Source organism: Glycine soja, chromosome 9 (assembly GCF_004193775.1).
Source record: "Glycine soja cultivar W05 chromosome 9, ASM419377v2, whole genome shotgun sequence".
Taxonomy (NCBI): Eukaryota; Viridiplantae; Streptophyta; class Magnoliopsida; order Fabales; family Fabaceae; genus Glycine; species Glycine soja.
The window spans coordinates 38,043,119-38,102,066 of record NC_041010.1 but is presented as its reverse complement, the minus strand read 5'-3'; the positions used below and the strand labels follow the sequence as shown (position 1 = coordinate 38,102,066).

The 58,948-nt window shown below is 31.9% G+C and overlaps 5 protein-coding genes and 1 long non-coding RNA gene across 11 annotated transcripts; 4 read left to right on the top strand and 2 right to left on the bottom strand.

Moving 5' to 3' along the window:
* Positions 1-669: 669 nt before the first annotated feature.
* Positions 670-3,038, top strand: LOC114368738 (putative pentatricopeptide repeat-containing protein At1g12700, mitochondrial). Of its 2 annotated transcripts, XM_028325981.1 has the most exons (2): positions 670-1,040; positions 1,123-3,038. In XM_028325981.1, the coding sequence occupies exon 2, from the start codon at positions 1,171-1,173 to the stop codon at positions 2,662-2,664; it is 1,494 nt and encodes a 497-aa protein (XP_028181782.1). In that variant the 5' UTR covers positions 670-1,040; positions 1,123-1,170; the 3' UTR covers positions 2,665-3,038. The 2 variants fall into 2 exon arrangements, with proteins under 2 accessions (XP_028181782.1, XP_028181781.1); XM_028325980.1 differs by having other exon boundaries at positions 681-3,038.
* Positions 3,039-7,924: 4,886 nt separating this feature from the next.
* Positions 7,925-18,238, bottom strand: LOC114425497 (transcription repressor KAN1-like). 3 transcript variants are annotated; one of them, XM_028392437.1, is made up of 6 exons: positions 16,998-18,232; positions 16,695-16,771; positions 16,060-16,105; positions 15,603-15,747; positions 8,562-8,658; positions 7,925-8,463 (listed from the first exon to the last, which is right to left on the bottom strand). In XM_028392437.1, exons 1-6 carry the CDS (start codon positions 17,767-17,769, stop codon positions 8,362-8,364), a joined length of 1,239 nt encoding a protein of 412 aa, XP_028248238.1. In that variant the 5' UTR covers positions 17,770-18,232; the 3' UTR covers positions 7,925-8,361. The 3 variants fall into 3 exon arrangements, with proteins under 3 accessions (XP_028248238.1, XP_028248239.1, XP_028248240.1); XM_028392438.1 differs by lacking the exons at positions 7,925-8,463; positions 8,562-8,658 and adding an exon at positions 14,267-14,425 and having other exon boundaries at positions 16,998-18,238; XM_028392439.1 differs by lacking the exons at positions 7,925-8,463; positions 8,562-8,658 and adding an exon at positions 14,359-14,458 and having other exon boundaries at positions 16,998-18,236.
* An 11,917-nt stretch (positions 18,239-30,155) lies between these two features.
* Positions 30,156-30,815, top strand: LOC114368737. Its single transcript, XR_003657401.1, has 2 exons — positions 30,156-30,292; positions 30,395-30,815. It is a non-coding gene; the product is annotated as an uncharacterized LOC114368737 (long non-coding RNA).
* A 151-nt stretch (positions 30,816-30,966) lies between these two features.
* LOC114368735 (nucleolar protein 10-like) lies at positions 30,967-38,295 on the top strand. The gene is made up of 15 exons (XM_028325979.1): positions 30,967-31,279; positions 31,349-31,539; positions 32,138-32,238; positions 32,332-32,422; positions 32,524-32,582; positions 32,715-32,835; positions 33,010-33,078; positions 34,388-34,440; positions 34,532-34,640; positions 35,251-35,421; positions 35,497-35,655; positions 36,414-36,506; positions 36,619-36,807; positions 37,268-37,464; positions 37,699-38,295. Exons 1-15 carry the CDS (start codon positions 31,144-31,146, stop codon positions 38,036-38,038), a joined length of 2,079 nt encoding a protein of 692 aa, XP_028181780.1. The 5' UTR covers positions 30,967-31,143; the 3' UTR covers positions 38,039-38,295.
* Positions 38,296-45,596: 7,301 nt separating this feature from the next.
* On the bottom strand, positions 45,597-49,609 carry LOC114366820 (N-alpha-acetyltransferase 40). Of its 3 annotated transcripts, none has more exons than XM_028323816.1 (8): positions 49,396-49,609; positions 49,223-49,325; positions 48,339-48,418; positions 47,710-48,036; positions 47,372-47,448; positions 46,372-46,414; positions 46,232-46,300; positions 45,597-45,961 (listed from the first exon to the last, which is right to left on the bottom strand). In XM_028323816.1, exons 1-8 carry the CDS (start codon positions 49,489-49,491, stop codon positions 45,911-45,913), a joined length of 846 nt encoding a protein of 281 aa, XP_028179617.1. In that variant the 5' UTR covers positions 49,492-49,609; the 3' UTR covers positions 45,597-45,910. The 3 variants fall into 3 exon arrangements, with proteins under 3 accessions (XP_028179617.1, XP_028179618.1, XP_028179619.1); XM_028323817.1 differs by having other exon boundaries at positions 46,232-46,294; XM_028323818.1 differs by lacking the exon at positions 46,232-46,300 and having other exon boundaries at positions 45,653-45,961.
* Positions 49,610-50,268: 659 nt separating this feature from the next.
* On the top strand, positions 50,269-58,481 carry LOC114368734 (putative 3,4-dihydroxy-2-butanone kinase). The gene is made up of 20 exons (XM_028325978.1): positions 50,269-50,509; positions 51,131-51,204; positions 51,287-51,350; positions 51,655-51,767; positions 51,872-51,919; positions 52,677-52,748; positions 52,843-52,932; positions 53,175-53,348; positions 53,674-53,757; positions 54,614-54,669; positions 55,054-55,184; positions 55,272-55,364; positions 55,546-55,610; positions 56,710-56,853; positions 56,946-56,986; positions 57,210-57,293; positions 57,389-57,462; positions 57,577-57,689; positions 57,764-57,859; positions 58,118-58,481. Exons 1-20 carry the CDS (start codon positions 50,470-50,472, stop codon positions 58,238-58,240), a joined length of 1,779 nt encoding a protein of 592 aa, XP_028181779.1. The 5' UTR covers positions 50,269-50,469; the 3' UTR covers positions 58,241-58,481.
* Positions 58,482-58,948: the final 467 nt, after the last annotated feature.

Genomic DNA, 58,948 nt, shown 5'->3' with positions numbered 1-58,948 from the left:
TGGGTTCAGGGTGGGTCCCACGGGTTTGGGCCCCATTGCCATGCCCGATTCGTTCTCTAAAAAAACAAAGGGGGTGTTTGGTTTGACTGTTTTATGTTTTATTGAAAATATAAAATGATGATGAAAATGTGTTTGGTTGGATTTTTGAAAATATTTTCAATGAAAATGAGGAAACAATTAGAAAATGAAAACAATAAAACTTCGTTTCCAGTGTTTCCAGTTTAAAACAAAAACCTCATTTGGGTAAAATGAAAATGCGATGACAAAGAATGTAATTTTAAACAAATATAAAAATACAAAAAAACAAGAAGTTAACATATCATAATTTTCAATGTTTTTATACCCTGAAAACAGAAAACAAGAAGTCAAATCAAATATGTTTTTAGACCTATAATCTATTAACAATGAAAACAATTTTCAGAAAATGAAAATGCAAACCAAACACACCCTAAGATAATCGGAAGATAGCTTGCCTATTCTTTTTTTTTTTTATACTAAAGATTAGTGAAAAGAAATATTTTCTTTTCTTTATTCGATTTTGGAATAAAAAAAATTTATAAAATATTTAAAAGTATATATATAAGAAATTATATTATATATATATATATATATATACTTTTAAGATTAAAAAAACAAATTAACTAAATTAAAAACTATTCAATCTAACTAATCTAACTAATATGAAGCAATAGACTTTCCATGAGTCTTTATACAAGGTTTTTCTTCAGCCGTCCTCTAATTAAAAATGAAATTCCCTATCCAACTTATCCTTATCCAATCTAATTGGAGACCCGAGTCAGTAGAGGGATACTACAATAGTTGTACACTGAAAGAACTATGATTTCTAAATTTATTGATTCCTTTTTAGAATAAACCTACTAATAGCTTAGAATTTAAGGAGCCTTCCATTTCATGAATAACAGCCGAAGCTGAAATCGGAGAAAACGGAACTTTGATTTCTATCTCATAAACACAATCCATTGCTATTGCTATTGCTTGCTGCCAACACATAAACATAACAAAATGTCGCTGCCAACAAGGTTAAGGTTTTCTGTCTCTCTTTCCATTCCCAATTTTTCCTCTTTTCTTCAAAACTCCTCACATTCTCACTTTCACTCTCAGCCCCCATCCATTCAAAATGTTGACGATGCCGTTTCCCAATTCAATCGCATGCTGTGTATGCGTCATACCCCACCCATCATCCAATTTAACAAGATTTTAGATTCCTTTGCCAAGATGAAGCACTATTCCACTGCTGTTTCCCTTTCTCACCGATTGGAACTCAAGGGAATTCAGCCTGACCTTATTACTTTGAACATTCTCATTAATTGTTTCTGTCATATGGGTCAAATCACTTTCGGCTTCTCTGTATTGGCCAAGATTCTCAAGAGGGGTTACCCGCCCGACACCGTAACCTTGAATACACTGATCAAAGGTCTCTGTCTTAAGGGACAAGTCAAGAAAGCACTGCACTTTCACGACAAGCTATTAGCACAAGGATTTCAACTCAACCAAGTTAGTTACGCGACTTTGATCAATGGAGTATGTAAAATAGGAGACACAAGAGCTGCCATCAAGTTTCTGAGAAAGATTGATGGACGACTGACTAAACCTGATGTGGTAATGTACAACACAATTATTGACGCCATGTGCAAATATCAACTTGTAAGTGAGGCTTATGGTTTATTTTCTGAAATGGCTGTCAAGGGAATTTCTGCTGATGTTGTCACTTATAATACTCTAATATATGGTTTCTGCATTGTGGGTAAGTTGAAAGAAGCAATTGGTTTGTTAAATGAAATGGTATTGAAAACTATCAACCCAAATGTTTATACCTATAATATACTGGTTGATGCATTATGTAAAGAAGGAAAGGTGAAAGAAGCAAAAAGTGTGTTAGCTGTGATGCTCAAAGCATGTGTGAAACCTGATGTTATTACGTATAGTACTTTAATGGATGGATACTTCTTAGTTTATGAAGTGAAGAAGGCACAACATGTATTCAATGCTATGTCCCTAATGGGAGTGACTCCTGACGTTCACACTTACACGATCCTCATTAACGGATTTTGTAAGAATAAAATGGTGGACGAGGCATTAAATCTCTTTAAGGAAATGCATCAGAAAAATATGGTTCCCGGTATAGTCACATACAGTTCTCTTATTGATGGTTTATGCAAATCAGGGAGAATATCATATGTTTGGGATCTTATTGATGAGATGCGTGATAGAGGTCAACCCGCAGATGTAATCACCTACAGTTCTTTAATAGATGGATTATGCAAAAATGGTCATCTTGACAGGGCAATTGCATTGTTCAACAAAATGAAAGATCAGGAAATTCGACCGAATATATTCACATTCACTATACTTCTTGATGGACTATGTAAAGGTGGAAGACTTAAGGATGCACAAGAGGTTTTTCAAGATCTTTTGACTAAAGGATATCATCTCAATGTCTACACATACAATGTTATGATCAATGGGCATTGTAAACAGGGCCTGCTCGAGGAAGCATTGACCATGCTGTCAAAAATGGAAGACAATGGTTGCATCCCTAATGCATTTACTTTTGAAACTATCATCATTGCTCTCTTTAAAAAAGATGAGAATGATAAGGCAGAGAAACTTCTTCGACAAATGATTGCTAGAGGCTTGTTGTAAGACTAAAACTATGTGAGAACTTTCTAGTTACACGTGAAAAAGAAGATGGACAATGCAATGGGCTCAATATCACTTTAGTTTTGATTAAAGGAGATATGTACTTAGCTTCATTTTTTATGTTATAAATATAACAATAGCCAAATGATTACTGTCTTGATTTAACCATCCTTTTCCTTTTCAATGTATTGTGGATGCTTGCTTTAATGATTTACTCAGTCACTCCTCATTGTTAGTGTTTCAGTTGTGAAACTAATATGAAACTGACATGATTATTTGAAATGCTTTATCTCTTATAGTTGACTTTGTTTACCTAAAAGCATAGAAAGTAAAACTGAATTTTATTTTTTTCTGATTGCTTCTTGTTCTCTTTTTACCAAATGAAAAAAATAAGCATACGACAATGCTGTCATGTATGATACAAACATGACAGTTTTCAGATGTTAAATTAGCACAAAGGATGTGAACATATGGTGAATAGGCAAAACAGCTTGGTGAAGGATGGAAGTAGACCCATTGTTTCTCATGCTTTCTTCATACATGGATTGCCTAGGCATCTGTTCACATGTCCTAATGAAGGCATTTCAATTTCTCCTGGATTATATCTGCACTAGGTAATCACAACAACTCAAAGAAAAGAAGGCTGGCCAATTCAAAATCATATATTAGTAACCATGCAATTTTAATGGACTCTGGGTGTAAGCCAATTTGCTAAAGTCTGAATTTTTTGTTCCTTTTCGTTTGTGTGCTAATACTTTCATAACATGTGTTATGTTAGATGATGGGTGGGTGGGTGTTTTTTTGCGGGGAGGGGGGCTAAGTAGTGCTATAAAGTTTAGGCAATTGAGTTTGACCCTAAGCCCAATTCTGATATGTTACATACAAGATTGTTTGTCAGTTTCATTGCTATATGTTAAGTATCAATAACTTTATATGTTAGCATTATTTTATACTGCTGCAAAAGCTTTTAAGTTCCATTCTCTATCTCTTGGGTTTATCTCTATCTACATTGTTGAGAGTGGTACAACATCGTTGCTTAGAATCTTCGATGCACCTTTCCATGACGAACTCTACTTTTCTGTTGCTAATCAACCTTGCTTGCTTGATGTTCGAATTGATGCAATGTATACAAAGCCTTCCAATCAGAGCAACTTCATTTGCAGACATCAAATTAAAAAAGTTATGCTAGAGCCTAGAAGGAAAAATAGCAAGCACAAGGTGGGTTTCTGTATGCTCACACAAGGGTTAGTTGAAGTTGTTAACAGGTAAATTTAACAGTGATTTAGTTAGACATCCTAATCAAATTGAAAGAGAGGGAGAAGTCAGAAGGTATAAATAGGAGGAAAACTATTGAGTTAGATTGGATTTGGAGTGTTGTTGGTTGGAACGGAGGGCTAGTACTCCTGGAGTTGTGAGTTACTTTTTTTCCATGTTTCCACTTGATTCTGCAATCGTATTGATTTAGATTCAGGGACAAAAGTGATTTTCAACGTAAGTCCTATTTACTTTTCTCATTTGATTCCTATTACAATCATGGTTGCTTCAGGTCTGTTTATATTAGATTTTTAATGTAAAAATACACCAGGGCTAAGAAATACAAGCATCTATATTTCTTCTAATATTGATATTGATATTCTAAATCTTAATAAAATTGAAGATATATCACGTAGCACTTTGATTCCTCAGAGCAGAGAGGATTGCAGTGGCAATTCGAATTTATAGTGTAGACATCCAACATGTTAAAAGTTGCATGAGATTATCAGGTCAAACTTGCCAGTTGCCACAACACATAAACATAACAAAATGTCACTGCCAACAAGGTTAAGGTTTTCTGCCTCTCTTTCCATTCCCAATTTTCCCTCTTTTCTTCCAAACCCCTCACTCTCAACCCTCCATTCTCACTTTCACTCTCAGCCTCCATCCTTTGAAAATGTTTTCTCTGAATTCAATCGCATGTTTGCTTGATGAGACATTCACTTTGCGGTAAAAAATGGAAGACAATGGTTGCATCCCTAATGCAATAACATTCCAAATAATTATGTGTGCTCTCTTTGAAAAGTGAGGCTGATAAGGCAGAGAAACTTCTTTGTGAAATGATCACTAGAGGCTTGGTGAAAAGATAAAAGGTCACACACCTCATTTCCACATTAAATGACATTTCTATTGTTCTTGACTTTACATGAATGGTTTGTAAATTTTGTATTTGTTTGATCAGTTATGCAGTGGCCTCACTGCTGCTGATGTTTTTAGCATTCCACATTGGATATGCAGTGACATGCCTCAGTTATATATTAAGTTACATTTCTATTGTTGTTGAATTTAATTACATGAGTGGTTTGTATATCTTTTCTTTGTTGGATCAGAGGAGTTAGGCTACACTACACCGTGGCCTATCTGCAGCTGATGCTTTCCTAGTTCCATGTTGGATGTGGAGAGTTGATAATTTTTTATTGTAAGTGTATATGAAGATTTTGATGATGCCAAAAGATTGAAGTTATTCAACGTTGATTCAAGTCAAAATCAAGAAATCAAGAGAAACGATTGACAATAGTCCTTTATATGTTAAAAGAATCTCTTAAAAAAGTTGCAAAGGTGTGCCTTAAAAGACTTAAGTTTTTAAATCTCTTATAAAATTTTTAAGTAATTTACATCTTTGAAAATTATGTATTTCTCTCAGGTAATCGATTACTAGAAGCAAAAATATTTTTAAACAGCTTTCAGAAAGTTTTGAATTTGAATTTTTAAGCTGTAATTGATTACCAAGAAAATTGCTTTTGAAATGGATATAGAGCTTAAGTTTCGTGAAAGATGTATTAGTTCATAGAAAGAAACAATTTGATGAAAATGTTGAGGATGAAATTGTTAAATCTCTTCAAGAATCATTTAAAATTGATTACTTTTTGTACATCGTAGATAAAACAATTATCACACTTCAAAGTAGATTTGAATAATTTAAAATATATGAAGATATTTTTTATTTTTTATTTAGTGTTAGAAAATTAAAGTTACTAGATTGTACACTTTTGAAAGAGAAATGCCTAAACCTTGAAAAATCTTTGAAAAATAATAATTTGTTGGATGTTGATGGATTAGATTTATTTTCAGAATTAAATATCTTAAAGGAAATTATAGGATTGGAAAATAATAAATCAATTGACATTCTTAATTATATAAAAAAATAAATTCTTTTTCAAATGTGTATATAACTTATAGAATAATGTTAACGATACCAGTATCAGTTGCTTCAGCTCAAAGGAGTTTTTCAAAGCTAAAAATAATAAAAATTTACTTAAGATCAATAATGTGGCAACAAAGATTGAATGGATTGGCGTTATTGTCTATTGAAAAAGAAATTAATTACAATAATTTAATCGATAATTTTGCATCACAAAAAGCCTGAAAAATTAATTTTAAATAAAATAATGATAATTTTAATAAACTATTTTATAAGTAAATAAAAGACATCATTCTTAAATTTATTTTAGACCTCTCAAATCTTTGAGTCGCCCCTGCCTAATTACCAAGGAGAAAAAATCTTAGTTACTACTCCACCTTTTTTATACATAGTTACTAATACACTAAATCAACTAATAATAAAATTTTCATAAATATTAATACTAAATATTTTTTCTGGCAAACCTAAAGCAAGAGCTTAGGCTGGCTTATGTTGGAATACACATAAAAAAAATATTAGTGAAAATCAGAGAGAATAATAAAATAGGAAGGGGGGAAGAATGTACAGCCTCCAAAGGCCTAGGGAATACACATATATTCCAACAAAGTAATAACTATAAATAACCGTGATGAAATAAAATCCGGTGAAACTAGGACAATTGGCATTTAATTAACGTATGGACCAATCGAACTACTGAAATGTCTCCTGATTTGTGATCTTTCAATGATTCATTTGCCCCACATAGTGAGTTAGATTAATATGGATTTATGGCAATGGTGAAGCCAAGCATCGATCAGTCCCTTTCACATCTCCAAGAGAGTTCACATCATCATCATGTCAAAATAGTGCAGACACATTCTACCCAATTAATGTTTTTATCATTGATGTAACATTGCATGCTTGTTTATTGTCATTCTCACTTGAACCCAAAGTTGACCAATGTTATACGATTTTCAATGCTATCCCTAAAAATGAAACACTATAATAAATGAGTATGCTATTTTCAATTAATATAACAAAATGAAAGAGAGACCAAGTGCACGAGATGCTTATCATCAAGTGAGATGGGAGATGCACACAATCTTACTCTTGCAGGTACCTGCTTCTAAAATAGATAACTTTTAATTCAATCTTTTACATATACACTTGGGATTATTTCCTAATTAAAATTATAATTGATTGCTTATTTTCAATTGAATATCTGTAATTTATTTTTAATATATTTTTAGTCAATATATACCTATATTTAACACTTATCGCCCCAATAGAATTTTAATTTTTATATAAAAATAATTTAATTTTAATTGAAAAATATGAAAAACGCATAAAATGCCACATTTAAGTTATAAAATTTGTGTGTTGAAAATGTAAATGATTTTGTACTATCATTTGATTATAAACTCACATATAATTAGATTATTGGCTTGTATATAATAATTAGGTCATACTTATAGTAATGGTTAATTAGTTGACACTTACAATGTACGTAAGAAAATTTATATTAACAATGTACGTATAAGAATTAAATTATAAGTTTTATCTTTGTAAAAACTCAATCTAAGGCCTTTAAATTACAAAATAACAATCTTATCCTTACTGCATCTCAATTAATACAACAAATTACAAAGATATAAATATATAATATAAAGCCTTTTTCATAGAGGATGAAATGGAGGGGCAGAACCCCTAACAACCAAAATGCTCTAATATATATGTAGTTCATTTGCAACCTTTTGATTTAATATGATTCACTTAAGGTTACAGCTGTTGCAACTAACTTTTCCATATCAAAGCATATAGTCAGTGGAATATCATACCAACTGAAAGGTGTTCATTAGTGGGGCATAATGCAATCCACAATCACAACATAAACATGCAAATCACAGTATCAAGTAACGTGGATATCTTTTCAATGATAGCCGATGTATCTGAAATTTTTAAGCTCAAAACACCTTTTTTCATCAGGATTTGCCAAAAGATGTGATTTTACACATGTAAGAAAACTCACTAATATATTCTTCAAATCTTTCAACACCCATCACTGCTTTTTAACTTTGATGATATCCCCTTATGCACAAGTCAAGGATAAAATCAAGGAACAAAAGTATACTAATGATAGATAACAGATATCAAGCTTTCACACACACTCATGATCACTCAAGAATCAAAATGAGCCTAAAAAAAGTTATGTATATGGACAAATATGTAGGAACCTCTAGGGAAAAGTAGAGAAAAAGAAAGAAAAAAATTAAAAAGGAGGGAACAAAGGCCTTATTATACATCTGGTTCCTTCTTTTCTTCAACTTTTACTTTAACTACAACATTTATATAATGACTAACACAACCTATAATAAGCTTTGGCCCAAAAAGAATATACAGAGATGCTTTTAGATTTGTGGAAAAGTGCAGACATCTTTGTCTTGACAAAAGCACTACCTATATATTAATTTATATACCTGTGCATATTAATCTTTTCTATTAATTTGGCTAGTAATAAAGTGATCATATATGTAAACCAATTAAAATTAGGCATGTTCACTGTTGTGCCAATTTGATCTCCCTAAGGTGAACTCCAAGCTTGGATTTTGATCCTTGTTGAAGATTCTTGTTTGTATATAGTTGCTACCCTGCATGCACAAAGCAATTATTTTCATCCAACTCATAAGCTAGCTATTATATTCTTAGCTATTTGAATATATAGCAGTAGCGAAGATTAGGTCACAACCTCAGAAAGTTTCCCAGTATGCTGAGATGATAAGATTTCTTGTGGACTAAGCTCATCCAAATCTCTTGAGTTAGCTTGTATCCGTGCTCCTCTAGCGCTAATCATTTCAAGGAACAACGTTTTGAATGAATGAAAGTTCAATGTGATAGATACACAGACACACACTATAACATAATCTTTATTTGATACAAATTAATTATCGTTTTGGTTATTTGATCCTATATTATTATAGTGAGCTCTATCTACTCCAAGGAAAATAATAAAAGTACAAGGATAAATACACATTCATGGATAAGTCTTTGGGATTGAATTAGAAGTAAGAACATCTTTGATATAAAGGTAGAAGTGTTTTTGAGAGTTTTTCAAAGTTTCTCTATTGAAAAAGGTTTTATATTTTCAGTAGAAAAACTATCAAAAATATTTATGACTTTTATCCAAATAGATCTAAGAAACTTAGGTATAGTTTACATGAGGTCAAGTTCAAACCTTTTATCACCATTATATTGAAAAACTAACACACTGATAAGACAAAAGAAATTTAAATAGCATGATCTGGGAATTCGGTAGCGAGAAACGATAATATAAGAGTGAAGCATACGTAGTACAATTGTGCTTGGATGAATCAGAGGAAAAACCATAATTTTTTGTTTTTATTTATTTCATCATTTTGTAATAATTCTTAAAAATAAAATAAAAAGAATATATGATCATGACTGCATCTATATAATTATCAATAAGAACATGGAATATATTATCATAAACCGAATACACCCTAAGGTATCATTTCCCTCTCCTGATCAAATGCAACAATAATGAAATGTATATTGTAATGTTAAAATAACTTATACTATGTCATATCATTGATACTCCTATAGAGTAGTTATCAACATAGACACCTTATTTTGAAGTGTATGTGTGCAGGCAGAGAAGAAAAAGAAAAGAAGAAAATAAAGTGGTGACTGACGAGAAAGTGAATGCATTATTATATTCTTATGCTACAAATTAACCTTATTTGGTTGTGTACAGGTGACCTTTTGTTAGAAAATAAGGAATAGGGTGAAAATCGTATCTAATTTGAATAAATATAATGTGACAATGCAGAAATTAAATAATGTTGTTACATATTATACAAACATATTATAAGTAGCTATTCTTCATCTAGTAAAATAAAGAATATAAGTCCGGTCTTATAATTAGGTTTACCAACATTACAATAATATAAGATACATTAAAAAGAATACTTGTGAAGGTCAAGCTGCATTTTGTTTCAGTATTTTTTTTTTTTTTTTTGTATTTTAATCATACAAAACACTAACTCACATTTAAGCCATCTGCAGATTTTTCTACGAAAAAGGATTAAGTTAAGACCTTTTGGAATAAGGAGTACATATATACTTTTAAAACTTCATTTGATGTTCACGTATAACAAATTACAAAGTTTTATTTCAAGGATAGATTCAAGATGTATTTCTTTAATTTGAATTCAAGATAAAAATTATGTTGCACAGACACAAACTAATTAGGCAAAAGGTAAGAAAAAGAATCGGGAAAAGGCCACCGAAGACGAACAACCTAAAAATTAAGACCAAATAATAGGGAATCTATATAGGTTCTTAAAAGGAATTTAAGAACATATGCATCTGTAATTGTGAGTCAATGTTAGTTTGTTTACTATTGAGTTAGCCCCTGGAAGAACCTTCCATTGATCTCATTTAGAGGCTTTTCTTAGAGGGATTAATTTTATATTCTTTAAAATGTTGAGAGGTACGTATATAATTAAAGGTTTTGAGAAATATTAAAAATAATTTTCAGACATTTTTTTAGCAGAACTCCCACTAAGTCATATCTATATGTGAGATAGTATTTATAATTCATTCCGACGAATGGTTTAATTAAGTCTTACCAATTGGACAGTAGGTAGTGATATATGGATAGCCGATATGATAGATTGTGAGAGGAAAGAGTGATTTTTTGTTTATTTTCAAAGATATTATATTTTGTAATTAAATAATCTTAGAATGAACTTTTAAATTGTAAGAAAATGTCAAATATAGGTACAATAAATATCTATGGATACTATTTTTTTACTAATAATATCATTCTCTAAGAAATCTGATAACTGCTAAATAATTGTATTTTGATGATAGAAAATAAGGCAAAATTGTCTTTAAAAATAATTATTTAGCAGTTATTTGCGCTTAAATATTAAAGAATTGATGTTTTGTTGAATTTTGGCTGCAGATATAAAAACTGGAGGTGTAACAAGCAAAAAGGCTAGAAAAATTGAAGAAAAGAAGAAAATCTGAAGCAGGCCAAGTCCAATACGCACGTTGAGCGCGCGTTACGCGCTAAGCCCATGATCCAACAGAAGCACGTGCTAAGCCTGCAACACGCGCGCTAAGCCCGCGATCTAACAGAAGCGTGCGCTAAGCCTGCAACACGCGCGCTAAGCCCGCGATCTAACAGAAGCGTGCGCTAAGCCTGCAACATGCGCGCTAAGCGCGCGATCTACACGCGCTGAGCGAGGGGGTGTCGCGCTGAGCGTGCCTACGAAGGCCCAAAGCCCACTTCAACAACTATAAATAGAGAGCCAGTCCAAGGGACAGAGAACACCACGACAGAACCCCCTCTCCTAGGGGTTTCATTTACTCCCTTTCTTTCTTTCACCCCTATTCTACTTGTAAAGCCCTCAATGGCCATAAGTGGCTAAACCCTTAGTTAGGGCCTGGCAGGCCTAGAAGCCAATGTGATGTATGATGTACTCTTCACTATTTATCAATGCAATATCAGGTTTTTCTTTCCTATTTTCTTTTCTGTCTTTATCTTGCATACTCATGTTTATATTCTATTAGGGGTTAGATGCTCGGGAGAGGGTAACTTCTAAATAAGATTTAAAGAAGATATGCATGCATTAGTTTTAGGGGTTAGACGCTCGGGAGAGGATAACTTCTAATAGAACAAGAAGAAAAGATATCATAATAAAATCATTGCTAGGCATAGAGTGATTGCATTATGCCCATGCGTCAAAGCAAACATCTAGAATTAGAACTTCATGCATTTTATCTATTGAGTCTTTGCAAAGGCATTTGGGGGATAGATAGGTAAAATAGGCTTGTCATCATGAGACATCAGGGGCAGGTAAATGAATAGATGTGGGTGAGATAAAATCACCTGAATTGGTAAAGAAAAAATCATAAACTCATACATCCTAGGCAGACAAGGCAAGTCAGTTCCTAACACTATTTTATCTTGACTTTATCTTTTTTCTTTTATTTTAAATTTTAAATTTCTTTCATCTTATCTTATCTATTATCTTTATCTTTTATTTTAAATTTTAAATTTCTTATCTCTTGCTTTTAAATTGGGTTTGCATTAATCTAAGTACAAACAAAGTCCCTGTGGATTCGACACTCGGACTTCCGAGAACTTTACTACTTGTAACGATTTGGTACACTTGCCAATGAGTCAACAAAATCTTATCAATACGAAATCAAAATTCCTCAAATAAACCCTTTTACTTTTTGATGAAATCACAAATTCAATCATTATCACTAGTAAATTACTAAATTATAACTAAATATTATCTTAAAATACATGTTTTTAACTTGCTAATTTATTCCAATCGATAAACAAGTGAGTATGCACAATAACAAATGTTTTTTAGGTTTGTTAACTTACATTTTAGTTGGAATATTAATACGTACAAATCGCAATATATACACAAGTCAAGGTAACTTGATCGGTTTAAAAAAATCAGAGATTAAAAAATAAAAAATTAAGGAGTCAAAAAGATATAGTAAATCCATGATTTTTTTTCTGATTTTATTATTTTTAAAAAAAATTAATCAATTAGAGAAAGTGTATTTAAAGAAACGTGTTATGTAGGGGGTGTTTCTAACATTCTTTATCAATTATTTATAACCAATAACCAATTATAAGCACCAAAGATCAATATTATGAAATGCAATGATCGATTAATATTAATGAAATAAACTATTATTGCAAACAACATTGGGCTTAGCTTTCCAATTTTAAACTACCCACATACCATAATTAAATTGAGTTTACAAATACTCGATTTTTCATCAATAAAAAACATGAGAAGCAATTGAAACCTTCTAAAGTTATCTCATGAGCATCTCGATCTTGAATCATTTGTGAGATTGTATCGCTTCAATTTATGATTATTCAATTACAAATACTGAAAATTTGATTGTATAGGAAATAAAAGGAAAGAAAATATATATGTAAAATGACATAAATATCCTTAAAAAAGTGTATAAAATATATAAGTGTAACTGTGTATTTTACTTACATAAAAACATCTTAGTCACTTTCCATCCAAATCAGAAGGATCAAAGAATCAGTGAGCCTCTGCTTTTTCGTTATTCTTTCCTTTTTAACAAGTCACCAAACATAGGGAGGATCATTTTTGAAAACTTTTTGTTCCATCTGTTTCCATTCGTTCAATCGTTCCAATCATACGGTTAAGTTTATTTATCATTTATATAACAAAAAAAAAGTCTTATTCTCTAAAATAAGTACTTAAATCTATAATATTAAAGTAGATTTCTCAGAATCTCAATTCAAATCTTATTACAATATATATTATTACAAGTTGAAAATATATAATATTCGATGCTGTTCAATAACCTAGCTAGCTAGTAGCTTAGTTATCAGGTGGTTTGAATTGCATTTCAGGTTAGTGTATGACCAATATATATGATACTATATAATATTAAAGTTATTTTAAATGTATTAAAGATAAATTATATATGTCTGTTCTATCTAAATCAGTACACTTAGTCTAATATGATAGCTAATTCTTTTTTTATTGATATACAGTATTGTTTTGAAATACATATCATAAAACATCATTTAGTTTTCTTTTTTTACTTTTATATATATATATATATATATATATATATATATATATATATATATATATATAAAACTTAATTATGTGTAACATTTGAATTTATACATTTTATCCAATATCAATTTTACCGAAAAATTTACAATACCCATACACACTAATTAATCAACTGAACTAAACCCATTAATAAGGGATCTTAATATTTTAAATGAATGATTAAGATTAAAATATAAAAGTAATCCTAATCATCTATACCCAATTATATTATTAAGATTCCTTTTTCTTCCTTTCGTATAAAATTAGTCTTTTTTATATTTAATTACACTAAATCAATAATTTACCTATGAATTTGTTATAATTGATTTAATGATGAGCCTGCTCCCAGGTGGGAGTGATTGTAAAGATGAGGTATGTCATCTTTGAACATGAGAATGCTAATACAATGCATATTTCTTAACATATTATTTTACTAATACAATGTTTATTATGAAAAAAGTTTATATTATTTTATTACTCATTTTTTATAAATTTTATCTGTATGTCACTATATAAAAAACAGGCCTGCTTAATGTGGCTAAGAAACTTTTCTCAATTACAAAAAGTAAATGTTAAAAAGAATGTATGAAAAAAAAAGACTACTTAACTTATAAGCTATAACATTTGTCTTCTATATATATGAGTTATATAGGTAGCAATTAAATTAAGCATTATAATGTATTACTTACTTGGCTAGTATATTTTTATTGTCAAATAAATTTGATGAGTTTTATTAAATTCTCATTATTAATTGATTTTTTTTTCCTAATTCCTACTAAGAAACAGGCATAACTTATTTAATGGGGCTCATAAAGTTTAATGAATTACACTAGCATTTCTTTTCTAAATACGAGTTGTGTAGCAAAAGAGAAACACCAATTCAACCTCATTGCCTGTCTCTCTGACTTGAAGGCACTTTTTTGCAGTGTACAAACGTGAGGACCGCGAGCATCTGAGTCAAAGCTGATCAGAAGCCAACTCAATTCTGGACCACCATTATCATGATTCAAGACTTAGGGAAGCTAAAAGTGATCAATATGGTCATGGAATATATATATATATATATATATATAATCTCATACAAACTAAAGTTACTATGCAAAATTGAAGACTCATCTTAATGTCATAATTAAATATCATAATATTATCAAGATAATTTGCTTGATTTTCTGTGTCTGAAATCTTTGCCATTTTTAGCCACAGAAAAAGAAGATATAAGGACATTGTCTTGTATCATACCCCAATGACAATCTAAATTTTTTTCTTATATAACTGTGTGTTATGTGTACCTTCACTTCCACTAGAGATCTTTTTTCCCTACCTATTCCAATTCTCCGTAGAAACGTCCTATTGGTGGTTAGTACTCAGTAGGAGTTTGCCACACCTAAGATCCTAGCCTCTTTTGTCGTATTAGTTGACTAAAAAATTTTGAATTAGAAACTAGTACCAATTAAGCATCAATCTTTGATAAAGCTTAAATGCCAAAAAGTGTACGACTTCACAGTGAAAAAAAAACTGGAATTGAAATAAAGCCAGATTGGATAACGGTATAGTGTTGTGAGATAATGTTAGTTATTGAATGGAGATCAAAGCAAGTCCATTAAGACATGCAATGATAGTGGCCAAAGGAAGTAAGAAACTTAATAAGTCAATATAAAGCATAGAAATATGTTGTTCTAAAATTGGAATGTTAATCCCATAAAAGGTATATATTGAAGTAATTGTACAGTGGAGAATAGCTCCTCTCCTTGTATATTTATTTGCACATAACCACTAAACTTTAATCTAGTTTCAGGAAACTTTGCTTTCTACACATTTAAAGAAGTTGAATGACATTGTATCAAAAAGAGGTATCAACCAAATGAGGAATCACTACTTTGATCTTGAGAAAGAAAGAAAGTAAGTAGAAGTGGAGAAAATAAATGAAAAGCAAAAGTTGTCAGAAAGAAGCACTTTTTGAGTTTCGCAAAGGGTGGACATTGTATTTCAGATTTTCTCAAACTTTAATTATTAAACTCAAACATATGTATTTTTATATAGATATAGATAGTGAATCCACCCATGCACCCATGCATATAGTGACACCTAAGATTCATACTCATACACATCAGAGAAAGAAAAGAGGTTACCTCGAAGAAGAATTAACCCATAGATTGCTTGAAGTGTAGCCCATATCATTATCTATAGATGCATTTGAAGTTCCTCTCTGATTGGGTAAAAAACTGTTATTTTGATCATTTGGTACTGTTAAGGACATGAAATCTTCATCCCCATCTGTTATATTGCATTATATAATTAAACATTAGTATAATCCATAATCCATTGTAGATATATATACTTGAAATTTTGAAATTAATAATCAATCTTCCTTTTTTACTTTGTACTCGTAAAGAAAATAAACATTAATTAATGTATAAATTAAGAGAGTCTGAGTCATAAAGGGGTGTTAGGGGAATCTTCATAGGAATTGAATAAATTGAGTTAAACAATTTGGAGCGGAGATCAAGGAATTAATTAGTATAAATTGCATTAGGTGAAATATTACAAGCGGCAAAGGTGATTACAATTACTTTATATATGAATTACCTGAAGAAGCTGCAGGTTTGTCAGTGTTCTTAACAGTCCGATACATCTGCAGTAACAAAAAAAGACAAATAAGATGAATATAATACTGAGAAATTAATGAATATATATAAAAAAAATGAAAAACAACAATGATAGATGGGAAATCTGAATTGTCTTTGAAGAAGAAGATTTTGAAGGGGGAATAAAAAAGGGGGAGAAAATAATCAAATCAGATGCTTCTTTTTGTGGGTTTGTTTGTTTAATAACCACGAGGTTGATGGTTTGGTAAGGTAAGTAATTGCTTCTATTATTGAGAAATGATGGCTACTTTTCCTACTTTCTCTTTCTATCATTTTTTATCCCTTTCTCTCTCTCGTGAAAAGTAGAACTTGTCATGTTCCTCTTGCATCAAACAACATCTTCCACTGTTCATCATTCATTCATTCACTGCATGCCTTGGTTCCTGTGCCTCTTAGATAGACCTTGGACAAAGTCTACAGACTACCCTATTCGCACAGAAGCACAACAAAACACACACATACAGAAAGAGAAATAGCTAGAGATTTCTTGTTATTTTATTATTTTTTTAAAAAATTGTTTTACATATTGGGAAGGAAAAAAAGATAAGAAATGAGAGCTGTGTGAGTCATATATACCTGCAAATGACTCTTGACATGAGCTAGTGTTAGATCTTTGACATCCATGAGCTCCAAAACTGACTTAGGGGTAGCCCCTACAATATCCAACAAATCACAGTAGTGCAAAATTAAACATAGTAAAACCTACATAAGTAATAGTGAGTTACTCTAATTGGTTACACATATCTTAGATGCAATTTTAAGAAGCTACTAGTTATACTTTTTCCATCTCAAACGTGATTCTAATTAAACACACTACCATTGAACTCACACACACATATATGCAAAAAGGGAGAGAAGAGAAGAGGAAGAGAGATTCACTTTCATGGCCACCAAGTAGCTCAACAGCATGAACAAAGCGATTGTGAAGAGAACTAGTCCAACGCATTCTTGGAGCCCTCATGTTCCTCTTATTACTTTGTTGCCTTGAAAACATTCTTGACCTCACAAATCCATTTGAAGAAAAATCAGAAGCTCCAATATTATTACTACTCCCAAACTGCTGCTGTTGATGATGATGCTGATGCTGATGAGGGTAATCAAAGTACTGAAACTGTTGAGGTCTTAGACTACTACTCTCCATGGTCCTTATCTCACGAAACCTTGATATTGGTTCTACTGCTACACCCCCAACAACACCATTATTATTGCCATAATTAGGAGCTGAAGGAGGGTGTGGAAATGCATATAGAGAAGAAAAGGAAAACTTATTGGTAGGTTGGTTTCTCTCTATTGAGGGAATAGTATCCAAAGAAGAAAGGTTACTGTAGAGAGGGATTCCATTAATGAGTCTTATTTGACCCTCAGCAACAAGCCTAACAAAGTTTCTCTTCCTCCATGTGCTTTCAGCCTCAGAAGGAGTAGAAGTAGTATTTGTAGGGTTGGCTAAGGAAAGTTGTGTGTCTGTGTGATAGGGGCTACTGCAACCTTTGATTGAACCATCACTGTGTGATTTGAAGCCTTCAGCATCAAAGGGTGAATCCCCTTCAGTGCAAATTGAAGAAGGAGCACTGTTTGGGAGGCTAATGTGAAGGGAAAGATCAGGAATCGGATTCGATGATTGTTGGTCATGGAAAATCTTATTCTGGGGCATTTTTAGTTACCTATATTCCCAGAAATGATTTCAAGCTATAGTATATAGGATGCTATATATAACAACACTGACATGAAAGTGAAGAAAACAAGAAAAGAAAAAAACACTCTCAGCCTAAAAGACCAACAAGGAGAATTCAGAATTTGTGAGGGAGGGGAGGGGGTATTTAATTTTATTCATTCCTCCACTATAGATTTAAATTTGATGTATATAAAGAGAAACTCCAAAAGCAATAAAACAAAAAAACAAGAAGATCAGCTAGAATATTAATCAGTTAAGGTGATTAATTGAAGAGGTGCAAAGTGGGGATATATATGAAATATATCTTCTTTGAAAGAGAAGGTACTTTTTTCTCAGCTTCACAAAACCATGGAAAGAGAGAGAAAGAGAGGTGTGTGGAGGTGCATATAATATAAACAAAACAAAAAAAATATAAAGGGAATGGGAAAGAAAGAGAGAGATGAGAGTGTTTTTTTCTTGGCTAACTTGAGTTGAGAGTATATATAGGAAAGTGACACTCCAACAATTCCTTTCATTCTTTTTCTTCAATATAATTAACCTTTGCTTTTCTGCGTAGTCAATACACGCAAAAACTGCAAAGTGCTTGGGACAAGTTTTTGCTGTGCTTGATTTTTCTTTCTCCGAAGTCGACGGGGTGAAATATATATTAAAACTAAAGAGAGTAATCAAAAGAGGGACTCTACTGTTCATCATTCTGCTGCCACTTCTACTTGTATCTCATCATCATCCTCCCTCAAAACTCTTTAATTTCTAGCTCGTACAAATATATCAAATGAGTATGAAATTTTAATTCATAGCCTTCATGAGATCAAAGTTGGTTAACTTTGCTACCTAGCTAGGCTTTGTTGTTTTTAAAAAATTGGATATAAAAGTATGCTCTATCTGCATCATTAATTACAACTATACCGAGTGCAGCTGGATGGCATAAAATGATTTCAGCTAAGTTTTAAATTTAAATCATACATATACAACTACATTAAATAATCTAAATGAGTGTTTTATTGCTCGTAAATCCTATACCACATTCGAATAAGATTGTATGTCTCTGATGAATGATACCTAGGCCTATAACAAAAAGATAATCTACATAATTATTTAACATTAGAAGATTAAGAAAACATCCACTAGTGTGTGGATTAACCTGTGGAATTGTTTTTTTTTAAGGCATTAACCTGTGGAATTGTGCCTATGTAACTCGTAATTTTGAATTGTATTACATACTCAAAAAGAAAACTTTGAAACTTTGATCTTGAAAGTGATTTTACTCTATTTGAATGAATTGTCTTCCATAAAAAATACTTGTAGTCTCAAATATAAAATTAAAAAAAAAAATTGACTCGTTACCTCATTTATACTGGTAAATAGCCATCTATCTCATTTGTTGGAAAGAAAAAAAAGTACGTAGATAGTACACGTGTGGCGGTATATAAAAAAGATAGTACTCTTGTAAAGAATTTCTACAAGATTAATTAAGTACTTAGAAATTGTAATTGTATATGATAATTTTGTTAATTTTTAATGTATCTTAAAAAACATTCTTTTATATCATGATTTTTTATTAGTTGATAATTAATATACAAAAATTTTACACCATGAACACGTAAAAATTAAACCCAAGAAAGAAAAAAGGCTTAATTTCTAGCTTATCCATTATGAGAAAAGCTATTATTAAGTAAATGAATTAACTTAGTGTAAATTAATTTAGCTTAATTAGTGATTTTCAATTTGAGTCTTGAACATATAATTGTATTACATATTTAAAAAAAAACTTTGATGTTTATAGTAATTATAGTCAGCTCAAAATCGTTTTTTTATACATAAAAAAATACTTGTGGTTTCAAATTAACAACCAAAAATTAAGAAAATAATAATTTGTTACATCTTTGAGTAATATAGATTCATCTATCGATCTCATCCGTTGGAAAGAAAAAAAGTGTATAGTAGATGCACTAAAAGTGAAGAATTTTTCCAGTAAAAAATAATGTAATTTTTTTTTACAAGATATATTAACTAATTAGAAATTACAATGTATGTAATTTTGTTAACTTTTATATTAAATATCTCGAAAATTATAATTTATGTACCATTATTTTTTATTGGTTAGTAGAATAAAAACTTTACATAAAAATTAATCTTAAGAAATAAACAGGCTTGGTTTCTAGCTTGTACATTACGAAAAATTTTCACATATTTTTCGTTGATGCTTAAAATTGACACGCGTAAATATACGAATTTAGTAGCATATGTTCTTACTTAACCTAATTTTAATTAAGCTAAAATAAGTTGATGTACTATAAATAAACTTTAAAATAAAAAAAAGTTGACTATTAGGACTTTATGCTTACATATTCCCTTCGGTTATGTTTGAATATTCAAGATGGAGTTTTGTGTAACAACTTTCTCTTCGAACAATAATTATGATTAATGAATTGTATTTATGAAGGTTGAATTCTGATGTTGACTATATGCTCCTCAATCTAATGCTTTTGATGTGTTAGTCTTTCTCTGTGTATAATCACTTTTTGCGTAGGAAATTAATCTTGTTTGTGACATTGAAGAAGCAGTTCTTCCATGTGCTTTCATAATCGAAGATTTAGATTAATACAGAGACTCATTAACTTCTTAATTCACTTGAAGTAGTCATCCTGGTAGTGTCTAATGGTTGATATGTTGGGAACATGAATTGGACCTCTCTAATATTCAAAGGAGACAAAATCATAACTATTTACACAATCTTTACTTAATGTTTTTAATTTCTAGGTTGGTGTCAACGAGTATCTCACAAGAAGAAAAATCCTGTTCTATAATTCGTAAGAATAGTCATTAGGGTAATCTTTAAGAAATAAAAATAATAATAGGTATTTTATATATGTTCGATTTTTTTTACTGTATATATAGGAAAATAATAAAAAGTATTTAATAAAAGAACATTATACTTAATATCTTAGAAACTTAAATAACTATTTTTTATTTAATACTTCTATATACCCATTATATATATGTGTGTGTGTGTGTGTGTGTTTAAAGCATCATGATATAACTAACAAAGTTCAATTCAGTTTCTAAATGATCGAATAGTTTCTTAAGCATACTAACGTCACATGATTCAATTCAATTTCTTAACCACGTACATGAAAAAGGTTTTATCGAAAGAGACAAAACCAAAAATAAAATAAAGGTTCAATTACGTTTTATACGTGCAGTTCAAATTTAAAGTATGAAAAGATAAAGTTATGTATATTTACATTTAATATTTAACAATCGGGATACTTATTTAAAAAAATGTCATTTCAGAGAAGAGTAAGGAAATTTTACTTATGGCACTCGTTCTAACAACAACAGATATATATTGGCCTAATTCTGACAGATCTTGCTTTAATTAATTTAATGAAAAAAATAAAGATCCTATCTGTCTCAATTTATATCATAAAATACAAAGCATTGGCCTTGAGCCAATGAGTTGAAATGACCAAAGGTTTAGTTAGTCTTTTCGCATTTAGAATTTTGTGGTTTGTGTAGGTTACAGCAAGACGTAATTATCATATCATTGTTAAACCCTCCTCCACTTTAATGCTGGCACTACTTAGCACACGCAAGTAGAAATTCTAATTTATTTATTTTTTTTCATTTAACACATATGGTTTAATTGCCTGGCATATAATCTAATCTAACCTAAGTTTAAAAACGTATCAAATTCCTCTAAAACAAAAGAAGAAAGAACCGTATCAAATTGTTAACACGTGTCTACTTCACATGCCCAGTTCATGAAAGTTTGATAGCAATATTAGGTAATTTTATCATTGGCAATAAATGAACGGTGGTTGTAATTATCTGATTAAGCAATCTTGAAATGCATCGTGGACCCATGCACATGAGTGTGTGAAGGGACACTGAGACACATAGAGACGGAGATCGAAAGAGAGCCTAAAGGGTTGTTTGTTTGCTTCCACATATTTGTCATTGTAAACCCTATAATTTCAAATTCCTTTGTAAGTTTCTTAATTCCTTTTCATCCTTCCAATTATTCTGTCATCCTCCCAACAACACGACCTTTCTCACCCATAGATTTTCAAAATAATGCCTACAGACTATGGTACAAGTCAAGACCAATAATGTCATATATATATATATATATATGAATAAGTAATACTGACATTTTAAATATTTTTTTAAAATTATATACCATTTAATTATAAATCATGTAAGTTAATTTATTGAGTTTTACAATTAATGATCCTTAAAATAAATACTTTTTTGAGGAGCGCTATTATGTATGAATAGGCTATGCACAATAGCACAAAACATTTACACGTTAGAATGTCACTTTTTTAAAATAAATATTAATTATTTTTAAAAAAATATGTAAAATGGATATCAAATACAGAAAATACATCTATGATATAAAAGAATACATCTATGACAAAAACAAATCATACTATTCAACATTTCTCATACTTTTACACTTGTATTTACTTAGAAGTTGATATGTATGGTAAATTTATTATTATTTTGTAAAAGTCATATTTATTATATTTTTAATTGGTTGATAATGTGGATGCATATATGTTTGGTAAGAAAGTGAGTTGCACTCGTCATGATTTTCTAAAGTAAGAAATAGTATGCTTTTGTATTAATCTTGTCATGATTAAATTAAACGTGGATTTCTACTATCAATCAAAACACACTAAATATAATCTAACAAAAAGAAAAACACACTAAACATAAGACTTTTTTTACTAGCAATTCATAGAAATTAAACTTTTTTTGTAATATATCTAATTAACTTAATGGATGTTGAATGTTTGCATCTATGTTATTGATCTACGTTGCTCTTTAAAATTGTGTCAAATATAAGAAAATAATGCAGAAATAACTCAAAGTTGCTTATGATCCTCGGCTAGAGGCAAAGGATGTGTTATCCAACACACAAAAAGATGGTAGTTTTTGTGGCATGGAAAGAGCTCCAACGTGATTATTGAGAAGAGGGAATTATTGAGAATTGAAAGAGAATTCAATTATAATGGAAAAAAATAGCATTTTACTAACACTTAAATATCTCCTATTGAAAATAATGTTGTTTAAGTAAGATAGAAATTACGTCGACAACAATATAATTTTGAAATATTTAACACAACTATCTATTTAAAACTCAAACTTAAAATCTTTGATTAACCAAAAATAATTTCACATCAATTAATTTAGAATTCAGTAGTAATATTAACACTAAGTATAATATGAAATAAGGGTGGGACAGTATTGATCTGGCCTTCTTGGCTGGGTATGTCATTGTTGCATCTTTATGTTCTTCGATCAGTTAAAAGGATATAAATTGATGGAGCGTCTTTGGGGGGGTTTGCTGTTGAGACAGCTTTGTTAAGGGAGGGTATGCCTTGTACCCATATCCTCTTTCTTTTCTCAATATACACTTTATTTGGCTGATAAAAAAAATGTGAAATAAGTATTTGACTTGATGGATGCCATTTGCCATCTAATTAAATTAACCAATTAATTAGATTTCAACTTTATTAATTACGCGCAGGGGTTATAACATCGACAAACTGTACTATCAACTTTATTAATTAGTCCTCGCTTATTTTAATTTTACATTAAACTTAACATGGCTTAACCATTTTAAAAATTCTAGCCCACACACATAAAAAGATAGATATATTACAAAAAGACTTTGCAGCCATACTGTACTATCAAATTCGCGTCGGACCCAATTAATGTTCAAATTTTCAACGCCTAAGTTGTTCTTTTCTTGTAATGCCTGTTAAACACTTGAAAAATGAATCTGCGTTACTTTGTTGCATTTTTAGATACCACAGACCTACACAAATTGTGTAGTGTAGTTGTGCTCATTAGTACCAGGACGTGACACGAAAGCAAAAGGTAGGGTTAGTAAACTTGGAGAGACTTAAGCTTTAATTCTATTAAATGAACTAAAAAGGGGTTAGGCCAGTACTCGGTACTCCAATTTGACATATTATTCATTCATTCCTTTGGATTAAACTAGAGCTAGCTACTTAATCTACTTTAGCTCAAAGTAAAGTGTGTATTGCACATCACTAAACTTTAGCTAATTATACTACTTGGTATATAAATATCCGAATCAATGGATAATATTATGTGGATTTTAGAATGTAGGCCGACTCATTGAACTTATTCAGGTGTATCAATGATAACATGCCATTATAAAAAGCTTTATATTATTTTTTTATAAATAGAAATTAATCCAAAATAAGTACCAAAAAAATTTATAATACTTATATATTTTACTCAATTAATCAAGACTCTTATATATGGTAAACAAAAAAAAAAAAGCTTTGCATTGTGAGTATATATCTTATTTTTTCATTAAAAAAATGAATTATAAAAAACATTAATTATGAGAATGTGTTGTAGTTAAGTGTAACATTACTCAATTACTTTATTCCAAGGGGGAAATACTCTAGTCAAATACATAAGTTCAGTTTTTCTGGGTTCCTTCCTGTTTCGTACTGTTAATATATATAATACAACCATGGAGAGAGGGGCCAGACGAGGAGAGGGTGCAAATTCCAAAGCAATAACTTGAAAATGAGAGATTGAGAGTGTAGTGAGAAATGATTTTACAATCAATTGCACTGTGATTGAAGACTAGAAAAAGATAAAGAGAAAAAAGCAATTCTTTTTTCCAACATCCTTTTGACACCAATAGAGAAAAAAAAGGGTCTAGTAGGGCAGGGCCCCGATCGGAACTAATCTTTCAGCTTTATCAATGAAAATAACTGGTGGGTTTTGCTTTGTCCTCTCAATGCATCAAACATTTGTGATTTTTAATTAGTTTCCTTTTTATTTATTTATTTATCTCCTTTTCTTTCTTTTTCATTCCATTTTTGACTTTTATGGTTCAATTCCTTATATAATTTAGCTTATATAGCAACTAGATGGAGGCTACAAGGGACCTCCGTCCATGGATGCATGGGTCAGAATTGTTGGAGACAGAAAAGAAAGAGTGTATATATGTGTTCTATAAGGATGTCTATAGAATGGATAGGAACAAATTTATGATCTTAAACTTTGATATATGATCATTTATTTGATTTGAACTTTACTTTATTAACTTGGTCTCTAAATATAGCATTCTTTCATTACATTTGTTTGTTTCTTTTTATAATTTTATTTCAATTATGTATTGAATTAATTTTTTTTTACTAAAATACTCTCAAATACTTTATATATTTTTTAGTCCATAAACAACAAATGTTATAAATTAATGAGGTAAACTCTTTCACTTTGTTACGAAAATTGGAGAAAATGACGCCTAGCCACAAATTAATAAGATAACTATTATTCTCTCTCTACACGTTAAGTACGTAATTAATTAGTAATTAGATAAAATGTAATTAAAATAGAAAAAAGTGTGAAATGAAACTCACTAATTTGAAGGATGATTTTTTTATATAAAAAAAGATAAATAGTTAACCAAGTTAATCTTATTGTCTAAATTAAAAAAACTTTCTTAATTCTTATGAATTAATTAAAAGAGCATTATATATAAAAATAAAAAAAAAGTATAATAATACATGAAACAAAATATGGCTAACTTAACTTATTAATCTTAAAAATTATATATAATTAAAAAGTATAAAATTAAAATAATTATATATTATAACATGTATTTTTTATTTTAAAATCAAAACATTAGTATAATATCATGCTATATAAAATATATTTACTAATCCAATGAATTTTATTTAATATATAATTATTGAAAAATATAATTTTTCAAGTATGTATCATTGTATTTAGATTAAAATATAATTTGAATCCGTCTTTATATTTATAGCATCTAATTCCTAAAAATTAAATCCGCTAAATTTTAATTTTGAATCGAGTTAATAGGATTAGACCAAGTATATATGAAGGAGCGTTCCTAAAGTGTGTTTACAAGCCGGTTGTCTCTCAGCTTTCATTTCACATCTCTGAAATTATTACTGGGAGTGGATGGAGATATTGCATTGCATGGCTTTAGTTGTACATATAGGACGACGCAATCTAAGCTAACCCCAAAATTCTTCTTTACTTTATAACATGCATATACCCCGTTTCATTTTATCGATAATTTAATCAAATGGTATTGATCATTTGGTACGTAGTCGTTCAGATTTAAGTTTTTTTAAAATGAAATTGAAAAGAGTATCATCTTAGGGAGAATTAAAAAATAATACCAAGTGCATGTTAAAGCTGGTATGTTTGACAAAATCTTTTTTCTTAGCTTTTTTTCTTTCAAGGAATTTAATATGTTTCACAGAATTATATAAAGAAAAAAAACTTTTCTTGAGAAAGATTTTTGTATCATAAGTAAAATTTTGAAAGCCATGATTTATTATAATATATGTATAACTTATTTATATAATTAAATATAATATTAAGTGGTTACAAATATAACCAATCTTTTTATAATTAATTCAAAACCGCATCCTATTAATTGGGTATATATATATATATATATATATATATATATATATATATATATATTATAGTTAGTTATAAATATAATTTCATCTTAATGTATTTGATCTTGATCTTTCTCTTCAGGTAGAAATGTTTGCTGTTATTGTTGATGCTAACTTTAATGAAGAAATGGCTTGCTATGAAGTTTGGGAAAGATCCAACCAACTTAACCTAATTTTTATGAGAATGAGTGTTACAGATAATTATGACATCTATCCCCAAAAACAAAAATATTAATTAAAGAATTTGTGAAATTAGTGCATAACACTCTCAAACAACTGAAACTCTCCTATGAAGTTTTTTTAGATAAAGTGTCTTGTTAAGATTTTTTGTGTGAATTAAGATATTTTTTGCCCGAAAGTCAATAATTAATTTTTCAAAATATTTAAATTTATTTAAGAAATTAACCTCTTGCAACATATTAATAATTGAACCTATAATAACATATTTAAGGGATAACATAATCTACCAATCATATAACACAATATTAATAAGTCTCTTATTAAGATACTAATGGATACATTTAATCACCATTAAATTTTCATGTACTATACCTGAGCACATCATTTATAAATATTGCAACAAGACATAAAGTCTTTGGAAACTATTGTAGATGAGAATTTTTTAGTACAATTTATTCTCAATTATTCATTACCAATTAAGTATCATCTTTTTCAAATGAGCTATATTTTTTTTCAAGGCAAAGATGAATATATATATATATATATATATATATATATATATATATATATATATATTATAAATGATAAAGCATAGCAAAGTCTGTACAAGGCGTACAAACTACACAAAAAGGATGATCTAGTAAACAAAAGAAAAGGATCCAAGTATGATATTTTCCAAATTAACTATGTTGATCAACTGTACATATGTTGTTGGTTTAAGAAGAAACGAGAGACTTAGGAATACCGAGGAGGTCAAGTAGTACTATTTTTCTTTCCTTCCTCGTTAAAATATACCTAACAATGAAATTAAGAGATGAAACAAAGCCTACTTTTCATTCCCTTTCGATTGTTCTGTGCAGTTTCCACTTAACCAAACAATGTGCAAAGAAAGCCATCACAGGATATGAATTGTTCAATGTCAATTAGGGTTCTGTTTTTATTTTATTCTTTATTTGAATTTTTCTTAATTTGATCATTTTTAAACGAATTATCTGTTATTTATTCTTTAATATATTATAATTTATTGAATTAATGATGTGTCACCTTATCATTTATTTTAAATAGATCGCGTTTCATTATATTTAAATTCTTTTCTTTAATAATATAATCCTACAGGCATGCTTTTTATTCTTTTCCCTTGGAGTAGGAACATCATCAATCTTATTCTAATATTCCAATAGTATATTAAATAGATTCTACAATCCTTCTTCAAGGGTAATTACATTCTGTTTTCTTAATAATATGTATTTGGAGATGCAACATCAAATCATCACATGTACTACTGTGTATATGTAATTATACATTCCAATAAAAATTTATTACAGATCACTATTTTCATTTATTAACATTAGAGGTTTGCCTCAAGATCTGACACTTACACTGATCATTATGAAGATTTCCAGTTTTCTCATAGTGAATGGGTCAGATCAAACAAAAAAAGGGTTAATGGGTTATCCATTAGACACGGTTGGTGACTATTTCTGAAATGATAGAGCATCTTATTAAAGTAAAAAAAAGAAGTAAAACAGCGTGTCATGCATATAGTATCAAATACAGTTGGTATACGCAGAGAGCAAAGGGGAGAAAAGTATCATGGTCATTCATCAACTTCACAATTGATTCTGCAAGAAAATTATGAAGGGAATAAACCTTTAAGAAGGTTGAAAGCGGATACTATTTATTAAAAATTAAAATATATCTTTCATCCACATAAAATTAAAAATATTTAAATTTTATTTCTATAAAATTTTAGTATATTTTTTGTCCTTATATAACATATACTATTATTTATTAGTATAATTTTTATGAAAATGAGGAACATAAACTTCAAAACAAAAGAGTGAAGAAGAAAGTGAAAATAAAAAAGAACTAATAACTCAATCCTCTCATTAAGCACTATTATTTGGTAAATTACATAATCTCTCAATCCTCTCATTAAGCACTATTATTTGGTAAATTACATAATCTAGAATTGAATGTTTATGATTATGCTTAGATTAAATGTTACATATGATATATTTATGTTGGTATGAATCACAAGAATGAATGTAACAGGAGAATTTCAAAAGATTACTGCCTCGTTTTTCTTAATTTTAAATACTATACACTAGCATAGTTGCTTTCAAGTTAATGGTTTATGTTATAAGGCCAAGAGTTTAATTTCATTCAGAAACATCACATAAATGTAGATGTTGCTGCCTGCAATTAAGAGTGGTGCTAAAGACAAGCTTGAAGAACAATAACCCTTTAACATATACGATGATATTTAGCAAAGTTTGGATTTGAGAAGAGACAATTGGTCGAATAAGGTATCAAATTCTTAAAATATCTGCTGGTTAGGACAATTGCTTGATGCTAATTGCTTCCACAGCAAACAAACACGTTTCCCCGATCAGAAATTGTTTTTAATATATGTAAGAAAATCATTTAAACAGAGTGAAGGTGATTACAAAGAGTTGGTAGGATAAGAGATCCTCCTTAAAATAAAGGAAAATACAAAGAACAAAGGATAGGAATATAGCTAAACGCCAAGTCATTTACAAGCATGACTTTTCTGTGGAATGATAGGAATTTTAGGGGAATTAATTGTTTTCAAGTTGTACTAATATTGCATAGTTGTAATAACTTGGACATTAGAATTTCTGATCTTGCAAAAGGTGATTGGGCCAAATTGGTGAAATTACATCAGAAGCCTTAGCAGATAGATCATGAAAACATTCACATTTAATAATTCCATAATTTATGTGTTTAGGATAAGTGTCTTTAGCCTCAAATAAGCAATACATCATAATCTAAGGAAGAAGTCACACTAACCAACCTTAAAAGAGTTTACACTAGTTACGGCTTCCTGGACAGGCTCAAAGCAAAGGATTCCTTGAGCAACAAGCTACAATAGGAAAGATTGATACAACATCAATGAAACATCTTGAAGAAGCCAATTCAGCAGGCACTCTTTGTTAAATAAATATGATTTACTATCCAGAAAACCTAAACAAATACTATAAAACTCTATAAAGTCTAATCAATTTCATCAAATACCCAACTAATTTATTAAAACAAATACCAAAGACATGATATCATGAAATACAAAGATGAACGTGAATGGTTAAAACTTGCCTATATAGACTCAGGATCAAACAAGGTCATGGTTATCGATTGGTCTGCATAAGAACATCGACGACACGTTTAAGGTTCATCATTTTGGAAGAAAGGAAACCGGGTCAGGTGCAGATTGCGGATTTGGGACTATGGATTCGGGCAGGTACTTCAGAGTTGTTTTGGGCTTTGCAGACAAGGGTTTTAGCTTTGTTAAAAGTTAAAACTCACCTGCAGTAGTCACCTGGGTTTTTAAAAGTTTACTCGATTGGTTTTTAAATCAAATTTTATGTTTTTACTCTTTTTTTTTTTTTTTACTTTTTTACTTATAGACTTGGGTTTTTTCTAATAGGTCTAATAGGCAGATCCAAGATCCTATGTCACTGGTACAAATTATAAAAAATAAAATCAGTATATTTAATTATATAAATATAAATAAAATAAAATATAAAAATATAAGATTTTATTTATAAATTTAATAAATTTTAAAAAATAATGGGGTGCAAGTGTCCATCTCACAGTCATGCAAGTGTCCACCTCACAATCATGTAGGTCCGCTAGTGCTAACAATAGCATTTTGACTTCTACTTCACATAAGTTTTCAATTTTCCAGACCATTATAGAACTTCTTAGCATTTCCTCTGATTCTTAGTCACCGCGTAAACCCTTCCCTACCAAAACTTTCCAGCCTTCTTCTTCATCCGGTGTCTCTATTTTTTTTATAGGTAACAACTTTTTCTTTCTTTCTTTTGTTTAATACTTCCCCTTCTTCTTCATCTATGCCATCTACCTTATACCTGACCTTCTTATTATTTTGATTTTTTAAGAAATCACAGTATGGCAAATGAGGGATCATCAAATCCTCCCAGCAGTGATGTTGGATGGATATATTATACTCGAGGACAAGGAAGTGTTGTACTCAAAAGAAGAAGTTGAAGGGCATGCCCTATTACTAGACAATGAGGATTATGATTATATTCGGGAAGAGGCACAGCAGAATGATAGATGTTTTCTTGATGCTTTTAGCTTTTTTTTATTATATGTCTTATTGGGACTTATTTAGCTAATTAACTTTTAACTTATTTTGATTATGTGCCTCACTAGGACTTGTTTAGCTAATTAGCTTTCAACTGTTTTTAGTATTTTTTGACTATATTGTCTTGAATAATTTAACTTATGAGATAATATTATGTTAATGTTTGTCCAGCTTATTTTTATTTGCATATAGCATGCTTTTTTTTATATACATATTTAATTGTCTTCTGATACTATCATCTTATTTTAATCCTTTATAATTTTATTTTCTCAATTTACATTCAAACAAATACAAGTTAAAAAAGGTAAGAAGAGAAAAAATAAATAGATTATATTTTTTATTTAATAGAATATAGAAAATAGAAAATATTTTTTCATAGGAGGGAGAAAAAAGAAAAACATCGCAGCAGCGAAGAAACCTCAACAAAACCCTGCCTCCCTCTCTCTCCTTGGCGGCAGCTGGGGCAACCAAGCTCTGTGTGCAACGACGCCGTTTCGACCTCCTTTCTTCACTCTTTGGCGAGCAAGCAAGCAAGTAACAATGGCGACTCGCGACGGCGGCATGAAGTCGACGTCAATAAACGGCGTTAAGATGTACACGATAGCGTCGCAGCAACCCTCACTCGCTTCCTGGCTCCCCTCCTCCAAGAAGCAGAACTCTCATCGCAACGTCAAAAGTAAGCGAACTTTTTACCTTTCTCGTTAGTTCATGCGTTCATTCTTCTTATTCATTCTTCTTCTTTCAGGTTACACGCAGAACCTGCAACTTCTCGAAGACTTGCGCTTCGCCACCGCCGCCACCAAAATCAAGGCCACTCCCGACGGCGAGTACATCATTGCTTCCGGCATCTATCCGCCGCAAGTCAAAGTCTACGAGGTCAGGGAGCTAGGCTTGAAGTTCGAACGCCACTTGGATTCCGAGATCGTTGATTTTCAGGTACTTCACAATTAGGTTTATAATCTCCACTAGTTTTTGTTCCTCATTTTATTCATGTTTATGTTACTTAATGAATGAATGTTTTCTGTGTTTTTAAAATGTAAATTGTAAGCGATCTCTTCTTACAGAGGAGGAACTGCATAGCTTCAATTGAAATAAAAAAGTTAGGTTTATATTCCAATTCCAATAGTTGTTGTGTTGTGCTTTATTTTATTTATGTTTACATTCGATAATATTTTCTCGTGTTTGTAAATAAATAAATTGTAAGCGGTCCGTTGCGGAGGGGTTGGTTGAGGTAACTGCATAGAGCTTCAATTGAAATAAATTTATGTTTATATTCTGATTCCAATAATTGTTGCCTTCATTTTGTTTAAGTTTACATTCGTTAATATTTGCTGTGTTTGCAAACTGTAAGCGGTCTTTTAGGGAGGGATTGGTTGGTTTAGATAACTGCATAGCTTCATCTGAAATAGATAGTTAGGTTTTGTATTTCCAATAATTGTTTACATTAGTTAATGTTTTCTTTGTGTTTGTAAATTGTGAGCAATCTATTACAGAGGGATTGGTCGGTTGAGGTAACATGTTTTTGCTGGTGTAGGTTCTGTCAGACGACTATTCAAAACTTGCATTTTTATGTGCTGATCGCTCTGTTTATTTGCATGCGAAATATGGAAAGCACTACAGTTTGCGGATTCCGAGGTTCCTTCTCTAGGCTTTATGTGTATTGATTGATCTTGGAGTTTAAAGTGTGATTTGTGCTGAAAAATTACTGTTTGTTGTTGTCATTGGTAGGATGGGGAGAGATATTTCTTATGACTGCTGGTCTTGTGACTTGCTTTGTGCTGCGTCATCCCCGGATCTGTACAGAATTAACTTAGAGCAGGTGTTTAGCTTATAGCTTTCCATTTTGATACCTTTTCATATTGATTGAATTTTGGAAAAAAGAAATACTAAAAATGAAAAGCTGATTTTCTGACTTGTCAGGGGCGATTCCTCTCCTCCCTTAACACACAATCCCCTGCATTGAATGTAGTTTCTCGAAGGTAAATACTGAAACTTAAATACTGATTTGCCCTGCTTTATTTTCTTCGATTATTAAAGCTTTGTATATTTTGTGTGCATACCTTGCAATTTTGTATCAAATCACTGGAAATTTAATCTTGTCTGAATTTTAGCAAGCTTCATGGATTAGTTGCCTGTGGTGGTGAAGATGGTGCTGTGGAATGCTTTGACATGCGAGTGAGATCTTCAGTTGGTAGAATTGATGCTGTTGGACCTAGTGGTGATGTTGACCAGGTAGCATGTCTTCTCTCTCACTATTTACTCACAAAAGTTTCAAATGGGCAGGAAATGTTTATCCTTTCCCCTTTTTCCATATCGTAACCAAATATGAGGTTATAGATTACTTGGTAGTTGGTAATTTTTTTTGTGTAATTGACATCTTTATTGTTAACCTTTCCATATTTGTAGGAGGTCACTGCATTGGAATTTGATGAAGATGGTGGTTTCTTAATGGCTGTTGGAAGTAGTGCTGGAAAGGTATGATGCTACATTGCTACTTACAATCATAGGTTGTGTGACTTGTGTCATTATTGGGACAATTGTTACAACGTACTTAAAGTAGTCATGTCTGGTGTTATATAGGATTTTAAGGAAATGTTGTCTTCATCCCACAACCATAGCTTTGTGAATATGGATGTATATACAACTAAGACAAGCCAGGTTTATTTCATAAAGCGAGCAATGTTAAGAGCTAACTTCCCAAAAGCTGAAGCTATTAGGTGGAATTCCATGAATGGTTTTATATCTCTGACAAGGAATTCTAGAATGGGCATTGTACTCCATAAATTCTTCAGTGACATAAAATAGACGTAATAGAAAAAAGAAAATAAAACCCACCATTCTGTTGAAGAAACATAGCCCAAAAAAAAGTAACGAATTATGGATATAGCATAAACCCCCAATAGTTAAGAGCTAACTTCCCAAAAGCTGAAGCTATTAAGTGGAATTCCATGAATGGTTTTATATCTCTGACAAGGAATTCTAGAATGGGCATTGTACTCCATAAATTCTTCAGTGACATAAAACAGACGTAATAGAAAAAAGAAAAAAAAAATGCACCATTCTGTTGAAGAAACATAGCCCAAAAAAAAGTAACGAATTATGGATATAGCATAAACCCCCAATAGTGAAAGTCTGTGGCTTGAAGTTACCTTGGAATACCTCTAGATGCAACAGCCTATTGAGTTTGAAGTGTGGATAATGCAATAGCTGCACTTTACCTTGTGCTGAAATTTGATTTAGTTATGAGCAATGAGGTCACCAAGGATCAAATCTTGACTATTTCGTCTTATCTGACTTTGATACCATGTCAAGCACTGAGTCTTACAAAAACTTAAGTTGTTAATTGGAGGTCCAAGAATGGTTTGATATCTCTAACAGGAGGGGTTTATTACTGAGCTCAAAAAGTAGTTGGATTATGTGAGAGAATCTATGAAGTCCAAAGTTATGTTAGAATTCATAAAGTCAGAAGATAAGCTGTTACCTTTTACATGATCCCTTGTTTCGTAATTATTTGTTTGAAAATGATTAGACCTCTGGATAGACATAACTGATTTAAAAAGTGTACGCAACGGACATAGGACATACTTCTTGTGGCAGCATAGAGGGTGGACTAGTTTTCTGTTTTTTTTTCCTTCTAAATGCTATTTATTAGGAAAATCTTTATTAATTTTAGCAGAAAAAAAAATCCTTGTGGGAACACAATTTTACTTTGTAAACAAAATCTTCACGTGTAGTTTTCCCCCTTGAATATGGATATTTTATACATTAAATTTTGCATATGCAGGTTCTCATCTATGATCTGCGCTCGTCTAATCCTGTACGAATACAGGATCATATGTAAGTTGACATTCTCATTTGAGAAATTTATATTTGTGTTTGTATTAAAAATAATTATATCTTTAATTAATGGTTAAAAAATGTCTTACAGGTATGGCAGTTCAATATTGGATATTAAGTGGCATCATACTCTTAACTATGAACAACCAATGTTGATTACCAGTGATAATCATGTTGTTAGGATATGGGATCCTGAAACGGTAGAGGAATTTGCTCCTACTCTTATATTTCATATTAATAGTTCAACTGTTTTTCTCCAAATTGATCTGTATCCCTTGGTCATGCTTATTTTCATCCATTAAAATTGTGATGTGTAGTGTCTGTTTTAATTAGTTGGGTCATTCAGTAACATTTACCTAGGAGAAAGAATGATAAATAATGTTGCATGGCATGATTGACTTCAAGAATTCAATTGTGACATGTTGTTGACATCATTCTATATTTGGAGATTGTTAAAAGATGCCAGACTTTGAAAGATTTTAAGGTGTTCTTGTCAACAAATTTTTGCTAAGCTGTAATTGGTTAGATAAAGTACAAAAATTTCTTACCAAATGTTAATGATATAAATTTATAATAATATTCTACTTATTACCTTCATACTGTGGTTCACTTGTTAATCATCACTGAAGGACTTTTCTTGATAATATGATTTTGCAATATCTAAACTAAATTGTACATGCTAACATGCATACATCTTATGTTTAAAATAAGCTTGGTATCCCTTGTTCCTAAACATTTAGGTAATTAACTGCATTTAGATTGTATGTTTCATCAGGCATGGGTTGTTTCGATTGATTAATCTGTTTCCAGGGAGAAGGCTTGACCAGCATTGAACCGACAACGGGAACAATAAATGACGTGTGTACATTTCCTGGCAGTGGTTTGATCTTGCTGGCCTTAGATTGTAGTCAAATACCATCTTACTTCATACCATCGCTTGGACCTGCTCCCAAGTGGTGTTCTTCGCTAGAGAATTTCACTGTATGTTCTTAATATTTTAATTATTATATTTTTGCTCTGGTTATCTATGTTGTCACATTATAACTATTTTTACAGGAGGAGTTAGACATGGGTGGACAAACAACTATTTATGATCATTACAAATTTTTGACAAAGGAAGAGCTTGAGAGGTTAAATTTGACCAACCTGATTGGCACCAATCTACTTAGAGCCTACATGCATGGCTTCTTTATTAATCATGCATTATACAAAAAGGTAGGTTGCTTTGGTATGTTTTCTACTTAACATGTGTTTCCCGAGTTATTGAAATGCTGATATCTTTCTTTTTCCCTAGAGCCTAACTGACCTTTTCAGTTTTTACATGAATTCTTTATCATGCTAAGTTGGTAAAGAAAAAAAACTATTTACTTTATTAGCTTAATGGAAAAAGACATGAGTGATTGGCCTGTTATGTGTCAAAACATCTAAGATTTTGAGCAAGCTTCATGATGGAGATTCTTTTCGTGCCTTTATCATGTGCTAATTTATTGCTGCAAGCCATATTTAATTTTACATCGTAAACTGGCTATTTTCCTTTGGAATAATGTGTTTGGCATGTTGGACTTGGATGAACATTTTGGTACCCCAGTGCTTTTGGTATAAAAAGGAGGCCTAATTGTCAGTGTGTTGTTTATGTCTATGGTGTATTTGGTTGGAGATGCTCACATTTTCAAGGGTGTCTCTTGGCTCTTAAGTTTGATTTTGGATAGGGCTGTATTTGTGACTTATAGTCTTATACTTTGCTCTTAGCTGTTTCAAGGAAGTTTACTTGTATTCAAGAAACTAGATATCTTTGCTTGATTTTTTCCTTCATTTTGTGTTTTACTTTTCTGTTTTGGAGAATAACCGATCCTCAGCTTAGTTTTAATTGTTTCCTTCTATATAGTAATGGCAGTCATCATCTTTATACTGTAGTTACTCTGAGACCTAGATTCTGTTTTGTCCTATCATTTGATGCATTAATTATTTTGTAGGCAAAAGCACTGGTGGATCCTTTTGAATATGAAGCTTATATTGAACAGCAGAAACGAGAAAAGATGGAAGCTGAGCGCGCCTCACGAATCACGGTAGAATTTATTCCTTCACTAATCATTTTAGTTTTCTATTCATAGTTTACATAGGTATGGGTGATTAAATGATTTATAATCCATTGCTCTGCCTCAATCATTCTCCTTACAGGTCAGGAAAAAGTTACCCAAAGTTAATCGGGCCCTTGCAGCTCGCCTCCTAGAAACTGAAGAAGCTGAAAATGAGAAGAGGGATGAAGATGCTGATGATGGTGAAACTAAAAAGGCATCCAAGAAAAAGAAAGGGCTCAGCATGCAAGATCTTCAGGACGATCGATTTAAAGCAATATTTACAAATGAGGTACTGTAATATGAAATATGGCAGTTGTGTTAGTCTTTTTAATGACTTTATCCTCTCTCTTCAGCCCTTTTATTCTAGCATGTTTCAAGATACTTATCATAGCTGGCTACATTTAAAACGTTATAACTCCCCACCATCTTCAATGGGTTGAATTAAATTTAATGCCCTTGTCCTGATTAATGATGCGTTAAAACTTTGGCATACAGATATATATCATTGTTGGACTGATTTTTCCACCCTAGTCGAGCATATCATTTTAAATGTCTTGTAGATGCTCAATGTGAATTATGCAAACAAGAACTTTTAACTACAAATTTCAAATTCAACCGCAACATTGAAATATTTGAATGCATTTGATGGGAAGTTTGGTGGATCCATGTAATTTGTTTGTTTTGACTTGTGATTGCTTTTTTCTTTAAACAAGACATTTCTCTTACGGTTATTACTTTTTCCGTTTCAGGAATTTGAGATTAAGGATTCCTCACAAGAATATCTGGCTTTACATCCCATGGGTTCTAAGAAGCAAACATCCTTGTTAAAGGAACATTTTGAACCTGTCATGTCAGATGATGGTCAAAGTCTAAGTGATTCTGATGCATCAACATCATCACAAGATGAACCTGCGAATGGAATGAAAGACAAATCTCGGGTTCCAAGGTGAGAAAGTTACCGATTTTTTGTAAGGTTTCTTTTCCTCTGTATGGGAGAGATAAATAGGGTGATCCATTAGGATTTGGAGCATTTTATTAATTTTTCTATAATCAACAACGCTTTTCTTTATGAGATTTTACAAGATTTTGGCTGCATGTGTATGAAATATGGAGTTCTTTATTTTTGTTCTATATCTATTAATTCTTAATTACTGATGATGCATTTTTACATAATATGTAGAATGTATGAAATCAAGAATGAGCAGCATGCGGAGGCATTCTGGAGCCAAAAATCACTTGCAGGGGAGGACTCACTTCCTATGGGAGACAGAGTAGCAGCTCTAAGAGATGACCAACAATCTTCTCGTGTTCCAAAAGGTATTAAGCAGGGTCCAGGAGGATCACGAGAAATCACTTTCGCCACAAGAAGCTCAGCTAAGTACAAGGAAGACGAGGAGGATAAAGAAGTGCCAAACAGGAAAAAGAGGGGAGTTCAATCCTTGGGGCTTAAGCCCAATAGACCAGTGTTTCGTGGTCAAGGGAGAGGGAAACGAGGGAATGGCAGAAGAGGACGTCGATAATGACCTTTACATAATGTAAATGGCATTTGATTCTTCTTAGATCTTGCTTGCTTGCTTGATCCTTATGGCTCAGTTTTCCATCCATGGATAGTCCTGTGACTGAAGTCGCACAGGATACGTGATCTATGATGCATCATCATATGTAGCTTAACATCTTTTTTTACATTTTTGTTCTTTCCCCCTATTTTTGGACACTATCAAGATAAACTATTTTGTGTGGAACCTACCTTAATTGTTGCAGTTTTGTTCCCAAACCAAGGATTTTTTTTCTTAAATCAGCAAATATACTATAACTATATATGAATAAAACTGGTACCAGAAGTACCTAAGAGAACACAGAAAGAGGTGAGGTACTCAAGGAATAAGCCAGTTAGCCCGCCGGTTAAAAGCTATAAATATGAGGGGGTGTTCACTGGTCCAGAATTTAATCTGTCCAATTAAGATCCAATCTTATACGTTTGTGTTATGGGTTTTATTTTTTTTTAATCCAATTCAACTTAATTTATATAATATAATAAAATTAATTATTTATATAAATTAATTCTTAAATATAAAATATATTAATTTTTAGCTCACATAATTTATTAAATTAAATTCTACATGATTTTCTTTTCTTTGGTAAAATAAAAATAACGTATTAACAATGAAATCATTAATTATATTAGTAAAATATTTTTATAATTTGATCTCTTTGAATTATATTTAGTCATTATATTTATTTTTTGGTATGATGAGAGAAAGAAGCAAAAAAAGGACAGATTACACATGCAGGAAAACCCACGTCCATCATGTTTGCAACAAGACAACCATGCAAACCAAATCCAATTATTATTATCCTAAAAATATTTTAGGCAAAAATAAACTATTATCCTAAAATAATTTAGTTTTTATAAAATAAAAAATAATTTTTAAATATTCAAATCCGATTATGTGATCCAATCCGTCGGATTTAACTAACCCTAACCAAGTCCAACCCGTAAACATTCCTAATTAATATCCAACACAAATATAAATAATTTTTATCCATACTGCTAAAAACCAACACCACAAAAGCAAATTGCTGAAAGTAAGAAAGTAAGAGTACAAAATCACCCCATCACTAGTCCTCTGGACCAAGAACTATATTCAGAGTAAACACCCCACCCAAAACCTATTTCAGCTCTTTATAGTCACTTTATCTAAAGACAAATTCCATTCAACCACCGTGTAAACAAGCCTCAACATTACTACTCCATTGCACATATGAATACTTAAATCCCGAATCCAAAGAATGTAATCAAGACCAAGTGGTGAATTTGATCTCCAGTGGCAGCACAAAACATCACCTGTAGCTTGATTAAATAAATAATTATTTCTTTTTTTCCACAGACACCAAATAACATAGCACCAAATGATATTCCAAATTAAGTTTTCCGCTTTGGATCTCGCAATGGCTGAATGTAACCAAAAGTGACTTGATAAATTCTCAGGTAAAACAATGGCAAAGTCAGATGACATCCACCTATAACATTCAAACCAAATTTTACTCACCATCGGACATGAGATGAATAAATGTTTTGAAGATTCTCGATGTGTAAACAGAGTGGACAAATAAATTCGAACTCCTCCTAAATAATGTTCCTCCTTCTTAAATTGTCTTTTATAGGACTTCTGTCTTTCAAAGCTCTCCAAATCAGGCATGACACTCAGCTTGGAATTTTGAGTTTCCAAACCTCTTGCAAAATTGTATTCCAATTCTCCAAAACCTCCTCTTGAAGTCGTGAAGCATAGGCAGAATTTGAAGTGTAAAGTCCATTTGGGTTATACAACCAAATCCAAGAATCAACTTCCTCTCTAGGTACCTACACACTAGACAAAAAAATGTTCAGTTGAATAATAAGCACACTCTCCCACTCAAAGGGACTCCTCCTCCACCTAAGGTTCCAACACCATTTATCCTCCCTCCAAAAGCCCATCTTACCAATAACCTCCTCTCTTTGCTCCGAGATAAGAAATAGTCTTGGGAATTTGATCGTCAAGCTTGCACCCTCCACCCACTCATCAATCCAATTTAATCCCTTCATTTGTCCCTCCTCCCCACTGCCCCCACACACCTTCTTCAAGTCTCTCAATCACAAACTCACCGTGACATCCCTCATGTTTTGAATCAAGCACCTCCCAGCAAACCCTCTTTTGACTATGAAACAAATGCCACCTCTACTAGCCTAAGAGAACATCATTAAAAGTCGAGATATTCTTCCCCCTTAATCCTCCCATCTTCTTGCTTTTACAAATGTCCTCCCATTTCACTCATGCAAGTTTTTTACTATCCTCAAACTCACCCCATAAGAATCTTCTTTGGATCCCTTCAAGTTTAGAACTCACCGCCTTTGGAATCTTGAAAAAGGAAAGATAAAAAAGAGGCAAGGATGACAAGACCAAATTTATAAGACAAACTCTTCCCACAAAAGATGTGTTTACGTTTCCAAAGTGCCAAACGTTTCTCAAACTTATGGATAATTAGTTGTCACGCTCCCACCTTACTAGGATTAGCCCAATAGGTTATCCTAGGTAAATGAAAGGGATATGAAGAATTCTACAATTCAACAAGCTGGCATATCTCTCTACCACAACATCTTCTATCCTAATAGCACCAAAGCTACTTTTATGAAAGTTTACCCTAAGTCCAGAGATTAGTTCAAACAATATAAGAATAGCTTTGATAGTGAACACATTTTTTGCCCTTACATCTCCCACAAAAATGGTGTCATGGACATATTGCAAGAAGTTAATTTCACAATTTTTGTTACCAACATCAAATCCATCAAACAAGTTACACCATTTTGCTTTTCTCATTAAACCACTTAGACCTTCTGCCACTACCAAGAATAAAAATGGAGCTTAGGGATCCCCTTGCTTCAATCCCTTAGAACATTTAAACTCTTTAGTAGGACTTCCATTTACAAATATTGATGTCCAAGAACATTCTAAGCATCCCTTGATCCAGGTCTTATCAAAGCCCAATCTATAGAGCATATACAAGAGGAATTCCTATGAAACCGAGATACATGCTTTTTCAAAATCAACTTTAAAAATAAGACATTTCTTTTTCCTTATCTTCTCTCACCACCTCATTTTCCACCGAGGCTCTATGAAACAATTGTCTTCCTCCTGGAAAGGCGTTTTGTCTATTATCAATAACCCCATCCAAAACCCTTTTCAATCTATCAACTAGCAATTTACCTAAAAAATTTTTACAAACAACTCATGACGAAAATAGGTCTAAAATCTCTCAAACATTGTGGATTTTCACACTTGGCAATCAAAGAGATAGGGGGAGGAGGTAGGAGTAATCTCAAATGTCAATCATAGGGATTTATCCCTCCCTTTAAGTGAGAATGTAACATGTACTCCCAATTTTGTTTTAAGTATTCTTACCCATTGGGGCAGAATTTTCCCCTTTATGTTTATTTGTGGGTTCGGTGCCTCCTCCCTCGTGCAAGAAAAAGCTCCATAATGCTATTGAATATAAGTTCTGACAGAAGTAAACGTTCATTGACGTTGGAAGATGGGTTTCTGATTGTTTATTTTGTTAATGTATCCTCTTCAAGTAGAAGAGAAATGTTAATTTTTTTCAAATTTGTAATGAGAGCTTATTCATTATAATAAATTGATGGGTTTGTTCACCAAATAGATTCATGAATCACCTATGGTTAAAGGCTGTCATAAAGTTTATCCAAAAGTGAAAGATCAAAATTCTGAAGTGACAAATAAATTCTGAAATCGTATCACTTTATCATCGATCCAGCAGTTTATGAAATTATGCACATAGGTTCTAAACTTCTAATTAAAGATTCCGAACTAATCATATTGAAATGTAAGTTTCTCCATTGATATCATATCTAGCTGTGGCAAAATATAGTTTTTTTTTATAGTGCGACACTGACATGGAATGGCACTATTGGGTCCTTGTTCATCAAATTATGATATGATATATTGAAATTAGATATGATATCAATGGAGAAACTATATGATAAGACAAGGAATTATGCACGTTTGTGTTTGTATTTCGAACTCTTGGTACTGCTTTACGTTTGTTTTGTTTGGTTTGATTGCGTTTTCAGGTTTTCTGCATAATTCCTAAAACCTTATTTATGCGTGTTCATGTTTCTATTTAGAATTATTGGTACTACGTTTGTTTTGTTTGGTTTAATTGTGTGCAGGGAATTCAATACTTCCTAATTGCTTTCGAACCAACACAGGAAAAAAGGAAAGTTATGTTAAGGGTGTGTAGTGGTGATTAGCTCACGTAACAGAGGCTATGAGAAGTGTACATCACTTCCGTTGGAGAATGAATACTTCCGAATATGATGAAGCCTATACACTATATAGCTATAGACTACAGTATCGCAAGACCTTGGTATTACCATATTGGCATACTTAGTGGCTAGTGCACACCTCAAGTTTGATGTTGCTTACTTATAATAAAATTGCATGATCATATCAATAAATCGTTAGTTTGAGTGATATTAAATTTGATAAATAAAATTTTAAGTTTGAGTCTTATAGATAGAAAAATATAGTTGAAAGAGAAAAATCTCATTAAAAATGATCAATCATATTTTCTGACAAAGATTAATTATCGACATAAATGATAAATACTTTGTATCAATAACATGATTACATATAAGATTGTTTGGACAGCTACAATTCTATACCATATTATTGCACTAAAATTAATTGGATAGATTATTTTTTACTATGTAATTGATATTGATAAGGAACCTTTTTTCTCCTACTATTGAGAAAACCAAATTGATTTTCTAAATAGAAGAATAAAATACATATTATGTGATATGAACCGAAGGTAACGAGAAAAGGTATAATGATAAAATGGTGAACAAAGTCTACAGTACCTATACAGAAAGCTAGAGGGGGCAGAGGACCCTAAATTAATGTCAATATCAAACATAAGATTTAGGAAAGGGTTTGCGTGATTGAATCATTCCCACGGTTCAAGACTTTCCCCCCTTTTGTCTTTGCATGATTCAAGAAGAAAATGGTCCGTCCATAGTTCAATTCTTTCGTGAATATATTTATTATAAAAATATCACAGTAGTACTCTGAATTTGACACTTGTGTATCTCGCAACATTTTATAGTATAAAAAGATTACAATAATCATTGTGAGCAATAATTCACTTCTAAATTGGGAGGAATAATCTACTTCTTAAGTCCTAACATGGAAGGAGTCTCACTTTTCACAACCGAGCAATAGTCTTGGCTCTCAAAAAATGGAAACCCGTGACCTGTACACATAGAAGTTTTAACACGTTTCTTGATTATAAATTACTTTATCAAATTTGGATTGGTTATTATTATTTTTCTCTTAAAAATTTGAATTATATTTGATAAGTTTTAGTTAATTTTTAATTTTTTTTATTAGTTTTTAGTTTTTGATTGCTTAGTTTTTCTATTTAGTTTTGATAAAATTTAATATATTTTTTTAGTTATTGCTTTCAAGTAATTAATAATTTATGACTTATCACGTAATTAAAGAATACAATTTGAACTATACATTTAAAATTAGGGTGGGTAAACGGGCCCAATCCATGGACTGGCCCGCGGTCTGTGCGGGTTACGGACCAATTTTTTTAAACAGTCCATGATTATGTCATATTTTTGGGTCCATTCCGCTTAATCCACGGACTATGCGGGTTTGGCTTGCGGGATCCGCGGATTGCCTGTAGCCCGCATTAGATTTGATTTGTGTTATATATTAGGTTTGATTTTCTCTTTTTTACTTTAAAATTTTCTTTTAAAATAACAGATAAAGAAATATATTAGATAAGATAAAGATTTAAAGATTTAAATTAAAAGAAGATAAAGATAAAAAGGATAAGATAAGAAAAATAAAAGATAACAAGAATAAAAAATTAAGATAAAAAAGATAAAGACTAAGAACACTTGTTCTCTTCACGGTTTTTCTCCACCACTTAGTCACGCACGCAAGTCATACGATTCTTCCCCTTACACGGGAATAAAACGCGATTCACATTCACGCACTCATGCGACACACCACAGCGGCACGCTTCAGCCCACCATCGCGTCACCACACAAAGTACATCTCTCCTCTCTCTAGAATTTGTTTTTATCCTATTTTTGTTAGGGCTGATTCATTGTTGTTCTCTTAAATATGGAGATGGAGAAGACTCAAGTTACTTTAAATATGGAATCATTTGTTGTTCGAGATGTTTAAATTTCATATTTTAGATTTATTGTTTGAATTTTCTTTTGTTAAGACATTATTTATTTTATTGATGTAATTGACTAATTATTGAGATTTTATTTACATATGTATTGAACTTAATTTGATTCTATTATATTTTTATTAAAATTGAAATTCTTTTAAAATTAGGCCCGCGGACCGGCCCGTTTGACCCATGGGATCCGCCTCCGTGTAAGAAGCGGGACGGACTGACCCGGTCCGTTGCCAATGCGAACTTATGCAGGCGGACCTTTGGCGGGATGGACCGACCCACTTACCCACCCCTATTTAAAATACAACATACTAAAATAATATTATTGAAAGTTTTTATTTAAAATCAAACTATTTTAACAATAATAGTTAATTTGTCATGTAATGATGACATGTCATTATATTTCTAATACAATGATTACTTTTAATTTTGGAACATAATTTTAAAATTTTTATCGATTTGAAAAATAAACTTATTTAATTAAATTTACATACATAAAAAATATAAAACCTTAATTATGTCAAAACATAAAAGGGTTATAAATATGATAAATATTGCATGAAAAATAAATTCAACGAAAGATGAAAAAATTTAAAAAAATCTAATATTAAGTTTATTTTCTAAATGTTCCTAGGACTTATTTTTCATGTCTTTTTATAATATTAGTTGAATTTTATAATTTGTATGTAAGTGAATTTAACAAAGATTCATTTCTCGAACTAGTAAAAAAAATAATTCAAAATCACTAGCAAAAATTGAAGAGTTATTAAAAGGTTCAATTTGATGATTAAATTCTTAAAAAAATGAATCATTTTGATCTCAAAATTTTAAATACTTAAAGACTAAATTGAATCATTTAAAATAATATGGGGATCAAATTGATTCATTTTTAAAAATTTAGAGACCAAATTCAACCTTCTAAAAATTTAAAAACCAAATTTAACAATTTAAAATAACTTGAAAACTGAATTAATAATTAAGCCTAAATTTTTTATTAACTGAAAAGATGCACTAGAGCATTTGGTTAACGATTTCCATTTCATAAGTGGAGCATCCAATATAATATATAGTGCATCTTAGCTTGCATGGAATGGTCTGACACATTAAAGAACTCCTAAGAGCTGAGCTTTGCTATGAAATGTAAAAGGCACAAACAAAGGAGAAGCAAAGTGTTTTTTGTTTTTATATGTTCGCGAAAAATGGATTCTGTTGTGTTACATTCCCGATAATCTGCCACATAAAACTCAATTCTAAAAGGAAGGTAAGATTATTAAAATAACATTATCCTAAAGAATCAATTTTTTGCTATAACATAGCACGTAGGCCGTAGCCCTGTCAAGCACCATTGGCTTTTATTTAGCAATAAAATTATTGTCTGCAGTCTGCACATGTCCTCACTTTAATTTCAGACAAACTTTGAATGATAAATATTTGTGTTACACACCATCCTTATATTCATAATTAACATTTGGACATGGGTGAGTTAGACCCACTTTGTCTTGAACAGCAGGCGTCTACAATGTGACAAAATAGAATTGTTCTAAATGGATAGAGAAGAGAAGAAAGAAACAAAAAAAGAACCCAATAAAGAAGGGCACTCGATTGGTAGAGTAAAGAAGTCTATAAAAATGGGACTAATAACTTGAGCCGTCTTTGTCCAACTGGTCCAACTCATCCTCTCTATCCTGCAAACAACAAACCAATGTTAAAAAAAGCATAGTTCTCTTTTGAGATGATGTTTCAATTGTAGAATGTGAAGGATGAATGATAAAAACATTAAAACATGACTGATCTAGACATTCAGCTAATCGGGGAAGGTGTTTTACGACATTCAGTGCAGAATGTATGACGATAGAGACCTTAAAACCTGATTGATTTAGAAAATTGTGTTTTATGAAGTTTAGTGGCACTTTTTCAGAAAACCAATCTAACAGAGCCCAAGGTTGGTGCTTTACCTCCAGAATAGTTTTAGCTTCATCATTAAATGCTTTACAAAGTATTTCATAACTCTTCTCCAACTGCATCTAAGAAAACATAAAAATAGCAGAACATTTTCACAAGATAACAGGAAAAAGGAAAAGGAAAATCTATATACCATTGGATTGACTCTTGAAGGTGACATAGCTGATATGATGTATCTGTAACAGAAATATTTCATCATTCAAAAAAAAATATCAAAAGGAAGCTAGAAAGGTCATATATTAGTAAAATCTAGAAAACAGGTGGGGGTATTATCTAGCTTGATAATATAGGATTAAAAATAAATAAATTAATGTCATCTATAAGAAAGCTAAAAAAGCATAAAATAGAGGCAATCACATGACTTGCAAAAATCCGCAAGTTTTGAGATCCAGAGAAAGATGTAACGACCGTATTGTTCTTTATTTTATGTTTTTTATTCATTTCTTTATTTTATGCTTAATCACCATAAAATGAACTAAGGAGCTAAAATAATCAAATTTCTCTGAGAAGTTAAAATTAACTTCTACATGTCAACATATTGATAAATTAAATGAGGTAAATTCTAAACAAGTTGGAGTACATTAGTTGATTTCAACTCATGAGATAAGTTGGATTCATTTTACCCTCTTGATTCATTCTCTTTTCTTTTCCTTTAAGTGTTTGTTGAAAAGCAGGGCCTATATAGCTGTTGACCTGAAGAAACATAGTTGTGTATGAATTCTTCATGATTTTGAATTAATGACTCACCATCTCTTTAACATGAGGTTCAGGGTCTCAAATCACTCTTCTCAATATAAGTTCATGCACTATTAGTTATATCTTTCATAAGGATTTCTTAACACTTTTTCCCCTTCAAAACCCACTGCATCAGAATGTCATTTTGCAATAAGACTAGGAAGTAGGGCCATCAAAGTCATGTTTTCCCTCTGTTATGCTTGCTCAAAAGCAGACAATAATATGTTTACCACGGAATCAATGTCATAGGTTGACATACAATTAGAAAGGCTAACAGAACAGTAGCAATTGGTGATAGGAAATTCTTTCTTCCCTTTCATTCTCATCAAACTTGACATGTTTGTCTTTTCAAAGTAAAATAATTTGAGGATGGCAGCATACATAAGTGAAAATGTTACCTTAGCTTATTTATATAGAAATCCATAGCTACTACATTAGCCTTTTGAACAGTCAGCATGACAGCACTCATACGGCTCTACAAGAGACATTAAAACAAAGAAAATAATAGATCAGAGACCTTGCCAAGAGACATTAAAACAATGCACATAAAACTCATGTGATCCTGTCAAGACATCCTATCCTATTAATAATAAAGAAAACAAAGTTTCTTTAAAGATCATAATGTTCAACAGTCCATCATCTGTTCCCAGCTCTGTGTCCTTTGCAACGCAATGCCACTTCTCAATTATCATCAATGTCAGAGTAAGATACGATGTGAAAAACAATTCAGCATTACCTTTTGTGCCATAAGCTCAACAAGTTGCATTAGAAACTTCCCCACTCCCTTGCCCTGAACACGAGGCTCAAGCTGTAATTCATAAACATAAAGCACTGGTATCTCTTCTTCCAAAACAAAGCGATACTGTACGAATCCAACCAAGGGGCCACTATCTTCCAAACAAGTTGAAGTCTCTGCTGCAGTCAACACTGTCGTCATCTCATCAGCATTTGAATTGGCAACCTCATGCACAAATACATAATGTGCTTCGGGCAAAACCATTTCTTTGCGCTTCACCTTTTCTTCCTCTGGCCACTCAGATCCATATGGTCCTTCCATGTTTAGCTGTAGTTTTGGGGATAACATTTTTGTTAGCCCATTCAGTTCAACAGATAACAAACAAAAACCAACCATGAACAAAAGAAAAGACAGATTTTGACACTTATCATATCACATCATAAACAAACGAAAATAAAATTCAAAGTTTCGATAAACTAATTCTTCTCTCTCTTTTACTGAATTAGCTAGGTGCAGTTTTTTAACACAAAAATCACATAAACAAAAGGGAAAAGTGACAGATTCTCCTATGCATTATAGTATAAACACGTGCGCATGCACATAATCTAAATTTCTAGATTTCTTTCTACCTTAAGGAGACTCTGAATATAATGCTTAACAGGTGAGGAAAGTTTATTGCCATGTCCTGACTTCAAACACACAGAGAGACCTAGAAATCAGGTTAAAAATAGGCACTTAGAACCAACAAAAAAGAATCCAAACACAAAAGTCAACATTATCTCATTCCCATCTTTTAAAATATACATTAACATCTCAAGAGTTATTATCAACTATACTAACACCTCTTTCACTGCCTCATGTTAGTGCACGTTTGATCTAGCTTAAATTTTAGGGGAAGTTATTATATTATAGAGAATCAAACAAATTGATCCAAACAGGCATTTCAATTAGTTAGAAAAACTTGTCAAGTTAGTTGCCAAGTTCTTTAGGAGTCTAGCTAATCCAATAATTTTTTAGAAATGTTATTTATACAAAACTCATGCAACAAATCATACGACTGAGAAAGAGATAAACTAAAATCTTTTGGTATTGACATATCGCTTTTTGTTTTAAAAATGTAGTATGAATAACATAAGGGTAAAACACACACAATTATAGTTCTGAAAGTGTATAGTGCAGTGACATTAGTCCTAGAAGTAAGAAGATTTCAAAAAAATAACTGAAAGTGCAATTTATAAATCACTTTTTTCAGAAAGTCATCTGACTTAAACGATAATATTAACGTATGTTTAAGGACTAAAGTAAGAGAAAGAAGTTAAAATTAAGAACTTTTATTTTGAATTTCCATAGTTTCATGAACTTAAGTTACAGCATATTACACAGTCATTGACCAAAATAGTGTTCTCCTATAACATAACTCATAATTTTTTATTTGTATCTTTTGTAACTAACTGCTGAGTGAGGAAACTAACCTAACTGGTCTAAAAACATGAAACAAATCCAAAACGGTTACCGTTTACGTGGAAACGTCGAAAGTCGGGGAAAGGAGCGAGGTGGTCTTTTTCGGCACGTGCTGTTTTGATGAGTTCTTCAATGGTTTTCTTCTTGGCGATTACCTAAAAATTGGAACAAAGTAAGTAACAATGGTTTTGTTCAGATTCAAAAAACATTCAGTAAACGACACACCTCACTGCGTTTCGGCCTCTTCTCTCTGATAGAAGCGTTGTTCTGGTTGGCACTGACACTGCTTGAACGACGTCGTTGGAGAGACTCAAATTCCATAGCCGGTGAGTGCAACAACAGAGATGGGTATTCACCAAAAAAAAAACAACAACAACAACAACAGAGACGGGTTATACGAAGTGAGCACAATTTTAGGGGAAAAATATACTTAATTACTTGATTATTTAATTTGTTGTGGATGTGGATGTTCATAAAAGGAATTATTAAATTAAAAATTAAAATATTCTAAAACATAAAAAATATTAAAAAAGATTACGATAGATCAAGGTGAATGAAGAACAATCAAGAAGAATATTTTTAAAACAAAATGGTACATGAATATTAGAAAGTTAGTAATATGGTTGACTCACCTATGAGTTAGTTAAACTAATTGACGTTGAGTATATATTAAACTAATTTTAGTTTTACAATTTTAATATTTTTTAATAATAATAATAATCAACAAAATGATAAAGGAAATATTGTTTTTCGATTATTAGTTTTGTTTTAAAATTATTTTGTCGTTTAAACTATTTCACCATCCTATACGTTCTTATATGAAAATGAAAATCAAAGCATGAGGACTTGAACTTGAAACCTGATTAAGGTCAAATAAGTTACACCAACTCATCCATTTACCATTAATTTTTTTAAAAAAGAAGCTTAATTAACAATTAACAAATAAAAAAAAAAGGCATGGCAAGGCAAGGCAAGGCTAATTAGGGTGAAAGGCCAGCGAGGGCATTTGGAAAGTGGGATTTGGATAAAGGAAGATCGTTTTTCTTTATTTGATTTTAATTTTTTAATTTTTTAATTTTCCGTGCTGGAAGAAGCCAACTATCAACTCCCTGGCTTTCCTTCTCTTGTGTGTATATAAAGAGAGCCGCACCCACACCACCACCAAACCAACAAGACAACAACAACTACAACAACTACAACTCTTCCCTCTCTCCTTAACACTGTTTCATGCAAAACCATTTCTAGGGTTTTCGGTTTTCTCGCCATTCTTCAATTCTCGCGCTCCGGCATCGCTTCGCCATGGCATTTCCGACCAAGAAGCTCATCGACGACCCCAATGGTGCGTGCCCTCTCCTCTCACTCTCTCCCCCCTTCGCTCCGTTCAATTCCTCGCTCTCTGTCTAATTCCCCTGCAATCCTCGCCTTCTTTGACTTTTGCCGTCGACAATTGCTGCGTTCTGAATGCTTTCGCCGCGGTTCCCTGCGGAATCGCGTTCTGGATTTTTTTTTAACTGTTTGTGCTCTGTGCATTTTGTTGACTTTTTTGTTTCGCTTTGTAAAATCTGTTTGAACCTTTAAATGTTTTAGCATTAGGCTTTGACTGAATCGCACCGTGCTTTAAATGACGGAAATCGCTGCTCGAGTTCGTAATATTTGATGTGAAATGTTGTAGAATTGATTGCGATGATTTCCTGTTCATCTAGCTGTTTTAGTTCGAAGATTACGATTCAATGTGAGAGTTAAGATTCCGATTTATATTTTTTTATGTTTTTATTTTCCTTAGTAGCACTGCAGTTAGGATTATGTTTATTTTTTTTTTTCTTAGAGAGATTTTGCAATAACGAAACAATTTACAATATGTTTTTAAGCATTTATTATTTATTCATGTATCTATGTATATAACAGAGGAACAATTGTCTCCAAAGTTGATTTTTTATTTTTCTTTTAAATTTGATTGCAGATGTTGTGACTGAATTCATTGAAGGTCTTGTGGAGACATATCCTGGACTACAGTATTTAGATGGCTTTCCTCAGGTGATTACACATTACAGACACATGCATAACTTGTGCAATATTTGTGTGAGTTGCTGAAGGCAGTTTTTTTGCTTGAATGTAGGTGAAGGTTGTCCTACGTGCAGATGTTTCAGCTGCAACATATGATAAAGTTGCAATCATATCAGGTGTGCGACCATGCATAGGATACTTTAATATTGCTTTACAGTTCATTTTTTCAGGAGTTGTGCCATTAGGATTCTGTTCAAAGCGTGTAACAATTGTCATGTCTAGAAAATATTTTTTTTTAAAAAAAAAGTTGTAAGAGGAAGGAATAGGAAATGAAAATGGTGTGTGAAAATATGATATTTCACCCTATGAAACATGTATAAAATGAAACTTCTTAGAATGATTTTGCAACTTTATTTGTTCAGCTTGATTGCGTACATAGGTTTATTGAGAAATTGTGTACATTCATATTTTATGTTACAGGGGGAGGAAGTGGCCATGAGCCTGCCCATGCTGGATTTGTGGGAGAAGGAATGCTTACCGCAGCAATTTGTGGAGATATATTTTCTTCTCCACCTGTCGACTCAATTCTAGCTGTATGCTTCATGTTATTAGAATTGATATTCATGCCACCTTTTCATTTATAAGCACAATGCTCTCTCTTTTTCTTCTGATACCACCTATATATTTGGAAATTTAGGGGATACGAGCTGTGACTGGTCCTAAGGGATGTCTTCTGGTTGTAAAGGTATTTTTCTTTCTTTCTTTAGCATTTTGCCATCCTAAGTACAGCTTTTTGCATTGGTCTTTCATATAAGTATGCATATTAGATGTCTTACACATGGAAAATGTTATCTGCCGTGGTTAGGATCATAAACAGTGGAAAGATTTATAAGCTTATTTTTTATTATAATAATATATAATATCATGTGCCAAGAAAATTAAAAAAACTTAGGGGGTGTTTGGTTTGACTGTTTTCTGTTTTCATTTTTAGTGAAAACAGAAAATGGTGATGAAATTGTGTTTGGTTGGATTTTTGAAAACATTTTCAATGAAAATGAAAACAGGAAATGACCAGAAAATGAAAACAATAAAATTTCGTTTTCAGTGTTTTCAGTTCAAAACAGAAACCTCATTTTGGGTAAAATGAAAATGCGATGGTAAAGAATGTAATTTTAAGCAAATCTAAAAATAAAAAAAAAACAAGAAGTTAATATATCATAAATTTTCAGTGTTTTTATTTCCTGAAAACAGAAAACAAGAAGTCAAACCAAACATGTTTTCAGAATTCTAATCTTTTGAAAATGAAAACAGTTTTCAGAAAATGAAAACAGAAAATGAAAATGCAAACCAAACACACCCTAAACATCTTGTGAAATGGACTTGAAGCTGTGAGTAGCATATAAGAAAGTGTGGCTTTTGCACTAGTATGGTCAGTTCATGATGAGTCATTAGGATTTGCTTTTGTTTCTGGATTCATAGTGTTCGAATTTGGGTGTTGATAGAACTATACTGGTGATCGTTTGAACTTTGGCTTGGCTGCTGAGATAGCAAAATCTGAAGGGTATAAAGTAGAGGTATGTCTAGCTGGCTAGTGTTTTCTTATTGTACTTTAAATAATTAAATATTTAGTATGCAAGGTAAAGTATGACATGTATTTTGCCTATTCAGACTGTTATTGTTGGTGACGATTGTGCACTACCTCCACCTCGAGGGATTGCTGGAAGAAGAGGTTTGGCAGGAACTATTCTGGTTCACAAGGTACATTCATGAAGTCACTTCTTTTCTTTTGCTACCAATGCATATAAATGCTCTAACCACACATTTTCATTAAAACATATGAAGGGACTGTGTGGCCTATGTATTAATGTAAATTTCATTTCTTGACATCAGCATTATAAATTGTAAATATAATTATAACGAAATATTATGTATTTTAGTTATAGTTCCTAGTTGTTATGTATTTTACACGTTTAATGATATTTTTTTTTTGTATGAGCCAGGTTGCAGGAGCTGCTGCTGCTGGTGGTCTTTCTCTTGCTGATGTTGCTGCAGAAGCTAAACATGCATCTGAAATAGTGGGAACAATGGGTGTTGCTCTGACTGTGTGCACAATTCCTGGTCAAGTTGCATCAGATCGTTTGGGACCAGGAAAGATGGAACTTGGTCTTGGAATTGTAAGTGTCTTTTATTAGTTCAATGCCCCCTTAACAAGAAAAAGTATAAGACTCAAATTTTCTGCAGTAGTGCAGATCTGTCAGTCTATGTTTTATAGCCTGAAATAAGCTCGTGTTGTTATTTTTCTTGTGGTTTTCAGCTCACAGCACTGGAGATAGTGTGCTTTTCTTTGCTCTTTGTTCTTCTCTTTATTAATAAATTATTCTTTTATAAAAACTACTTAATAGTTATTTGCTATTTTCCCCCTAATTGAAGTCTGTCTTTACTGCAATCTTTTCTCATTCATGTTCCAAATTATGCTCATTATGTGGTACTATTTTACAGCATGGAGAACCTGGGGCAGCTGTGGCTGATATTCAGCCCGTAAATGTGGTGGTTTCTCATGTTCTGCAGCAAATTTTGTCCACGGTATGCCGCAATATTGCATGGAAAGCTCTTGATGGGTGCATACTAATTAATTGGGAATGAAATGGACTTTGATGTTCAGCCTAAGGACATTGCAAATTCCCAATCATTGGCATGTGTGACAAATGAACTTTGATGTTCAGCCTTTGACTGTACTAGAGGCATTCTGTTTAAGATACTCAACTGAGTCTGAAGAAATTTAGCATATAATGTTCATTTTTACCCCTCTGTATTTCATATAGAAGGTGTCCTATTCTATTTTACTAATATTCTATTTGAATAAGCTACCTGTTAGCACCTAAGTTTTAGTGTAAAGTTTATTTAATATATTGGAGACACTGTAGAGACCAAACAATGTTTTGTGAACTTATGTCAGTACAAATTAATATAAATAGGAAAGTGAGCAGGATAATACACTAAATAAAAAAAAATCTCTGAATTAAGTAAAAAATAAATAATGACCAATTAAAATTAAAATTGGAAAATATATTCAAATGATAGAACCCTATGACCCTACAAATATTGGATAAAGAAAACTTATGAAAGAGCCATTTTGTCTAAGTAGCATAAATTGGACAAAGAAAACTTATGAAGGAGCCATTCTCTCTCTAAGTAGAATAAAAATGCCAAATGGACTATTCTGTCTGCTAAAATTTTTAACAGTTAAATTTGACTACAACATCTTATTAGAAAGGACTTTGGGATTGGGTGGGAATAATGTGCACAGATTGATCCCAAAATTGCATCTTCTTATCAATCTACTCTTTCCTTTCGTCAATAGGAGTACTTTAAGTATGTAGGTAGTGAAATTATCATTCTAGTGAATGGGGTCACAATCTTTTTTTGGTAATGTTTGCAGGAAACAAACTATGTTCCGATAACTCGAGGAGAAAGAGTGGTCCTTATGGTCAATGGGTAGGTTCATGAATGTGTTTCATAGATCTTCTCATTATAGAATATTGAGAAGAAGATAACAGATCTTTAACTTTCATTGAAAAAAGTTATCTCATCTGATCTACTTTTTTATTGAAAATATATTGCCTTTCATTTAGGTACCGTTAACAACCCATCCATCCTTTTAGCTTTTTCTTGTGCATTCTTTGAAGGTTTTTAACTTTGCATGTTTTTCGGGCATACATTTTACTTTTAAAATATTTTGACATTCCCAACTGACAAACCCCATAATCTAGACTTTCAAATATTACATCTGAAAATGCTTTCAATTTTATTGATGTTCAAGATTTCTTTTGACAATATTTTTCCTTTAGAATGTTTACTTAAATGATACTTCATATGCAGGTTGGGTGGCACTCCTACAATGGAACTAATGATTACAGCTGGAAAAACAGTTCCAAAGTTACAGCTAGAACATGGATTGGCTGTTGATAGAGTTTATACAGGGTCATTTATGACTTCTCTTGATATGGCAGGTTTGTTGCCACAGCTATTAGCAATCAGTCTTTTTCTTTTGTGATTCATTATGCAGTTCTGATTAGCATTATTTCATTTTCTGTTAGGTTTCTCAATTTCTATTATGAAGGCTGATCCAGTTATTCTTCAACGATTAGATGCTCCAACTAAAGCTCCTTATTGGCCCGTTGCTGCTGATGGTTGGTAATTTTCTCTAGTTGTTTTTATCAATCAATTTTATTACATGGACAATTTTCAAAAACTGTACTTTTCTAGTAACAAGCTTTTACCTCTAAAAGGTTCATTCGACTGTGATATTGATTGGAGCAAATTAATTAATTATTCATTGATTGAACTTTTGAAATTGTTTTTTCTTTAAAGGTAATCACCCGCCTGCTAAGATTCCTGTTCCAATCCCAGCATCTCGAACAGCAAAGACTGATGAGGTATATCCATGGAAATTAGATGTCATTTCCCTTCTATGCCAATGTAGCTATTGTGATCTAAGAAATTATATTCGGACAAATTTATGCTTAATAACAACCCTTTGAAAAATGATCATAAGAATTCTATCTGATTGGATTATCTGGTAGTTTTTCTGTTTTTGGGGAGGATTTCATTATTGAGTGTGGAATTGCTGTCCATGCCACCAACAATGTCTGACAGGATGGATGTGTTGGGTGGATTGCATGGCCAACAATGTTGCCTCTGTGTAAAACCTTCTATCCTTTTTCACTGAATTGAGCCTTGCTTCAGGAGATAGCAAAATTAACAGTCAACTGGTTAGGTTCCAATGAGAGAGCATCATCATCCAATCACTTTGGAGAGCATTTGGAGGAGTACCAAATGGCAAGCCTTTCTTGTTGCTGACCCATTATAACTCCCTCCACATCAGACTTTGAATTAGGAGCCCATCATAAAAGGACATTCTAGTTCACAGAACATTTTTCACAATTTTCAAATTTTCTTTATTTTTAATGCAACAGTTTGACTTTAAATTCCTTCCCCTTCTACCACCAGCACCTGGCACCTTCCTCCAAATTTGCTTTCTTCCTCTTTCCTGTTCATACAATATTTCTAAAAAGCTGCAATAAATTCTGTATTTGGTATGAAACTGATTAAGATTATCAACTATCAATTTTGCATTAGCTCAATCTAGTTGTCGTCCTCTATAAGTGAACCCCCTGCTAGTCATGCAATCAATACAAAACAAATTTTTGAGTGTAAATTACGGTAGTTAGTATAAAAAGAAGTTCATTCAAATTTTAGTAGGAGTTATGCTCTTTTATGCAACTCAGCTTATTCATGCATGCTATGGAGAGTTTTTTCCCTTTTGGCAGCATGGTGTTTGTTATTATAAATGTAAACAATGATGCTTAAAACACCTTAACTTCTTGGCAGTGGATATCTTGTTTCTCTTAAGGGGAATGAATACTTCATAGTCAACTTTCTTGATCCTTTTTTACCCCACCCCGCCCCACCTTCAGTTTTCTTGTGTCTTAATACAATTTTTGAAATCTGGTTTCAATATTTGCTTTATGTAAGCCACGAAGTCGGCCACAACAACTAAATGAGCAAGGCCAAATTCTTGAGGTAGCCATTGAAGCTGCTGCAAATGCAATTATAAATCTGAAGGACAATCTAAATGAATGGGATGGTAAAGTTGGTGATGGCGACTGTGGATCAACTGTGAGTCTTATCCTCAAAACTGTTTACTTGTTCAGTTTTAACTGTTGCTGTATCATGTGTATTACTTAGTGTCTGTTTTTTTTTTTCTGCAGATGTATAGAGGTGCAAAAGCAATTCTTGAGGACATCAAAGAGTAAGTTTATGTTCTTCATTGCTTAGCCTTCTATATATTTTTGTTTTTCTTGTTGAGATTTATTTACCTATGTATTTGATTAATGGACTATTTGTATATGTTTTTCTTTATTGCGTTATAAGAGTTTATGTTCTTGAGGAACTACAAAGGTGGTTTCTGCAAAAATGTTTTCAAGTTGGATTGTGATATTAGTCTGACCTAAACTGCTATTTTTTGTTCGCAGTTACCCTCTAAATGATGCTTCAGAAACTGTCGGCGAAATTGGTTCATCAATTGGAAGATCCATGGGAGGAACAAGTGGGATTATGTATTATGCCATTCCTATGCCTCCTTAAAAGTTTAATCATTTATGCTAATCTGAAATCTGACTATTGTCACTCACTAATTTTTTTTTTTTTCCAGATATACAATATTTTTTAAGGCAGCACATTCAGTGCTAAAAGCAAGCTCCCATTCTGGTGTCACATCAAAACAATGTGAGAACATTATCCTAGTCACGCAACATTCAACAAGAACTTTACAATATATTTCCCCTTTTATCCTTTTTTTGGTTGACTTTCCACCCTTCACGAGTCGTTTTGTTGATTCAGGGGCTGAAGCACTCGCAACTTCCATTGCTGCTGTAAGTAAATATGGGGGCGCTAGTGCTGGTTATAGAACATTGTTAGATGCCCTTATTCCAGCATCGTCGGTTCTTGAAGAGGTAATATGTGTTCATTTCCCTTCATTATTTTCATGACTTTATTTACTGTTACTGACAATGATTTGGCTTCACAGAAATTAAATTCTGGAGATGATCCTTGCACCGCTTTTGTTCTCTCCTCTGAAGCTGCATTGGCTGGAGCTCAGTCAACGGTAGACATGCAAGCACAGGTGACAACTTATTAATGATTTTAAGTGAGAGAAATTTTGTGGTGTAGATGCTTCCTTATAATTTAGAGTTTAAACTTAATCTATTGATTTTTTTACACTATTAGTGAAGACTGAAGAGAGTTCCACCCTATTGTAGTGAGTGACTGAAGGACCAAATTCCTAAATGGCATGAAAAATACAAAATCATAAGAAAATCCCTTGCATGTTTTTATCTACTGTTTGTCATTACTAGTGGATCTGATGGGGTAGTATATGCAGGCTGGACGTTCGACTTACATTTCTGGAGAGATTCTTTCGACAATTCCTGATCCTGGTGCTATGGCTGCAGCGACATGGTACAGAGCCGCGGCCTTAGCTGTGAAGGCCAAATACCAGAGCTAAGCCTCATACTTGCAATGTGTCCTCTGTTTTGTGCGGATATAGCCAAGTTTTGTTCCGAATTTTGTACTCTCCTGTAACCATTTAAGGCTCTCCGCTTATGTCTTTTATTCATAAAGCTGTGAGAGCAATTCCCAGTCACTTTCATATACCCCAAATTTTTAAAGTGGATGTAAATTTGAAACTTAATTACTACAATCGACAATAATGTCCATCTCAATTTGAGCTCATGATTGTTATGTTCGTGGCTGGTTGGTTTATTCATTTTTACAGTTTAGCTACAGTCAAGAATGCTCGGCTAAAGATAAAGATCATATTTTTAAGGAGTTTGCGATAGCGTTGATATATAATTAGGTCCCCCCCCCTCCTTCTCACAGCATGACCATAAGTTGAAAACAATAAATTTCGTTGGTCATTTCTTGCCGGTGAAAGATATGGAATGTAAAAGTGGCTGATAAAGAGCGTATCAGTAAGTGGGTTGATTTAAGAAGTTTTGAATCTCAAGATATTAGATTTTGACTTTTGGCTAGGAGAACTTCGGTTCACCCAAAAAGAAAGTGTGTACGTTAATATTTCTCTCAAAATTAAATAACTTTATCTTCTTAGTCAAACCAGTTTGCCTGAGAACTGAGATGTGAAATGAATGAGCTTGGAGGAAGACACGTTAATCACAAGATACAGTGAACATTTTGGTAGCCAAGTAGAGTCACT

Bases quoted from the DNA above. Each gene is read 5' to 3' on its own strand.
- LOC114366820 (XM_028323816.1), bottom strand. From the start codon at position 49,491: ATGGAATTTGAGTCTCTCCAACGACGTCGTTCAAGCAGTGTCAGTGCC. The intron at 48,419-49,222 runs GTAACCGTTTTG...CCTGATTTCTAG, and splicing joins TCGACGTTTCCACGTAAACG to GTCTCTCTGTGTGTTTGAAG. The intron at 45,962-46,231 runs GTAAAGCACCAA...TGTTGTTTGCAG, and splicing joins AAGCTAAAACTATTCTGGAG to GATAGAGAGGATGAGTTGGA.
- LOC114425497 (XM_028392437.1), bottom strand. From the start codon at position 17,769: ATGCCCCAGAATAAGATTTTCCATGACCAACAATCATCGAATCCGATT. The intron at 16,106-16,694 runs GTATATATGACT...TTGTTACTGCAG, and splicing joins ATGTCAAGAGTCATTTGCAG to ATGTATCGGACTGTTAAGAA. The intron at 8,464-8,561 runs GTTGTGACCTAA...TTGTGCATGCAG, and splicing joins ATACTGGGAAACTTTCTGAG to GGTAGCAACTATATACAAAC.
- LOC114368735 (XM_028325979.1), top strand. From the start codon at position 31,144: ATGGCGACTCGCGACGGCGGCATGAAGTCGACGTCAATAAACGGCGTT. The intron at 32,836-33,009 runs GTAGCATGTCTT...CCATATTTGTAG, and splicing joins CTAGTGGTGATGTTGACCAG to GAGGTCACTGCATTGGAATT. The intron at 34,641-35,250 runs GTAGAGGAATTT...ATCTGTTTCCAG, and splicing joins GGATATGGGATCCTGAAACG to GGAGAAGGCTTGACCAGCAT.
- LOC114368734 (XM_028325978.1), top strand. From the start codon at position 50,470: ATGGCATTTCCGACCAAGAAGCTCATCGACGACCCCAATG. The intron at 51,768-51,871 runs GTATGCTTCATG...TTGGAAATTTAG, and splicing joins CTGTCGACTCAATTCTAGCT to GGGATACGAGCTGTGACTGG. The intron at 57,690-57,763 runs GTAATATGTGTT...TTGGCTTCACAG, and splicing joins CATCGTCGGTTCTTGAAGAG to AAATTAAATTCTGGAGATGA.
- LOC114368738 (XM_028325980.1), top strand. From the start codon at position 1,024: ATGTCGCTGCCAACAAGGTTAAGGTTTTCTGTCTCTCTTTCCATTCCC.